The following is a 72,089-nucleotide window of genomic DNA, read 5'->3' on the forward strand; positions in this document are numbered from 1 at the left end:
AATTAAGAAAGCAGTTTGGCATGTTGCTGTGTTCATTTCCACCTTTTTTTTTTTTTTTTTTTTTTTTTTTTTTTATTTAAATTGTGGTGTTCCTGGTGCAGTAAATGTTGAGTTGATGCACAATGGGCTTAATTGAGGTATTGGAGATTCATTTCAAATGTCTTCAGTTGGTGGTAAAAGGTCACTAACCATGAGTGAATTTAAAGGCTGGTGAGGCCTGCCTCCATTCATCTGCTGCAGGGTCTCCATCAAAGGGCCCCTCTCTGTGAAAGACTGCTGGAATTCACCTGTAGCCCCTACACTCACTCTTTATCTCTGTGGCAACCACATCCCACGCTGCTTACATGACAAAGGCTGAATTGTTCTGCTCATCTTATCTGCTCCAAAGGTAAACTTAGATCAGGACCTTTTGCTCTGTCCTGTGTGTGCCCCCCCCCCAAATCAGGTACCTCCAGCTTTCACAAGTTAAAGCTAAAGAGGCCTTACAGAGCAAAGCCACGTTCCTGCACACAGGCATGAAAAGGTAATGCCACTGTGGTGTGGTCACATGATCAAGAGAGGAGTTCTCCTTTAGTTGACCGCCAGAGTGTGACCACTTAAAGCCGCCGCACCCCCCTCCCTTCCTGCCACTCCACTCTTCTCCTCCTGTCCCACCAAAAACATAAGTAGAAACCCGAGTTTGGGTTTAGGTGTTTGTTTGCCGGGAAGGGAGCAAATACGAGAGGGGGAGAGGGGGTCAGGGAGAGGTGAAGGACACTCCAGAGCTTTCATCGCTGAGCAGTGCAGCCCCTTCACCTGCCCTCAGTCTCGCTCTTTTCCCAGCAGGATTCTGAAACAATATGGTTGCAGTCTCTGTTAAGTGCTTCAGCATCATTCACTAAATGACCACACAAATTTTCAACATTACTTTCAGAACCAGTTTTATCCTTTAACACATATTCAACATAGTGTCACTGAGTCTAAACCAACAGGCCAGGGTTTGATAGTCATCAATGAGCGAAAGGTTTATCACCCGCAAGCATCAGCAGCTTGATGCTTGCATCGACATTGTAATTGTGAGCATGTTAGTATGACTACTTTAGCGCCCAACTCAAAGTTTGCTGTGTCTAAATACTGCCTCACAGAGCTGTTAGCACAGCTGTAAATGTCCTCAACTAAATTTACATTAATTTATCTGCAGTTTTCATTCACTTTTTTTTTTTTTTTTTTAATTTTCAAACATTTAATTGTTAATGATCCTTTTTTCCTTACATGTATCTCTTACAGTTTGGAGGTGATGGACAGGTACCACCTGCTAGAGACAGAAACAGAGGGAGAGAGTAAAATAAAAGTGCACCAGCTTGAGCATCCACTACAATTCCTCAAAGTAACCTTCAATGCCATTTAGCTCTGAAAAGAAAGTGGCATGTTATTTGGAATTTCTGAATGACAAGCATCTGAGATAAACATGAACTAAACTGAGTGACCAAAACCTCACCTTTGAGTCGGGTGGACACAACCCAGAGAGAGACTGTCAGACTGTCAGCTCTGTCAACAAGAGGAAGAAGAGAGAGGAACACTTCCCACTGCTCTTTCCAGCCTATATAAGGACATAAGAACCTATTTCCTTAGCAAAATAAAAGTCATAAAAACCGAGAATGTGACATATATTGTCAGACTTCTTAGACAAAGTACTCTATTTACCTGGGAAAAAATAACTTCACAGAGGAAGCAGTATGTCACAGCCTGAGGGAAAACAGAGCCCAGTTGCTTCAGAACCATTTGTTCTCATTTGTTTTTTTTACGTTCTGGTCAAACCACGGTCATACTAACAAAGCAAATTTTTCAAAGTCAATTAAATGCTGATTTATTGATTTAAAACAACTTATGCACTACAGATTCAGACCTCCAACAACCTGTGTGGGAAAGAGAGAAGTAGTAATGTTGTACAGTCATCCACTGAATGGTTGTGTGTGTTTGAAAGAGAGAGAGAAATAGAGAGAGAGAGACAGAGAGAGAGAGAGAGAGAGATGGAGAGATTGAGATCTAGTTTCAAAGCCTAATGTGAGCTTAGTGGCTGCAATGAAAAGGGACAGGGAGCAACTCCCCCAATTTTTTTTTTAAGCTGCATTTATCTCAACTGCAACTGCATGTAAAGGAGAAGCTCAATTTTACTTTGACTTTGAGGAACATATTGATGTTGATCACTTGCATTTCCCTGTGCTTCCCTGTCATTCAGGTAGAGGATGTAGTGACAGCACAACAGGAACAACAACATATTTTTAGAGATTTCAAAACCTTATGTGTGTAATTATGAATCCTGCTGTACCGATATGAGACATCATGGCATGCATCATTGCTTCAGGGAAGTTCAGATATGCTCTATCACCACATCCTGTACAAATGCGGAACTTGAGATATAGTTCAAAGAGGATAAACATAATAAATTAGACTGCAGCAATAGCAAACTGAAGCTAAATCTGATTGTGTTCAATAACGGTCAATAGACTGCCTCAGTTTTTGTAAAGTTTGTGCTTAGATGAATCACACTGACACACCAGTAGTTGATGCTTGAAATTCTTTGTTTGTTTGACCATCAAGTATCTACGGTCTAGGCCACTATCATCTGAACTGAGGTCAGCTTCATGAATTCATGACCGAACAGGAAACGTGCTTTATGCTAATAAGACCTCTCTTTTGTTAAAGGTTTATAAAGTCTACAATAACTCAGTACAAGCATCCATCCATCCATCCATCCATCCATCCATCCATCCATCCATCCATCCATCCATCCATCCATCCATCACAAGACTAACACTGATCCTATGCAACCAAAAGAGTTAATCTTTGGAAGGTGCAGAAAGCTGCAGGAACCATCCTATGTGTTTGGGAAGTCCCAAAGAAGGGGGTTGATTTATGGTGCTGTCAACCTACTCTCATATATTGAAATAGATAAATATAGATATGAGATATACCTATATTTTCAGCTTGATAGACACTGGTTCATTAGTTACACCTTTAAACTCTCTTTTCACACATGACAACAAGACATTAAATAATATGGTCAGTTGGCAGTTTTGGTGTTTCTATTATCTATTATTATACGTCTCATAGGGAGCAGGCCTGCTACCACGAGGACCAGAATTATGGAGACATGGCTTATGTGAGGAGTCTGTGTTTCACTGAGATTTCATTAGCACATCCTACTCTGTCAGCCGTGAGCAAGGGTGACATTTACGTAATGAACACAGAGATCAGGATCAAATGAGAGGCACTGGAAAGAGCTGGGCAGGTGGGAGGGATAGAGTGAGGATGAAAGAGGGCAGAAGGGGATACCACACAAATCCACACATCCGGAGGGGAGAATGTCAGAGGGAACAAGAGCCCCACATGGGCTCTCTGCACTCTAACATGTGTTTGTGTATATGAGATGTTGAAAACAACAAAAGGTAGCTCAATAGAAGTGACTGATCACTTATCACATTTCAGTGATCACACTGGTTTTCCTTTTCAAATACCCACGTTGAAGGCTGAATAGAAGCCATGTTGTAACAATCTTGAATGATGATGACCAGTGCTACGACCTTCTCTGTCATGGAAGAGGAGCTTTAGCAAAATTCTAATTACACATTACTCAACCAGACAGTTTAGAATTTGATAATAGCATTTCACTGTTTTCTTAAAAGAAAAAATATGTACCATTAAAAATAATACACTTAATAAACATTCAAGATATTTTAAATACAGCACAACCACAGATAGATGCTTTTTGTTGTACTCAGCCTGAGTCACCCCTCTTTAAACTGATACAGAACAGATTTTATGCTAAAGGCAGGCATGCTAACTGCAAGCTAATTGTAACAACACTGAGCTGAGATTCCTGGCTACCATAAAATTAGGTAATGGTGGCCCTGGTCTTGAATACCACCACACTTCACGAATCATTTGTCATGTCATTTTTGGCTGTAATTTTATTTTCTCACAAGAGACTTAATCTGTCAGTGCAGTTATACAAATCAATTTGTTTTAAGATTTTTTTTCAGCCTAAGTCCTTCTTCTTCCAAGGTAAGGACAACAATTTATAAAAGATTTTAGAATTTTTATCTATTAGGAATAGGATGTAAAATTTAGATGTGTTTAAAACTTTTTTTTTTATGAAAACAAGGTTTTTAGACAAAAATTTCAGTGCACACTATAAAGTAGCATTGTTGAATGTGAGCTGAGCTTAACTACCATGCTTTACCAAACACAAAAAACAATGAAGTTGTCAGAGTGATGTGAGGTAACGTAATTATGTCAAAACCTTTCTGCAACACAGAAGTATGTTGCCATCCTCCTGGTGTTGTCTCAGGCAACCCGATATATTGAAATTTAACGCATTTATGTGACGATGAGAAGTAAAAAGAGGAAGAACAGACCTGTCAACAGTAGGAAATCACATAATTGTGTTAATTTGTCAGTTATGCAGTGTTCAGAATGTAGCCTACAGCTTCAATATCAGTCATTCATTCATAAAAAAGGATGGCATTTATAACATGCTAACTATTTTAAAGATCCACGCTTTTGCACAGACCCCATTGATACACAAAAAAACAACAAAGAAACAAACAGCAAAGCATTCATGTAAACGTATCCTCTTGTGCTCTTTTTTTTGAAAACTCTACTGAGTTACAGTATCAGGATTAATCATGAACACTTGGACCAAGTATTGATTCCCTCCTGCAGGGAAATGGGTCAGGAGTATGTGGAACTGGAGTCAACTGTGAGCAGGTTATTGTGGGCTCTGTAAGCACTCAGCGTAGCACCTTATTTTAGGCCAGTTTCCAGAACTACAATTGGCTGACTGGATTGATTTCACTTGAATTGATTCCAGCACTTTAATGTGGTGAGTCTTAGTATTTCAGGGAAAATATCTGCTTGAGCCAAAATGGTTCTAAGAGTCTGTGTCATGTTTGGTCATGCAAAGTTGTTATTCATTTCAATTTCATGGAAATGGACCAACGTGTTTTTCTTCTCAGACACACACTTGCAGAAATATTTGTTTAGTGTTTTCATAACTTTCAAAATGTCTGCACAATTTGTCAACCTGTAGGGACTGGAGAGGGAAATTTGAGACAGGGTCTAGACTTGTGACATAGATAATGCCAAACGGTGTGTGTCGCATGTGAGATTAGCCGACCTCTTTACAACCATGTTCTGGAAATGTCAGGAAAAATCAAGTGAATCTGCCAGAAAGAGGACAAAAATGTTATATTAAGAAGTAGAATAATAATTTCTTGACAAGCATAGGAACTAATGCATAAATCTATCTCAGCCATCAAAGATCCTGCGTAGACCTGCTGTGAAAATCTACTTGAAAAAGCAGCATCTGATATAAAACAAGCAAACTGTTATTTGTAAATTTTGGTGGTTTTGGTTTCTTGCCGGGAGCAGGTGGTGGTGATTGTCACTTGACAAGAGGTTCAGCCATTGATGTCTTCATAATACAAGATAAAATATTGGAGGCTACAGTGAGTCGCTATCAGAAAGTGGGGGCTAGCAGGCGTAACTGGTTAGCGTGCTAACTTCACGAGAAGAAAAGCATTTGAGACAGCTCTTGGTAAGCAAAGAAATAAAGTTTGATGTTGAACTCACAACGTTCCTTCTAGACTGGTAAATAAACAGCTGTTAATGCTAATGTTGGCCATGTAGCATAAGCAAAACTTAGAAATAGCTCCTGTAAGATGAATGCTAATGTTAACATGTTCACAGTGACAGTGTTAATCTGCTGATGTTTTGTAGGAATAATGTTCATCATGCTAATTATCTCAGTGTGTTAACGTGCTAACATTTATTAATTATCACTTAACACGGAGCTGGTACAGCTGAAAAGTCGGAGGATCACCAAAGTCTCTAGGATTTATCTTCTGGGGATCACAAATGTACACAATATAAAGGCAATCCATCTTATTCTTGTAGGGATATTTCAGTCTAGTGGAACAACTGACCATCCAAAAGACTGACATTGCCATCCTTGAGGCCACTCTGATAGCATGGCTAAAAACCTCCTATCAACAAGTTAACCGATGCAAGATTAACACATTTTTAGCAGAAAATGTGTCATCTTGACTTGTCAACAGCGCTTAAGAGAAGTTTCAGTGCCTTCACAATGACTAAGTCAATCCAATATAAACAGTGCATGCATGCATGAATGCATGGACGCATGATAAACACCACTGTCAAAGTAAATCGCCCAACTTGCAATTATTCAATAGCAATAGTTGCACCAACAGACAACAAATGCAGAAGCATTTAACTGTTTGAATACCACATCCCTCCAGGTAAAGTGTGAAGCATGTTGCACAATAAAGAGGTTTTCACATGCTGCAGTTCTTTTCAGTCCATCAAGGAAAGTTCAAGCTACTACAGCATGATCGATAGATAACCCCACTGATGAAATCCCCAAAAGGCATTTTATAAGTAAACAATGTCCATAATGGTTAAACCATATGTCCATTGTCCATATGTGCCTGTAATTAGTGACTTTGTCAACAGGTGTGTCCTTGTGTCCACAGTTCTCTTTATACAGCTGAAGTCTGCTCCCGTTCCACCATTCTTGTGTCATTGCTGCCCTCGCTAGAGTTTCCACAATCACTGATGGAGGGAAACCCAACCCTCTGCTCGATCCACTGAGCAACACTGAGCATCTTCCTGTCTTGGGCGGCACGGCCAACGAGCTGTAAGCCAATGGGAAGACCTCGTCTTGATAATGCGGTTGGTACTGAAACAGCAGGGAGACCTAGGGTAAAGAAAAAAAAAAAAAAAAGAGTTGAAAAACGGTACATGGAAAGGCAATGATTGGGATCCCATGGTTAGTCTGGAGAGTGATAAAAGGCAGGAGAAAGTTTAACTGAATGTAAACACTCCCTTAAGTGTCATACAACAAGTATGATGCAATGTGCCTTTGTTACAGGATGGAAGGTCAGAGGAAGTGGTAACCACACTGATGTCATTTTAGGTTTTCAGTTCCAGCTGTGCATGGGTACATAGTGTGTGTATCCACGCATGCAGAATATACAAATTCATGAATCCTCCTACACTTCCTTTACATGCATGAGTGATGCCACAAGTACTTTTTTTCCTCTGTACCTGCCATGTTGACGGGCTGGGTGAAGACATCTTCCTGCGCACTGCGTGTTCGGTTGTCTTCCTGTTTGAAGTCAGAGTAACGGGCTGCATCAGTCAGAGTGGTGGGTGTTAGCAGCATGTCAACACCTGAGCTGAACACATGCTTGAAATCGTCCGCTATCAGCCGGCGGACTCTCTGGGCCTTAACAAAGTAGTGCTGGTAGTTCCTGGCAAAATGAGGGTGATCATGTCAGTCAGTTAATCCTGGCTGTTTTGGAAATGTTACAGCTCCACCAGTTCATTTTATTCTCTCTTAAATTGAAAGAAGGACAAAAGTACTCATAACTGTAGAGACTGATGATAACAGAGATCTGAGAGCAGAGAAAAGGTCAAAGAGATAAAATGACACCGTCAGCTATAGACTGGTTTGAACCCAGGGGAACTGAAGTACAATGGTGTGAGAAGGTTCACTCTGTTGTCTTACTGTTTAAGCAGGAAGTAGTTTCCGGACAGAATCCTCCCTCTCACTACATCATTGAAGCCCTCATGTCGGGTTGAAGCGTACATGGCCTCTGTCGAGCTGTTCACCTCGCTACGGTGGCCTGACAGAAGAGGGACAGAAATCAATAACATTACCTTTATCACCGTCTTGTGACACGTTGGGAACACTTTTGATTGGGTATAATCTTAGGCGTAATGTGGCGTCCACTGTAAAAATGCTCCACACCACAAATGTAACATACTGTGGACTGGTTCGTACCGTATTCGAGGCCGTCAAAACGGGCCATGTTGGATGCAACTTCAGCGTGGCACAGGACGTGGTAGCACACAATGGAGTATTGTGTATGTGGGAGGGATACTTGCTTCACCCTCGCCCCCGCTCTGTCAAACATATCAGCAACAAGACTCCACTGAGCTAGAGTCTCCTCAGACAGCCCTGGGGCGTGGTACTCCTGGCATACATTAGAAGACAGGAAAGACAAGGAGTTTTAGGAAATGTCTGTATTTGTGTTGATTTAGATCTTTCAAAGAAGTATGAATCATCTTTAAATATGTAACTCGTTGCTGTACAAGGAATTGGTCTCGGTGATATTGCTGCTAAGAAACACACATTTCAAGTACAGTACATGAAACCATCTTTCAGGGTTCGACAGTGCAGGTGTTTTGCCCACATTTACGATTTACATCAGATGTGTGCAAACTGTGAAATGTATTTAGAGGCGCATGTGCAAATAACGAGTGTTACAAAATTCTGCCCAGCATTTTTCAACAAAATGTTGACAACAACGACACAGGCAAAGTAGTCCCCTAGTCACCACTTCTTCTGTCTTAACAGGCTGAACAGACTAAGAACAACTACTTAATTAAAGAGGTGTTCATACCGTTCATAGTGTTTATACAGTTTAAAATATAAATAACTATATAATTATTAAATATAGACAGTTTGAAGTCAACACATACTTTTCAGTCATAATGAATATTGTTTGAGATAATAAGTTTTCCATAATTTAAGTCATTTTTTGTTTCTTATTTATGTGGTTGTGTATTTCTTCTGTCCACGTCTTTTACTTATCTCTGTAAGGATGAGGATCGCAGTTCCCTCCTAAGTGTTTAATATATACATCTTTTGAATATCATATTTATACAACACTGTCAGCCGGCACCTACCCTCAACATGCTCAGGGTCTTTGATTATTCCTGTTAATGTGTAAGGAAAACGACGAGAGATACTGACTTAATACGGAGATAAACTCACCTTAGGGATACCTATGCAGATGTTCTTGACATCAAAGTCCTCAGGTAGCTCTGTCAGGGATGAAGGGGCAGGAATTGTTGTTGAGTCTCTAGTATCATGGCCTTGAAGGATACCTGTGTAACATTTCAACAAAATCCCAGGTAAGGTCCACTATTTGACAGAGGCACGCCATACTGATTCATTCACAATGTCTCATATTCTTGACAACACATGGACAGATTTATTTCCTGTACATATGTATCTTTGAGGTCTAACAAACACTGACTGGATTTTCGGCCCCATGAAAGCCAATTTTTTGATGAATATTCTTTTTATATTTTTATTTGTGCATTGATTACTTTCATTGCTTGCTTGCCTTTGTTGGTGCATAGCTATGTCTGTTGGTGTGTTACTGCTGTCAACTGTCGATGACTGGAATAGTGTGAAAGCAATGGCAGGATGTGAATTGTGCCACCCGTGTGCCTGTTGCAAACAAGATGATGACCCACTCACAAAAACATGGCGCCACCACCAAAACTCCACAGTGTACCTTTATAGTTTTTCTCAACCGCTTTGATGCAATTCACACATCACAAACCTCACACTCACCACTCGTAATACAGCTCTCAAACGGTTCTGTGTTTTCAATCAAATCACTTTAAACTTTCTTCATATATGTATTAAAGAGCGAGGCCAGTCACACACTGTCAGTGGTCTCAGAACAGGATTTGACACAAAGACAAACACACGTTTTCAACCTTGTATCACAGCTGCATGTCGTGGCACTGCAGTAATTATTACAAACAACCATATATGGAAACACTAGTTTCACCCAGTGCATAGTGTTGACTGAAGCAGGAAGTGGGTGTGGTGCAGGTACATGAACCGGGCTTTATGAGAGGACAAGGAAGAGGCAGGGGTCGAGGAATAAGGTACCAGAGGGTATCTACTGAAATATGGGCACCAATTGTGGACCATGTTATCAACCATGGCCTAAGATTGGCTGAAGCTGGTCGACGGGTGTCATGTAGACACAATGATATGGGATTTCATATTTTGCACTTTATAGTAATTTTTGATTTATACAGGTATATACATATATACAAATATGGAAAGTGTGTCCAAACTTTTGACTGGTAGTGTATATAGAGATTATGGTGTGGATTTACTGTACTACAATTGGTGCTATGTTCTGTTCTTGATTGAATATTTTTCTATTTTTTATTTTTCTATTTTCTGATGCATAGTTCCATGTCCATAGTCCATCATTTAGCTTCCCTCAGCAATTATGTTGCTGAATTGAATTTACAAATAAATCATTCACATTTCATTGTGTCTCAAAAATTATTTTACACTTCATTACATTTTTCTCTTTTTCTAAAGTCAGTTTTTTTTATCAAAATATCAAAAGATCTGATGTCTATGTCTTCAAGCGCTGGTGAAAAGCATGTTTCAACAAGGTTTTGGTTGTTTCTGCGGCGTTTGCACGGGTGAGCTAGTGTTGAGAAATGCAGAACTGTTTTGAGAACTGTATCAAGAGAAAAAATTGCAATGTCAGTATTCATTGTGATATTTGGGCAAGCACATATGTAATAAACATGCAAAACATAGCAAAAAAGAGAAGTGGATTAGAAGCGACAAACGTCCCACTACAGATGGGAACCCATATACTGGTTGTTGGGTACAGAAATATGCCACCTACCTCTTTTTTTAATTAGTTCCCCCACAAATCCTGAAGAGCCAACGGTTCATTTCTGATCTATTTGGCCCTCAACTATGAGTTGTAAAAAACTTTGCTGTAAATTTGATTAAAATAAATTGGCCAGTGGATTGACACTAGTAATATGTATGATTCAATTTACAATTTTATCCCTTATTCTTTAGTTAACCAGGGGAGTCCTATTGATTTCAAAGACCTTTTGAGATAGAAAGAGCTGGAAATGTAGAATGACCCTACTCATAAAGAGCAAGAAAAGGTTTTCGGAAGGCCCAGATGATGTTCAACTATGAATATAGGACAGTGGGCTGCTCCGGGGCTCACATGGTAGCATACCATTAAGGCTTAGTTCTAACCACAGCTGCCTGGGTTTGGGTCTGGCCTGAGGCCCTTTGCTGCAAGTCATCCCCTCTCTCTCTCCCCAACTCTTCTCCTCTTTTCTTCTCTCACTGCAGCTATCATAATGAAGGCAAAAACTGCCCCAAAAAAGAGTGCCTACATCCATGCAGTGACAGGCCATCAAAGGTTTCCTACCTAAGACTATGGCTGCATCACTGACACTGCGGGTCATAATGCCGGGGACGTCCATGGAGTTGACCAGAGGGATGAGACCATGTCTGGACAGCAGACCGTAGGTCGGCTTCAGGGCCACGACACCACACAGTGCTCCTGGGTTACGAGTAGAACCACCCGTGTCTGAACCCAAAGCCCTGCAGAGTAATTACCGTCACATTAAATTTTCATTTGTAAACACCATTTTGTATCGAATCTTTTCCTGAACCAGTGAATGTGATGTGTATATGTGTTCCCTCACAGGTAGCTAGTGAGTGAGGCCACGGCTGCTGCACTTCCTCCTGAGCTTCCTCCAGTGACGACCCAGTCGGAGTCGGGCTCTGCCCCTGTCTGCTCTCTGTAGGGAGCGGCATAGCTCCAGGGGTTCCTTACTGGACCAAAAGCCCCATCAGTACTTCCTGAACTGTAAGACAAATAAATGAATAAATGAGACAATGGCAGAAACCTAAAACATGTACTCCGTACTAACGTGTCTCTTCCTGCAGGTGTACACAGCTGTAACAGCTTTATCAAGAAATTTAGAAAATATACGTTGATTTGTCACTAGCTGTTAGTAAAGTGGCCTTACCCCATGGCAAACTCATCCATGTTGGTCTTCCCCACCAGAACAGCGCCTTGGTCCATGAGCTTCTGCACCACTGTAGCATTGTATGGTGGAGTGTAGTCTGTAGCAGAAATAGTGGCAGGCTATCATTACTGGATTGACATAAACTGGAAAATATGAGTAACTTACACTGAAGTGAAGACAAACCTCTGAGCATCCGGGAAGCACATGTGGTCCTGATATTCTCTGTGCAGAAGTTGTCCTTGACTGCGAAGGGAATTCCATCCAGAGGACCTTTGGTGGCACCTGATGGAAGACAAGACCCTTATGACACACTTATGACCCTACACAGAACAGATGCAAATAAACACTCACGTGTCCACACCTTGCAGCAGCCTGGTTTCTGACTCAAGAGCCTGCTTCAGTGCCAACTCCTCCGTCACAGTAATGTAAGCATTGAGATGTTGAGTGTTCTTGATACGGTTCAGACACCTCCTACAAAGCTCTGTTGGGGAAATTCTTCCCTCCCTGAGTGCCAAAGACACCTGAAGAGAAGGTTTAGTTCTTATATGCAAAGGGGCTTTTTCAAAGCAGACATTTTTACTAATAGAAAAACAAAGTTTACCAATAACATTAACATTGACTCTATTGTACTCCAGTGTCCTAGCCAGCCATGGCAATGTGACAGTGAGCCAGGACCCTGAATCTGAGGCAGCTAAATGGAATTCAACCAACATTATTTTTATTATTTACACCTGTGCTTCTCCTACTGTAATATGTCAAAATGTCTTAGGCTAAAAAATCCCTATTACAGTACTCAAGTGCTATTCTGAGTTACTTGTGCTTTACATGTGTATTTACATTTTATTATATATTCATATTTTACTTTGTACGTCTACTCCACTACATTTCAATGGACAGCAAATGACCTCACAGGTAAATATTTTACAAACAAAAATAGAAAAATATTTTGTTAGAGATCTAACTACCTGGCACCCTCCTTGACAACAGTAAAATGCACCTTACATGTTGTGACATCAGTGATATTCCAATACTGTATTAATGATAAACATAACGCTCTGAATGTGTTCATTCTGCATCATGAGTACCTCTACAATTTAAGTGGATATTTCCTCTAATACTTTAACGTAAGATAACATTTTGAATGGACTATTAAAATTGAGTAATCTTTTACTTCTTCCACCACAATGTAAATTGTATCGTTTTGTTTCTGAAGAACAGACTTTTTTTTTACTACTAACATTTCATACACAACTTTATATATTATATATATTTTATCTAATACCGATTAGGGAGCAAAAGTATTATATATTCTACAGCTATTATCTAACCTGAGCCAATGTTTAGCTAAAAAGCAACACAAACGACAAAAGACAAACCAGCAGAACTATGGTCAGAGAACAAGTTAACACTCGCACTAACCTCCCTTATTGTCAGGCCGAGCATGTTCAATGTATTTCTGTGACAACCTTTCAAATTAACAACAACCTTCGCACACTGTGCAGCAGCAGCAGCAAGCTGCCATGTTTGTTTCGAGAGACAGCGTCTAACAACGCTTTCTGTGATTGGACAGCCGTTGAGGAAACCGCGCTCTGATTGGTGGAGGCGCTGAGCGCTGACTAAGACGCCGGTCGAGGAAGAGGCATGTCACGGAAGAGGACGTTGTTTTGAAATGATTATAGACTTATTTGTAATTATTGTATGTGTCTATACGACTAGTCAGACATGTTTATTTAAGAAGACGAACTTTAAAGCGCGGTTCACTTTAATTTAGCGTACTAACCGTACGGTTTGAATTGTCCTGTTAAAATGCATTGCTAATTTACAGTCGCACACACTTATTTGTCAATTTCTACACTTGTAAAAGTTTAAAGATGGCTTCTGTTAGCCATTTAGTGTACAGTAGGTGGTTGTTTCATCTTAGTAAATCAACATCAGTTTCCAGGCATAGCAGCCAGTCAAGACTGTTCAGTACCTCAAGTAGATGCAGGACTATTATGCCAGCCTGGGTTATTGATAAATATGGAAGCAATGATGTTTTACGGTTCACTAAAAATGCCAGTTTCCCAGTCATCAACTACCCCAATGAGGTTATTGTTAAAGTGTTTGCAGCAGGACTGAACCCGCTTGATGTCAGCATGAGGGGTGAGTAACAAGCCTACAGTGTGTACATGTTTAAATTGGCATCAGATTTGAACCTGCAGGCTGAGATTAAGAAAAGCATATTAGACCATGATTGGCTTCCAAACTAGTTCTGATGTCATAATATCATATTGTATGATGTAATGATTCAGACGATGAATATGTAAACAGCCTTCTGGTGTCAAACTCTCCACATGTATCACTCTGCACATTGAAAAATTAACATGCAGTGTACCTGAAGCTTTTGGGGCCCCTGGCAGTCTCAGACCCCAGGTCAGTTACCCTACAGACTCTGTTTTGTTAAATTCATACAATGACCTCCAGGTATTTCTCAACTGATAAATTAAAAAAATATTTGGCAGAATAATTAGTCATGAAAATAATCGCTCATTCATCATTACTTGCAGCCCTTTTATGGTCCCTTAGGTTGACTCCACATTTGTGGTACTGTTATTTGCTCTTATTGTAGATTTTAACACCACTGGTGACTGTATTCTCTAAAACCAGTGGGGAATTACTTGTTTCTTAGTTTACTGGTTTACTGTCTAGCAGCACCCAAAAGTACAAACATTTTCTCTAACTTTTTTTTTTAATCTTCTATATATATATTTTTTTTTTTTACTGTTTTCTCATCTTTTGCTGAGCTGCAGCTTTGACTACAATCAGAAACTCTCTCACTATCAGGTGGCTATGGCGCAGCTACACTGTCTATGAAGAGAGACCCTCTGAATATCACACAGTCAGGCAGCGAGTTCCCTCTCATCCTGGGAAGGGACGTGTCTGGGGTCATCATGGAGTGTGGCTTGGATGTGAAGTACTTCAGCGAAAGGGATGAGGTAAATGAAGCTTCATTTTCATGGAAACTGCTTGTTTCTGCACAGTGCATCATGTATGAATAAAGTATACATGACATGACATGAGTCTTCTCCATGTCTCAGCCCAAAACAACCCTTTGGGAATAGGTAGAAACGACTTTAGCAGCAAGCTGTGTATTGCACTGGTGGCTGTTTGAAACAGTGTGTCAAACTTAAACAGGATTCAACTAATAACTTGTGGTAAGCTGTTCCCTAACTTGGAATATTTTTTTAATGCATAATATATTAACAAATCAGAATGCATTATCAATGTAATCAAAAGTAATCAAAAAGTCACATGACAGAAAATTAAAACCTGACCTAAAATTTGATTAGTAACCTATTTTAAACTATGAAGCAATTTTGTTTTTTTCATGCAAAAATGCAGATAGTTCCAGTTTGTCTTTTTTTCAGCTGTACACAGACACAGTAACTCCCTTTTTTTTAGTTTAGCTAGGCTGCTAATGCTACTGACCTAGCCTGCTAACTAGCTAGGCTGTATTGTGAGTTTGGATGATAACTCTGCATCAAAATGAAGAGCCAGTGTTAGCTGTGTTAGCTAGCTCCTGTTAGCTACAGCATTACAAAATTCAGAGACTTTGGAAAACGGGTGCCTTAACATAAATAAAGTCTCAAATGAAATAAAAATAATTCTTCTGCAAATTATTGATTCATTTACATATTTTACATAATTTATTAAAGGGGCAATGTGTAAGATTTGGACAACTGTCAAACTCATACTCCAGAAAAATAGGGGGCAGCATATTACCAGGAAGTTGCGTTGCCCCCCCTCCATCGCAAGAAACAAGGAAATGCACTCTTTGGTCCTTCCTCCCCCCTCCCCCTCCCCAGTGCCATAAGTTGGACTGGCCATTGGACAAAATCCATAAGAAAAAATCTATAAACTTTTTACCGGCCCTCTCGGTGTCCCTGTCATTCAAGGTGCACATGAGAGCGTGCTGCATATGTGTTCTGGGACTGGGCTCATTTTCAACCCTCACCCTCATGTTGAGCTAACGTTAGCTTGAATAAATCTAACCTCAGCATTGGGCAGTTGTTGACATACTGTCAAACCTGCATGGATTGGGGAATAATGTTGTCCACACAGGTTCACCTTGCAGTCTGATTATGTAATTGGTTATTTCTTCACATTCTGTTGATAATCTTAGTTAATATTTGAATGTTTTAAACTAAAATATTTACACATTGCACCTTTTAAACAAACAATTGTTTGATTAATTGAGAAAATAATTAATCAGTTAATTAACAATTAAACTAATTATTAGCTGCAGGGTTGAACCTATGTCCTTTCGTATTTTGAATGAGTTTCGTTCACATTGGCTTTTTCAGTTCATCCTCTTCAGTCACCTCATACTTCCTTTATGATAATTATTCATTTTTTACCCTGTACAGACAACTTAGCTCTTTTTTTCATTTAGTAAAATTATATAATATAAATATATATATATATATTATATATATAATCAAATATAATTAGAGTTTATAGCCTCGTGGTTAACACCTAGTTTCCACCTCACACATGATTTAGATTGTACATTATGTTCAACAATAATGTTGTACAGTCTGTTTGTGTGAAGGTAAACTGAAGCTTTATATAGGCCTGTTTCAGCACGTCTTGTGGTCATAATATGCTTTTCCTCACCACACATTTGGTATAATGATGGAGGGACTCATGGTGTGATATTATAAGTGCTACTTCTGAGAAGAGATTTGATGCATTACACACTAAATGATTGTGAACTAACTGTATAGAAATGTAGACAAACAGTTGTTTATGTCTTTGGTTAATGAATTTTGTGTTGCTGTGTGTTTACCCCCAGGTTTGGGCAGCAATCCCACCATGGAAGCAGGGCAGCTTTGCTGAGTTTGTGGTGCTTAGTGCCAATGAGGTATTGCTCAGCTGATTGACTCATACATTGTTGCTTTGAGTTATTGTTGTTAAGTGTTACAGCAGATGTTTCAAATAAGCTTCATAGTTTTGTTTCTGTCTATACAGAAGTGCATGATGATTTCATCAGTATCAGCTCTGTATTGTCTTTTAGCTGTTTGTGGTTTGTTTCAGTGACACACCCCATATGTGCTGCTTACTACTGGAGCATGGTGATGAAAAAAAAACAACTTGCTCTAGTTCTACAAATTATTATTATAAATGTGTGTTGTGCTCAGGTATCCCATAAACCAAAGTCACTGAGCCACACAGAGGCAGCAGCCATCCCATATGTGGCAACCACTGCCTGGTCAGCATTGGTCAACACTGGTGGGCTCAGCAAGGACAACTGTGCCAAGAAGCGGTGAGGGAACGTGGACAAACACTGAAACACTGCTACACACACACTTTCTGCTTGTTATCAGCTCCCCCCCCCCCCCCCCCCAAAAATAAAAAAGAAAAAGCTCCTTGTCTTTGATCTAGTCAATTATTCCACTCAGTGCTCTTTCTAAGCTTAGCCCCTGATGTGCTCTGGTTCTCTGGCAGCAGCTCAAACAGCTCCTGTAAACTGCAGTGCACTTGACATGCTAAAGCCTAGAGTGTATCTGACATGAATCCTAATGAGGGAGAATCTGTGCATCAGTAGTGTGGAACACATTGTTGACACATCAATTATACACGTCTGCTTTTATCTCTTCCCCATAGGATTTTAATCCTTGGAGGATCTGGGGGAGTGGGAACATTTGCTATTCAGGTATGGATAAGAAGGTGCATAATGATGGCCAAGCATCACATTGTATATATTATGTTATTATGTACCATGTTTTAAGTGCATCAGATGAAAAACAGTCTGCTCTGAATACTACAACGAATTACATCACCCATAATTAGTGATAGCAGTGTAAAAATAAGCAAGAACACTGATCATGAAATAAATTGTGGTGTTATAAGATGCACCTTTCTTGGTAACTTGAATACTGCTGTTCACATTACATGGATGTAATATTCAGCTGCCAAAAATACTGAATATTTGTTGTGTACTTACAACATAAATGACACAGATTACTATGAAATGTTGCCATTTTCGACACACTTTAGTCTGTATTAATAAGCTTATATTTGAGGACAGAACTGTCTTTTGTGTACAGATGCTGAAGGCATGGGGAGCCCATGTGACTGTTACCTGCTCCCAGAATGCAGAGCAGTTTGTAAGAGCGCTGGGGGCGGACCATGTAGTGGACTACACTGCTGGACCTGTTGAGGAGCCACTCAGTACGCTGGAGAAGTGAGAGAGAGAGAGAGAGAGAGACACACACACACACACACACACACACAGTCATTTTTCATTCATGTTGATATTTAATTGGAGTTTGTGCGTGTATGTATCAATAACTTGCCCAAGTTACCAAGGCAACCCAATCCATCTAGCTGTAGTTAGATTGTTAGTGTGGGAAAAGTGAGCCCTTTAATTTTCAAATGAACTTAATCACATTGAGACTGAATCTCTTTCCATGTCTGTCATCTCTCCACACGTCCTTATGTTTCCACACAAGGTCTCTCTCTCATTTACTTATTCTTTTATTCCCAATCACCACACACTCATGTGTCTTCGCTTGTGTCTGTTACCCCTTTCCGCCTCCAGATTTGACCTGATCCTGGATAATGTTGGGGGGGGGACGGAGCGCTGGGCACTGAATCTGCTTAAGCCTTGGAGCGGCGCCAAATATGTCACCCTGGTAACGCCTTTCCTCCAGAACACTGACAGGCTGGGTATTGCTGATGGTATGATGCAGACTGCTGCTACAGTGGCCACCAAGGCCCTCAAGGTAATCATGGTAAAACAACACAGATGCAGCTTGATCTTTTTTTACTGTACATATTTATTGTTGATTGAATCACACGTACGCTGTTTTGTGCCCTTCAACCTGAATTGATCCAAATACAACATTTTGATCATGTTGCCACATTGAGGGGAAACAATCTGAAATTTCAAGAATAAAGTCATAATATTATGAGAATAAAGTTGTAATTTTAGGTTGCGTGTTGTTTTAGAGGGAAGCTTTAAAATGAGGAACGTGGAGCATCCTGTGAAATTCTACTTTAGGTTTCACAAATAAGGAGAAACTTGATCTTTTGGCTCATCATCATCATCATCTTCAGCATCAGGACACTGAAAAGATTGTGAAGAGACTGAGTCTATTCTTTTGTTAGACAGACAAACAGCAGCTACCAGAAGCAGCTCAGGCTGACACTGACTGTCCTTTCATCTGTTTTATTGGTTGATGGTAATATTCCTAAAAATTATGTTTTTTTTCTCTTGAAATTTTACATTTTTAATTCTCGTAATATTATGACTTTTTTCTTGAAATATTCTCATAAAATTACAACTTTATTCTCATAATATTATAACTTTATTCTTGAAATTTCTGAATTCTTTTTTTTTTTCTCAATGTGGCCCAAATACTAATTATAATGATAATTCTGCCATGACTGGAACAAAATTCTTGGACAAACATTTTGCAAGCTATTTACAGTCTCTAACTAATAACAGTCTTGGTCAATAAATTTCACAGACAAACATCAGGACATCATCAGATGCGTCATATCATTTAGGATGCATTTAGACAGTAGCATAAAAAACAAAGCTCACTCACTCATTTGAATGGGACCACTGCACTGACACAGCCGGGGTGCTCCAGCATAAGAAGTTGAACCTGGCTCCACTTTTGCCACAACACAATGCAACGTCATCCACGGTGCTGAGTTGGTCAGACAAATGATTACAAGTGCACATTCCTGCTGGATTACTTTGTGATGTGAACCCTGTATTTATACTGTGTATCTACCGAATGCTGTGATGACAGATATAATGATTGCCACCATGATAACTTTCCAGACGTGTCCAAAATGATAAACTTTGGTTCACATGGTAGACCAGTATGGAACTACATCACTAATGATGTTGTCTTGGGCAGCTAAGTTGATGTGACACAGACACAGCATTGCGCTCTCAGTGCACTCAAATCTGGCTTCCTACCTGAAAATCTACTGTCTTATGAATAAGCAGGTGGAAAACAAAATGAATAAGCCAAATAACTCAGTCATGTGTAGCTTGTCACAAAGCCGAGTAATGTGGTCTGAATACCAGCTGACCTGCACTGTGATGAACTGTGAAAATCCCTGTCATTTCCTGTACGATAAGGGTGGAAACTGCTCATCGCCAATACCACAAATGCAATATTATCTTTCCAGTTACCATGGCTACAGTGTTTGTAGTTCTCAAGTGAAAATGAGATTAAGACATCTGTCCTGAACTATGTCTTCATTAATCAAGGTGCAGGTCAGGACAAGTAAGGACAATATAAATATAACACCTTTCACCACACACACACACACACACACACACACACACACACACACACACACACACGCACGTGTGCACTTACACTCGCACACACTCCCGGAGCTCAGTCGGTGTAAGTGGCATCCTGTCAGTGTGCCCACTATGGTGAACATCATGCAGAGCAAAGCTTGCATGCAGTGCATTTGTGGTGTGTGTGTGTGTATGTCTGTGTGTCTGTGTGTCTGTGTCTGTGTGTCTGTCTGTTTGTGTCTTTGTGTCACAACTGTGCATTATCATCATTACGTCTTTCCACTCAACTCCTCACCACATGATCTACAGTACTAACTGACTCAAATGTATCATTGTGGTCTTCAGTGGTAAATTATTTTTGCAATTGTACAAATAGATTCATCAAAAACTAACACCTCTGCTTCCTTCATGGTTTAATGATTGGTTGCACTGGAAGCTAAGTTCCTTTTTTTTATTAAATTGAGGTAATTTAGAATTACAACTATAGGTATTGTAACTGTATGTACCCTGGAGTACTAAGTGAACACCAGTACTATTAGATTCAAGTGGTAAGGACATGCAAATGATTTCCATTGCATTTTCAAAATACCATGGAAACTGTGCCTTGACAGATTTTACCTGAAACAGAGAGTGTGGTTGAATTACTTCGGAAAACTTCAGAAAGTTCTTCCAGTGTGCTTTGCTCATAACATAATCTTTAGCCAGACCATATTCAGGCTCATATCAGGCAAAACAGAATTCTCAACATCACACTATTTTGTTTAATTTCTTTTTGTTTGTTTTTTAGAGCCAAAATTAGTGTTTGTTTTTTTTAAAGCTGTTTAACCATTATTTTTATATTAGTGTATCAAATGTCTATCTGTAATGTGAAAAGTGTTGCTAGTAGTGACAAATCCACAGAAAATTATCAGCTGACATCTTCCTTAGTTCTGTCGAGTGTTTTAGCATCTTTTAGCTCATTGTTTTGATTTTCTAGTCTGCAGTTACACAGCAGCCAGCTGTTTTCAGCTAAAAAGCTAATTGTCAGTTGTTTGGTGTGGGGCAGGAAGTGTACAATGAGTTAATTTTAGAGAGTAGCTGGTGTACATTATATAACATCAAGAGTGGTTGAGACCAAAAGAGAGCTAAAAGGAGAGAGCGTATTGGATATTGGAGTTACATTCATCAGAAAACACAACTCCATTGCTAATGTTGCTCCGTGTTTACTGGATGTGTAATTGCTTATTTACATGTTTGTCACAGCAATTTTATGTGATGATACAGTGGGGTGCAAAAGTCTGAGACCACTTTCCCAATGCTAATTTATTAATTGTTTTACCAGCAAATATCTATGAAATTGATTACATTCTCATCAACCTCAGCTGCACATTGTATTTAGTGCCAATTAGCAAATGTTAGCATGCTAATAGCATGGCATAAAAACATGCAAAACTAGGAATATGTGAACATGTTACATATACCTGCTTAACATGTTAATGTTACTATTGACATGACAATATCTTAGCATTGTGATGTTAGCATTTAGCTCCCTAGCTTTTGGACAAATATATATGGAGCTCTATGGCACTGATGAATAATTTATGTTTAAGTCATGGGGTTTGTTGACAGTAGTCACTATAGAACATCAGCAGCCTTATCTTTTACATTTGAAAGAGGTTCACTGACACATGTTAGAATAGATTCTTTCTGACTTCCTCACTGCTAACTTCCTTCATAGAGTTTAAGTAAAGCTGGACTTGAATTACTCATGAACTCGAAACTTTTAAAAAAACCAGTGAACACAGAGGATTACAATGGTGCGGGACAGCCCCAGAGAAATTTCCCCTATTCATTTGTTTTCTTCTTACTTTAAATGTTGGATTAAAAAACAACAATTTAATTAGCAATGCATGTGCAGTGTTATACACCTACACCAGGAACTCAGTTTCTTTACTTCCCTTCCAGTATATAAAGAAAGTTTCTGGTTTCCTTTCTATCTTATAACCCCTTTCCCCTCCTCCTTGCAAAGTGTAACCAGATAGGATAGTGTATCATGCAGTGTGAGGCCTTAGAAATGTTTGTTCTATCTCTATTTCTATACAAATTGAATGAACAGCCATGTGGCTCACATACCCTCTGCATAAATAATTTGAACTCCCTAAATAGGAGCTGATTTTTTTTTTTAATATGGTCACACCTTGCTCTTCAGACAATGTAATATAAGTGAGACTAGGAGAGGTGTGCTCTCACAGGGAGGATCTAATTCACAACAGCATTGCCATTGCTACGTTAGCACCCACACTGTCCAATCAGAGCTACAATCTGGACTGATTAATCAGACTGACGCAACAGAAGGGTTTTTTTTTTTCCCAGTTGCTGATGCATTGTTACAGTGTTGACGACTGGATTTTTCTGTCAGAGATGACAAGTTGTTGGTTGGAGATTCTCTCATCTCAGCTGATATTGCTCCAAGTCACTGCAGTTAATAGAAAGACATAGTTAGAGCAGAATGATGACAGCTCTATGTAAAAAGAATGGCAGAGGCAGGTTTATAGACAGGAAGCAAAGACATACTGTACACCTAATTCTCACACCTCCTTGTTCACTCACGTATTGTGTACTTTGTTGGTAAAAGGAAAACTAGTGCGCCGACAGCTGGCTTGGTTATCACAGTGTCCTCATTTCTAAATTGGCCTGAAGGAAACATGTTAAGTAACTCCTTTATATTACAAATCCCGACACCCTAAACCACACACACACACACACACACACACACACACACACACACACACACACACACACACACACACACACACACACACAGGGTCAAACATAACTTTCACTTTCACGGGAAAGTTGTCTCAGCCTTTTGGACTCCACTGTATAAGTTAAACAAAATTGGAGATAATACAACCCTGCCTAATGCTCATTGACAGGAAAAAAAGTCAGATACAGTTTGCTGCCATTGACTTGCATGGTCTGAGAGACCGATGAAGACACAGGAATTCTGGGTAGATATGTATGTATACCTATAACACTCATTTTATAAAGGTTTGATAACCTAAAATGTATAAAAGGAACAAATAATCATGGAGGAAATTTTAATGATTTCCTTTAGAGCTATTTGGCTTTTAAAGTAACTTTGTAACTTTTGTAGCCTATGTAACTTTTGCTCGACAGTGGTTACTGTATCCAAAAGTGGCAAGTATTGAATAATGCTTAAAGGTAATGTGTAGTGCAAAAGTAACAGAGGTAGAGAAATAAAGAGCAAATTTGAAGCTCAGAGTGAGCTGCTCTGACGTCACAATCTTGGCAGTTCCTGACTCTGCCCATAACTCCCAGCTAATCTAAAAATGGTCAAAGAGGTAGAGCATGTGGAGCTGAGACTTTGGTGCATGCTGGTTTGACGCGAACATATGCTCACCCACCTGTCGCTCAAAGAGGCCACACCCTCAATTATACATAACTTTAATCCTTAATAAAATGTAAACAGGTGAGTTATATAAACAGTTGTCATGAAGGAGGAAATTAGCTCTAGAGACCAAAATTGTTCTTGTACCAGGCTGTAAACATGTTTATTTCTGCTGTAAAGTTGGACATTTTAACCAGGGATTCTATGGGGATTGACTCACTGTTGGAGTCAGACTCTAGTGGTCAATTAGAGGAACTGCTGTTTTTGGCACTTCTGTGTTAGCTTCATTTTTCAGCCCCAGATGTTGCCCCTTCGGTAGAGAGCAGTCATAAAGTCAGCAGACTGACTCATTAATGTCAGGTACACAACAATATCTATGTAAAGTTTGCTATTAGCAAGCATAAGCTACTGGTCATACCAGACCAAATGAGGCTATTGAGTGGAGCAATGGTGCATTTTATTTCATATGAATTCAACCTTTAAAATTTTCAAAGGAACAATATGTCTTTTTGTCTTTTAAAAATTACACAAATGCCAAACTGGTGAACATTTACGAAGACAACAATTTCTAACCTGTCCATCAGAATTCTGTCACACACTGTAAAGTACAAGGTAAAATAGTCTTTTATGACAGGAACTATCAACACCATGATCGTAAAGTCAGGTAGTCAGTCACTGCTGCGAACTAGTGAGCCTGAAAACGTGGTGAGAAGAGGAAGTTTCTTATGAGTATATTTTAGGTGTTCTGTGGTCGGCTCCGCATGCCTGGTTGTATAGGTTTGTTACAGTTTAAGACACTTAGTCAGACCTTATTCTCACCCACTGTCAAATTAACATAATCAAAAATATTGTTTCTGCTATGCACACAGTTAAACATGTTGTAGTAATGCTGATCTTCATGCCTTTTCTCTTTTTACATTTTCTTGCAGCACCTTGCTAAAGGAGTTCACTACCGTTGGGGATTCTTTGCACCAAGTGGTCCTGCATTGGATGAAATTAGGGAAATGGTGGATGCAGGACAGGTACAGTACTAGATTTATTCTTTAACTGGCCAGTGACTGATGAATTAAAAAAAATAAAATAAAATATTGATTAAGAAATGCACAATGAAATGGGTCACAAAGGCAGTACGACCGTGGGCCACATGATTTATAAATCCATTTGACATTCAGCAAATTAAATATTGCTCTCTAGTTGGACTTTTATGCACTTCAGCTGAGGTTATCTTAACCACTATGCAGACAACATAGAGCAGCATCTAGAAAAAGCTTGGTTTGAGGAAACTACATTTGAAATCAGATTCAGTTTGATGGTGGATAACATGGTGCAAAGCTCACATACAGATACAAAAGCCATTAGATCATTTTCATCCTTAGAGGAAACTGCAAAAATTGGTGACTGCTTTCCTCTCTGCTATTATAATTTATAAAACTTATGAAACAAGGCTTGTGTGACCGATGCTCAGCCTTCCTCTATCTCCTCTCCATCAGATCCGGGCCGTGGTGGAGGAAACTTTCAGCTTCTCCCAGGTTCCCCAGGCTTTGGAGAAGGTGGAGAAAGGTCACGCCCGAGGAAAGACTGTGGTCGAGATCAGCAAAGGGGGAGATGACTTATAGCATTGACTCCTGGATACTGTGCGCAACTATGAAACAAATGAGATTAATGAAAATAATTTGAACTCAAAGTTTATTGTATCTCTGGCTGGAAACATGGTACATAAACAAGGTTACTACAGTTACTGCTTCTCCCTTGTGTGGGTTTTGTAGCTTTACTCTGTGTTTGGCTGTCAATGATGTGTACACTCTCCAAGCACTTTATTAGGAACACCTGTACAGCTGCTCCTTAATGAAATTTGGAGACGTGCGGACCGGTGCATTTCAGAGGCTCACAGTCCGGCTTCTGAAATCATCAGCCAGGAGGACCCCTCTCTGGCAGGCCGGTCAATGTGCATCGATATCCTGGGAGGATGAGGAAGTGTGCAAGCCGTTTGGCAGTTTACTGCTGGTTTTTATTGTTAAGAGAATTACAATATTTTTAAACCTGGGCCATATTTCCCCTCTTTTTATGTTTAGAATTGGTCCAATACAGGACTCTATAACCGGCAAACGCAAAACGGCTGTAATGTAACAAAACGGAGCGTTTGTCTGTGTCGGTCGCTGCACTCACTAAAAGAGCCCGATTCACCACGAACAGGTTCAGATTGTTACAGGCGTTTGGCAGCATCAGTTTGGACAGGGTTTCTATTTTTCTGTAAGGAGTCGCACATATACAAACTATACAGCTAGTACAGAGGTAGTTCTTAAGGTAAAGGGATGCTTTGTCATGAGTGTGTGTACTGTATGAGAGTGACCTTTGAACTCATTCTCCTCCATACTGTACGTGTGTACAGGTAGCATGTTGATGACCTCCAGTGAATGTGGCTGCTGCCTCTGCTTGGTGACATAAGCCAGGAAGGCTACAGTTTGTCGTCTATAGTGTACATTTAAATACAACTGTGAGTCATCTAAGTGAAATGACAGGGCCTGAACAAAATAACACCTTATGATATTATGCTTTCCAATACAAAAGCCTTGTTTTACATACAATCTTTGTGAAGGTTTCTATGAGGATCATACTTGAAGGCTTGTGCCACAAGTAGCTCGCTATAGTGACGGTAAATCCATCCCAAACTATCTATACTATAGATTCACAGCAATGGGTATTGAAAACCTAAAGATAAACTTGTTTTCTAAAAAAGAGGCTGCAAAGAAAAGTTTTTTTTTTAATTTTCCTGTGCAACCTTTTCCTCTTTTACATTCACATATTTACAATTAACAGTGGGCAGCATCATTTTATTGCAGTTCTCCTTTGAAATCTAAAATCATATCTATACACATGATGCTTATGTACAACCTAAAGCAGTAAAAGTACAGTTTGTGTAGAAGTGTAAAAACCTATAAAGTCCTAAAAAGATATCAAAACTTTACAATAGATCATTTTTGATCTACAGTAATTACAAATAGAGCATCTACATACATCTCTGGAGTGTAGGCACATCAGACTCCATATTGCAGCCGTCAGTGTGAAGTGTACATTCGTGTTTGTCAACAGTAAGATCAAGATCAGGAAAAAAGTAAAGTACCATAAAGTAAACAGAAGTATGCAGCATTGAAACAGGGCTGATAAAGTCGAAACACAGAGAGGGCATGGAGTCTTTGGTGTAGTGTTTGAAATCAAGTGGCTAAAATTACCAACATTTTACATCACTCATTCATTCTGAGAAAGAGGAAACAATTTCATCAACTGCTATATTAGTGCACGTATCTCAAAAGTTTGGTTAATAATTATAATATTGATCCAGTCACTGGTTAACCCTCTTTAACAAAAGTAAACGAGTCAGAATACTACAAACAAGTGCAGTGTTTGCAGAGCACATCTCTGTGGTATGGGTTCCATGGTGCAGCTGCAACACAGGGCTTAGTGTCCTGGCAGAGCTGCAGCACAGAGCTGTGAGAGCCCACGGCAGAGCTTCTCCTCTCACAGGATCTCCAAGGTCCACCTTTGGTTCAGTTTCCTCTCATCAAATGTGTTGAGGATCACCTGGTTCTTGTCATATTGTTGACCACCTGGGAAACAGAGTAAAGCATACATGTTTTTTTATATGATAAAAGATGTTTAGACTTTTAACACTAATGGATAAAGTGATATTTCTTGTCCACATGTGAAACAGATGAGAACTGTAAATGTAGAAAAGTCACATAGAATCTGATATTTTTATAGATGCACTCCAATTAAAACAAAATGAATAATGAAATCCAAACTATAAACTCTTGTAGTTAAAGCAACACTTATTTTACAAAACAGACATTTGTGAGTGCACTTTGCAAACCACTGCAACTCCTAAACACACCAGGAGATGGAGCTGCTAGATTAGGACTGAATCTCATTTGCACACTGGAGCTGTACTGCACATGGTCATTTAATCCTTTTACATATACTCCATAAAAACTAACTCAGTAATGAGAGGTGGGTAAGTTAAGACAAAGCCTTCTGACCTTTGACCTCCAGGACCAGATCAGGGTTGAGGTGGCAGCGCACCAGGCCGTCTGCGGTGATGCTCCACAGCTGGTTGTCCTTGCCCCGCTCTGGGGAAACGCAAAGTCGACAGCCCGCCATCATCATGCTGCCTGAGGTCTCCAAGCAACAGTCCTCCACCAGCTGGAGACAGGGAGGATGGAGTTAGACAGAAGAAGTACAGGTTCATTTTCCTTGCTGTTAAAAAAATCCAGTTTAACCAGTGATTCCATTGGAGCAAATTGGTTATCAATATAATCTGCAAAGAAAGAAACCCTCTGAAGTCATTCCTTCACTTTAGCTACCACAATCCCCTTACTGTGTTACATCATTATAGACGATATTTGAAATCTCAGTCTGAATCTGCATTGAAGTATACAGTAATAAATAGTGATACAGGATAAGTGCACATTTTTTATTTCAAGCAAATGCAGAATCAAAATTGCAATGTAAAGAAATATTTTTAGGAATGACATTAAAAGTGTTTGATGCTTGTCCCATTGTCTTAGATCCACCAACTCACAATGAAATCTGTTCAGCAGTTTTTCATCTATCCTGCTAAGAGACAACAAACTGGACTGAAAACATTGCCTCTTTTAGCTTCGAGCTAACTGGTGAATTGAATGAAGTCTGTTGGGAATACATGTTATTTCCTGTTTTTGCACATTGTCTGACCATATCCTTGATGTCAGGTGCAGAGTTCATGTCAAAGAGTGAAGTATTTTCACCACAAATCACGGAAACTGTTCAGTGATTCTGTTTCCTAATGATCACACTGCACTTGTTGTGTTGTGTAATTCTTAGAGCTATAAAAAGACGGTCTTGTTCACTTCTGTGGTTTTAATGCAGGTTAAGATGCAGTTGTCTGCAGCCATGAGTTTGGTTAGTAGATGAGTGGGTAACCCTGACCAGTGCTTTAGCAGTTCTGTGTGGTGTTGATGTAGTCTAATACCTTGCAGGTGAGCTGTCCGTCTCGATAGAGCCACACCTGCTCTACGCCTCCTGTCTCCTCCACGGCCTGAACCCTCATCAGCTTAATGTCGTCCAGAGTTCCTGTCAGGGACATCACACATCCTGTCTCCCTGTTCCGCAGACAGAAGTACATCTGTTTCTGTGGGAGGAGAACACGCAGAACAGTCAGGAATACATGTCAACGTGATTTCCAATTATATGTGTCACTTATTTTACTGACCATTTATTATTGTGACAGTGTTTCATTTGGTATTTTATTTATTATATATTCCTAAATTTTAAAATTAATTTCCATGTGAGAACAAAAAAACTAACAAAACAGAGACACTAACTTAAAGTATGAGACCTATCAGCCCTACAACACAGGGAGACACCTCAGAGAGTAGATACATTAGAGGACAATCATTTCAGACTGGCCCATCGTTTTCCTTCTCTACCTGCAGTAATGGGCGCAGGGATCCTACTTGCTTCCAGCTGCTTAATTTGCTCAAATCACCCACTTCACTCGGCCGAAGAAGCAGCTGTCGTCCGCGGTAGTTACTGCCTTCATACAACACCCACCTGCAGAGAAGACAGCCAGCCATGCATGTTAGTTCAGCCTTATCAATCTGAGTATAAACATGTTGGATAATGTTAAAAAAAAAAAAAGAACAGCCTGTGTTTACATTCCAGGATGAGCTCTGTGATTTACAGCTGTTGTTTTAACACATTTTATTGACTTGGTGGCTTCTTCACATCTCTGACATGTTAGCTGCTCTTAATGAGAACACGTCCGGCTCTATAAACTAAACTAACACCATTTATGGGAATTTCATGAGTCCCTGTCAAAGCTTTTGCAGGAATATGAAAATAATTTGAATGCACAACACTTTGCATCTCCTCCACACCTCAGTGGCTAAGAGTTTGGTTAGGTGTTTAGGTAAAAACTCTGCAGGTTTTAACTTACATAACAAGATTTACTAGATAAACTGAAGGTATACTCATATACAGCCAAAGAGTTCCATTTATTGAAAATAAACAATCAATATTTACATAACTATAAACACTCATAACTTCAGTTTTATTTTGTTATTTGTTATTTTATGACCTGTCAATAAAGTTGGGATTAATAGCTGGTGTTCATTGTGTTTTGATTGATGGTGAGATGGCTTCTTATTTGTTATATTTTGATTAATTAATGTGCCTGTAAAGATACAAAAACAAATACTGTACTGTGACGTACATTCCTCCCTCCACCACCAGGGAGCGTATGCGTGCGTCTAGGCCGGCCTGCAGCAGGTTCACAGTGCCGCTGGTCAACACCACCCTGCGACCACTGCAGCCAACCTTACTGAACAAGATGATGGAGGGCAGAGAGAACTCCTGCAGAGCAACAACACAGAGTCCACATCACTCACATTCTCATACAAGGGCACAAATATAACTTTTTAACATTCTTTTCCATGCACACACACACACACGCACACACACACACACACACACACACTACACACACACACAGTACTCACACACAGTACTCACATGTCCATTGGGCTGTAGGGAGCGGATGGTAGAGTCTGAGGACAGGAAGCCCATGGCCAATGTGTTGGGGTACTCTCCCTCCTCCAGCACATACATGTTGTCTGTAAACCTGGCACCTTCATATGCCGCCCAGCTGACACAAACACACACACACACACACATTTTTTGTTGCCAATAAACTTCACTTATGCCAGTAACTGTATGTATATTTCATTTTTTTATATGACTTTTTGTAACACTATAACACTTTACATTTAACTTAATGGCATTTGGCGCTGTCAGGTAAAACTTGGGACCCTGAAACATTCATCCACTGTGGTTCTAAACAGACTCATTAGCACCAAGGTCTGTAGAATTTCCACATTTGTTTTAGCTTGTTGCCACATATATACAGTATTAATTTTATTATAAAACAAAGTATTTACAGCCAACTATGACAAACATGGCTAATCGTTTCTACACAGAATGCCACTGACAGTTCCAGGCAGTGTTTGGTGCCAGTTGAGCTGTGCCTACCTGCCAGCCAGCACCTTGCAGGACCTGGGCATGAAGTCCTCCTCCAGAGCTGCTGCACTGTCCTCCAGAGCCACCAGCCTGCCCTGGAAGTCTGGCTCAGAGTACAGCTGCACCTGTAACACACACATCCAAAGAGCTTTAATGACCCAGCCAACACAGATGGTTTCAGTGGTTTAATATGAAGCCTTGAATGGAGGGATGATACCTTGAATTTTGTAGATCCCATCAGCATGTCCTAGAGAACAGAGAGGAAGAATGCATTAGGAACATGAGCTATTGCTAACATCAAATACCCAGAATCCTGTTTTTAGCTTATCTTACAAATTAGTGGTGCAACTATTTTTATTATTATTATTATTATTGACTAATCTGCTGATGTTTTTCTGAATTAACTGATTAGTCTACAAAACATCAGAAAAACCGTAAAAACTACAAAAAAAAAATAAAAATACACAAAATACAAAAAATACACATCATGATTTCCAAACACCCAAAGAGATGACTAACGGTTCAAAATGCAAGAAGAGTCAATTTACTATAGTATAAGACAAAGAAAAGCAGCAAATTCTAACATTTGAGAAACTGGAGCCATCAAAACTGACAAACCTACATGACTTACAAGGTTAACTGATTATGAAAATATCTGCTGCAGCTTTACCACACATCATTTCTTACGTGGAAGACCGGCTGTATGGATGAGATCTTGAAGTTCTGGGCTCCCCAGTCCTCTGGACTCGTATACAGGCCTTTCTCCAGCACGTAGAGCTCTCCATTGAATCCAGGCTTTTCAAATCCCACCCACCTGCCGGCGACACAACAAACCACATCGTCAGATGCAAAACACCACAGTGACAGAGTACTTCATCACAACTCATTTATTAGAGATAAATACAAATAATACTATCACTTCATAATCACAGCATTCCATAAAAGCAGGTCATAGTGATCTGATTAGTGATAAAAGTCGACGCCTCTAAGAGACTGTAAAAGGATTCAGCAGGCGAGACAGAGGTGAAGCATAAAGGTGTTAAATGTTAAACAAATTCACCAGCTGTTTTAAAGGTATTATGTAAGATTGTACGGTGGCCCTGAGAGCTCAAAGCACTGCAACTTAAGAAAACACATGCAAACAGACAAAACACAAACAAATTTATCAATTTGAAAACACATGCGCTGCAAATACTCACAACACAACCAAATACAGGAACTTCCAACTTCAAAAGTCACAAAGCATTGAATAACAAGTACACCCCAGCCAGGTTCGTCACTTTTTTGTGTCCCCTGGAAACACTTCTTTTGTTCTGTCCTACTTGCAGCGCATTTGTGTATTTGGTTATGTAGTGAATTTTAGCAGCGCATGTTTTGTCAAATTGATGAAGATGTTTTCTGAATTTGTTTGTGTTTGGTCTGTTTGCATGTGTTTTCTTAAGTTGCAGTACTTTGAGCTCTCAGAGCCACCGTACCATTGGGTTAGGGTTAGCCTAACCCAAACTGTTGTGAAACTTATGTTTTTAAACAATTAGCTACTGAACAGTTTGTTCTGAACTCATCCTTCTCTTTGTTGAAACTTGTACAAGAAGATTGTAAAGTACATTTATCATTAACAGTAATTAGAAAGTTTTATTTTATTAGTATCATCACTGTAAACTTTTGCCTCCAAGAGATGGAAGCGCTTTTTCATTCTGTGTCAAACCAGACCCATCAATTACACAAAGGGATCAATCACACTATTCATAAACGTATCCTCTGGGGCTGTATGTGTGTGCATGTTTGCGTGTGCAGTGACTGAACACTTAGTCATGACTGTGATGTGAGAAGCACACACCCATCAATTGTAAGGGCGTGAACAACACAGAGGCAAAACGTTTCCCTCCTCCATTATGAATTTTAGCCTCTCGAGTTATCTTTTTTGTTTTTGTTCTTGTTGTTTTTTTCTTTGCAGAAACTGTTTGACTTACACTCCACCCATGACGTTGGCAGACTGGGTTTTGATGCCATGGCTGACGTCCTCCATGTTGAGGACGGGACCCAGCAAGTCCACGTTGAGCCCCAGCTCATTTAAGTTCCGCTCGCTGAACAGTTTCACATGTGGAGACAGGAAATCCTTGGGAAGATAATAACACAATAAAAAATAATGAGAAGGAATTAAAGTCAGAAAAGCTGGTTGTCTTGTGTCAGGTGCCTCACTGTCCAGTCAAGTTCTGTTAGTACAAACAGGGGAAGGTTGGGAACCGTTTAAATGATCAGTGAAGTCTGAAAGATCTTGCAGGTGGATATTTCAGGCGATACTCACTGTGCACACAGGCCGCAGTGACTGGAGCCCGTCTTCAGACCCTCCCCAGTCACTGCAGTGAGGATACTCCCCCTCCTCCAGGATGTACTGCTGGCCCTCAAAGTCTGCCTCGAGATAGCCCACCCAGCTAAAACAAAGAGATATGACTAAATATTAATTAACTATACAATAACCACCAGAGACGAAGAGCACACAGAGAGGTGGATTTGATATTAACTCAGCCAGATACTCACAGGCCACCGAGTATCTTTATAGACCCCACTGTGGGAAGTGTCTTCTTCTTCTCCTCAGGTTTGTCCGTTTCCTCCTCTGTCTGTTCTTGCAGATCGTACACATCACCGTCCACCTCTATACACTCTCCAACAAAGTCGGGTTTCTCGAACACCAAGGCCTGGATGAGAGAAGGAGTTCAAGATGAGTCTCTGCTGCAGACAGAGGCCGCACACATGTTTACATGAGTTTGTCTGCTACATGTGTTTTTGGCCCATTCCTGTCCCAGGGCAGAATGTCACTCATTCCATAGATCACAGTGGAAAGTACAATATATCTTAACATACGACTACGTGAGGTACACAGGCTACACAATACAGACTGATCTGCCGGCGCACCAGAGGCACATTGTAAATAAGTGAATGGATATGCTGTTATGTCCTTGAGACTTCTCTTTCAACTGTTTCTAGTAAATGTTTCCACTGCAGGAACTTTCCCTGGGAACCAAGAACCTTTTGACAAACTCAGGGACTTCACGTGTGTTTCGACTGAGGGAGCTATGGGCTGAGTTCCTGCAGGAGAGTTTGAGGTATAAAAAAAAAAAAAGTGGCTGCTCTTAGTGTAGTACTTCACAATCGTTCAGGAACTACTGGGGAGGAGTTTGTAGTGTCTGATTGGTCAAACACAGACACAGGAACAGGACTAGGGGTACTGGGCTAAAGCAGAAGATTTTTAGTCTCCTTGTCCACTCCTGCGTGTCTCCTTTCTATTCCTTCATCACATCTAGGGCTGCACAGTTGTTTTAGCAGATCTTTAATGCAATACAAACCTTGACTTCGTGAGGATGCTCCACCCTTATTGCTCCCTGAAATGAAGAGACACAAATTTGTCAGAAAAAGACAATTGACAAAATGACAATATATTACAAATATAATACAGACATCATGTACAGTACCATTCGGAGGGGTCTGAGAGACCCAACGAAGGGATCAGAGAAACCCCAGGTCTCTGGGCAGGGGTACTCGCCCACCTCCAGCACTCCCACAAATCCTCCAAAGCCTGGATCAGTGTACACCAGCCAGCTACAGATACACAGAGATAACAGGGGAGAGAGGGAGAGAAAAAGAGGAGAGGAGAGGAGAGGAGAGGAGAGGAGAGGAGAGGAGAGGAGAGGAAAAGAAAGGAAAGGAAAGAAAAGGAAAGCGGGAAGGGTTTTGTAAAGTAAAATTAGTATCAATCAATCATCTGTGTATCATTAATTCACTTTGTTATAATTGTGTGTTTTCAGAACAAACTCTACCTCCACCTAAGAAAGTGAAAACATCATGCTAATGAAATCCAGATGTCTTGAGGCTTCTTTTCCCTGGCAACTGTAACCAGACCTATGTTCATCCTGATTGGTTATGTTAGTGACTGTCCAGCTGGTGGACAGTTCATGGCTTCTTTCCAATTGGTTGATATTAGATTGTTTTTGGGCAAGTGGCCAATCATGACCTTCGGCTTTGTCTTAAAGAAAATAATAAAATCCTTTGTGTTAGGAGATCTCTCCCCTTGGATTAAAGGCTGTAAGGAACCTTGTTGCTTGTATTGTATACAATATATTTATAATGAACTTCAATGTATCAGTGTTTTGTGTTAACTTGACGTCAAGTGTTTCAACAGATCAACTTCCCATAACATTTTTTAACACTATAAATTAACAAGAGTGTAATGACCATTTCTTGATTTTCTTCTTCCCAGTCTGTGTAAGAGACAAACTTGTCTTATCCTGTTACATGAGGGACACGAAGGGACTAAAAGCTCTCTCTGCACCATGAGCCAGTTGAGAAATGCTGAAAGTTTAAAAGCACTAACCATCAGTAATCAGCAGCAGTGAAAGCTATGACAACCACAAGCTCTAGCCTGCAGCTTGCATTCCTTCGGAGACAGAAAACAGATGCTCCGCACGGACTCTTTCCCGTGCAGTCATCAGTCTCTCTCTGTGACCTTTAAACCTACTAGTTAGCAGCAGGGTTGCCACCAGCTATGCCATTTCTTTTTTATCCAAACTAAAAAGCTCAAGGCAAATGATTAGACACTAGATATAAAATTTGGACACACTGTCCCATGGGAAAGTGTGGGAAAGTGTGTCCTGTATATTACCTGGGATGTTTCCATAATGCCACCTCCTCAGTTACATGCAGTACATTCCCTGTTACTTTAAATGAGTGACACAATAACAGCAGTTGGAGTAAGTACACAGCTGAACTTACACTCCAGAATGGACCTTAATGGAGCCAGTGGTCTGTGGGATCCCATAGGAGCCGATCTCCACAGTGTCTTCACAGTAAGATGCCACCCTGCCCAACCCATTGACCTCTGAAAACAGGTCGATCCGGGGTATGTTATAATCCTATACAAAACAAAAACAAAAATAAAATTGTGTGAGAATTTCAAGTTTTTAAGGATGGGTGTTTGCATAGCGATATACAAGCTATAATCTTATTGATACTGCACTTTGAGTGATATAAAAAAACTTGCCTTTTTTATACTTAAAAAGAAGCCAAACTTTTCTAAATGTTAAATCTAAATATTAGATCACCTGCGTAAAATATCATGTAAAACTGGCAAAAATGTTATTAAATCAGAAAGTGTCTGACAAAAGAAGAATTAAAGAAGAGCATGAATCTGAAGTATTTGTACTAGACACCCCATTCACTTTTTGGTTGGTTAGGAATTCCACATGGATCACATGACGTGATATACATTGCAGGACAAACAATAACAATAACAATACAGATGAAGTATAACAGACTGATAAATAAAGTTTAACTTACTCTAACTGCCAGTCGCAGAGAACCTATAACCATAGGTGCTGCCGGGACAGGCTGACCAGTCTGGTCCAGTGTTGTCGGAGCTCCCTCATCTGCCCATATATTCACTATCTGCTCTGTAGGACCTTCCTCAAGGGCGATTATCCGCCCCTGGAATCCAGGCTTTTCATACAACAGCCAGCTAAGAGAAGATGAAGAGAGGAACTTTTCTCATTAGTTAAGGGATAGTTTAATAGCTACAGTACATCACTGCGGCAGATACATGCTGATGGGAGCAAAGAGAAAATGTTGACTGAATTGGAGAACAGCAGAAGGGATCATGGAGCTCTGAAACACTATAACCAGTCCAGGCAGACTGACAAGGTAAAGTACAAAGTTCAGTCTCATCACCTGATTGGTTATTTAGATTATGATATTCATCAGTTAAACATACTGACTTTAAATGAAGAACACTTGTGAAAAAGATATGTAATGAAAGCAGGATATTTTACAATTTAACAATAAACTATTGTCCAAAACAATATGTATATATATTATATATTTAACTTGAATGTAAACAAAGGATCAAATATACATAAAATCCTGCCGATATAACTGGACTTGACCTGAGCATTTCCACTGCATTATTGCTTCTTAATATAAGTATTCACATCAGTACATATCGGAGAATATATGCGCCGATACCGATATATCTGTGATAGGCCACTATCGGCCGATACTTACCACCCTCTGATGACTCTGACAGAGATGATAGGGGACAGCTTCATCGTGGTGGCGTCTTCCACATCAGAGTAGAACTCCAACGCTTCCCCTCCAAACTGAGCATGTTCATGTACGACGATCTGCATCAAGAAACAGAGATTTCATTGCAACAATGTGTTTTTCCATGTTAAATGTTATCAAAAATGTGTGTAAAGAGCATTTAACCCTTACCTTTCCAGGCCTTTTGTGGAACCCTCTCACCGCTGGTATCTGTGAGGAAATGTAACAATTATGAACTTGAACCTTCAGTCAACTATTTCAACTGTTCATCCATTCATTTTAATCAATTTAATACCTCCTAGCAACTGCAGAAGTACCCTTTCAGTACAAATACACCTATTAAAGTACCACTGAGGTAAAATATACATTTTGACTGGGAAGAAACCAAAACAATAGTCTTGCCCATGGCTCTTAAGGGAGAGAAAGAAATAAACACTTTCTAGCAGGTATTGTAGTGTACATTGTGTTCATCAAAACACAAACACAGTTTTTGCATAGTTCAGTGCTCTATTTGCACATTGATGCAAATATGTTATCATGACGTGACAGTAGAACTTCAGACAAGTTGAACCTGGCAAATATTTCCTGTGCAAAATTCCACTGAGGACATGTTCCTCTCTCCTGTCCTCACTTGCACATGATTCATCTCTTTTATGGGAGCAACATTGCAAAAGAAAGGAGCAGGATATAAAACTAGAACAAATACCACTGTGGAAATGAAGTAGGAACTACCAGTGACTTGTATAAAAGCCTAACAGGTCAAAACCAATTCAGGCTTTGGGCTGTTATTTCCCCATTATTTCTTTAGAGCTCTTCATTTAAAATATTCAAAATCTTACCTTTGACTTGGTAGACTTAGTAGAAAGTCCATTTTGGGAATTCTGCTGGCTGGACTTGGTGGTTGGAGGCAGAGCAGCAGGGCCTTTCACATCCACATCTACTCCTGCTACTGAAGCTGGATCCATAACAGTCTTCCCCTCAGGATTCAGATTGGTTTTAGTTGGGTTTGTGGAGCCCTGAGAGGCCTCAGAATCTCTTTTATCCTTCATGTATTTCTCTAAATGATCAGGCAGCTTTACCTCTGAGAATGTGGGAAGACTAGGAGGAGAGGAGGGGCTAAGTGCTGACTCACCAACTGTACCTCTACCACCACCCATGAGCGGGCCATGATCTGTGCTCTTCACACCCTCCTTATCTGCTGTGGCGCCAGGCAGAGGTGAATCAACAACAGCCTTCTTTCCAACAGAGGGCAGGTCTTGTAGTTGCTTAGATGTCAATGAGCTATTTGAGGCAGAGGTAGTTTCCTCTTTGTTCTTCCTGGAGGAGCTCAGAAGGCTGGAGAGGATGGATATCCTTCCTAGTCTTGATGTCAACTTCCCAGGCTCCTCTCCGTTGCTTTGTCCCTCTGCTTCAGCTTTGGTCCCCCCTCCATCTTTTCCTTCCACCTCGTCAAGTGATTCCTTTTTGTCTGTAGACGTGGGCAGGGCATTGTCTTGGGCACGTTTTCCCAGCGTCCTTCCTTTCCTATTGGCTGCTTTTTGTTTTATTACCATAGCTGGTGAAGGATCCCTAAAACTTATGCCATTTTTCCTTAAGCCAAACTGGAATTCCTCAGGATTAAATGTCTTCTCAAAATGGTCCTCCTTGATGGCCGGCATGGCAAAAGGTGGAGATGGGGACTTTTTACGAATGTGCCTCTTTGGAGGGAAGGAGAAAGGTATTCCACCCTCCTTAATACTCTTGATGAAATCCTCAAACTCATCAGGCTCCAGAGATTCATCCTCACTGGCTGATGCATTCAGTCTTTTTTTGTGCTCCTTCTTCTGTTTTTGATTGTGTTCCACATCCAACCAGCTTGATGGAGATTCCTTCTTTAGCGGAAGACTTTGAGACGGACTGGATGGTTTCGCTGCATCAGGAAGAAACGAACTGCCGTTGAGCATTAGCTTTGTCGGTTTTTGTTGATCACTGAGGTTCAGGATGTTGTCCTCTCTTGAAGTCTGTACTCCCTGTTTCAAACCACTACCTGTTTTTGTCCTTTCTTGAATGTCTTCCTCATTCTTCTGAATGTCAGTACTAATGGGTATTTTATCTAAAATAACATTGGACTTGTCTATTTGTTCTCCACCAACCTTTTTACTAGATACATCTTTTACAGAAACAGGGTCTGACTCTTGGCTGACATCTGTCTTTGATACGTTTATCTGCTGCTGCTGTGGCTTTGTCACTTCATTTTGACCTTGTCCACATTCTTTAACGAGGCTTTTCTGGTTCTGCATCTTATCACTCTTACTAACTACCTTTTCAGTTGCGGAAACACTTGATTCTTCAGGTAATTTGGCATCTTTTGTTGCCTCCAGAGATCCTTTTGTTACAGTCATTGGTTTCTGTTGTTGGCTACCATTTGGAGCTTTGGAATCTGTGGATCGATCAGTGTCTGTCTCTGGTTTCTCCACATATTCGTCTCTGACAACTGAGGACTTCCCGTGTTTTTGGGTACTAACATTCACCAAACTCTTCAATGAGGAATCCTTTGTTTCAGTCTTCTCTGTTGTTGCCTCAGCACTCTGAGTTTTGGTGATTTCAACTTTTAGATTTTCTGATGTCTTCTCTGTTCTTACTTTCTCTGGTTCCTGTTTCAGGTCAGTATTTGAACATTTAGATTCTGTCAACTTGTTTTTCTCTAGTTTTGTAATGTCCTCATGTTGGTCTCCAACTATTTTGGTCTTCTGGACCTGTTGGTTGGTAACTTCATGTTTAGCATTCGCAGTTGGTGTCTTAGTCAAACTCTTTACTGATGAATCCTTGGTTTCAATCTTTTCTTTGCTATCTTTAGCACTGGTGTTTATGGAGGTACATTCTTGAGTTATATCTGTTTTCACATTTTGGTTCTCCCTTGTCTTCTCCAAAGCTTTTGCTCTTGCTGTTTCTGGTTTTATGTTAGATTTTGGATGTTTGGATTCTGTTGGTTTCTTTTTCTCTCCCTTTTCCCTGCTCTTAATTTGGTTTCTACCAATCACAGACTTCTGGTCTCTGACAACGGCCTCATCTCCAGTCTCTTTCACCGATGAATCCTTTATTTCAGTCTTGTCTTTGGTTCTTTCAGTACTAGTTCTTACAGAGTTGAGTTCTCGAGTTTTGTCTGTTTCTTGGCTCTTCATTGTCTTCTCTTGAACTTGAGTTCTTACCCTCTCTGGTTCCTGATCCAACTTAGAGTTTGGACATTTGGATTCTGTCGATTTGTTTTTATCTAGTTTTGTTATGTCTTCAGTGTCTCCAACAATTATGGACCTCTGGTCTTGTTGGATGTTAACTTCACTGTCAGCACTCACAGCTGCAGTCTCATTCACCACAGACTTTACTGATGAAGCCTTTGTTTCAGTCTTTTCTTCAGTACTTTCACCACTCAGAGCTTTTTGAGGTCTATCCATTTCTGGTGTCTTCTTCTCTGGAACATTTTGTGCTTCAGGTTTCGGTTCTAGTTTAGCATTTGGACATTTGGATTCCGCTGATTTATAAACTTTTCCCTCTGTTTTTTTAATATCTTCAGTGAGCGCCTTCTTGTCCTCTTGGTTGGATTGAGCAGTCTCATTTGAAACCTCATTTGGTAAACTCTTCTCTTCTTTATTACCTACACCACCCCGCATTTTAGTGCTTCTGGCTTTTATATTTAGAGTTTGGCTTTCCTTTAAACCGTTAGCGTGTTTGTCCTCCTCATTTGTGTTGTCGTTCTTGACGTCATCTCTGGTTGGAAGTCGTTTGGGCTCCTGTTCATTTTTCACTGTTGATGCCATTCTCTGCTGCTCCACTCGCTGTGTTTCTTTACAGCCACTCTGTGCATTTTCTTTCAAAAGGATCGCACATTCATGTTTTGTATCTTCCACACTGGCAGTCGTTTCACGAAATACCCTTCTCTCTTGCTCTGCTTCTGTCCTCTTCTCTTCCAGGGTTTCTGTAACTACCGTCTGTGGTTCCTCCTCTGAGTCAGGCTGTAAACATTTCTCCTCTGATGATAGACCATATGGCTTTTCTGCTTTTGTAATGTCTTTCTCTGCTTCATCCACTGTGGTTGTGCCCTTGAGCTCCTCTATGCGACTGCTCTGTGAGTCAGTGCTTTCCACTGCTGCGTCATTCAGCTTTTCATTTGGTTTTGAGTCTTTCTCCTGTCTTTCAAATTCTCCGGCCAGTAAAAGAGGCTCTTTGTCCGGCTTATTTTCAACATTCTTGGGTAATTCACAAACAGTCACAGCCTCTGTTTGAATGTCCAAAGCCTCTGAGGGTTTTGTGCCAACCTCCTCTTTACTTTTCTCCTCCACCTCAACATTTTTCACTGAATCTTTGCCTGATGTGGAGGGCAATCTATCATTTTCAGGAATTATATTCGTGGTTTGATCCTTTAATAAGCCATTTTCCTTCTGCTGCTCTGTATTGGCCAGCTTCGCATCGACTGAAACACAGGAATTGGCTGAAAGTTCATCTTTTGGCTCAGCATCTTGGTCTTTTGATGCCAATTTAGCAGGAAGATTATTTGTGTTATCCTCTTCTTTTGCACTGACCTCAGTTTTTGCTTTAAGGGAAACGTTATCAGGCATAACACCTTCCTCATCAGAGTGAGTCATTATGTCAGAGAGTATGCCATCACCCACAGCAGGTTTGGTTGACATATCAGTTACATCCTCATGAGCTGGTTTTGTGACCTGAGGCAACACTGCAGAGTTTGGCTCCTCCTCCTGGATTAAATCTGGTTTTATGTTACTTATTATCTGGGCTGTCTTCTGTTCCTGTGTGGTGTTGTCACTTTGCATGAGAGATACATTTTCAAGTGAAGACTCCATGTGTGCTTGCTGTTTAGCTTCATGTTGTCTTCCCCGTCTATCTGTCTCAACATTATTTATATCAGTGACTGGGAAATGAGCTGGATTTGCTTTAGCAGCCCCACTGCTACACAATAACTTAGATACTGGTTCTGCTGCTGGTGTAACTTCCACCTGAGCATTTGCTGTGATAATCCCGTCATTGTTTTGTTTTGGCTGTATTTTTGAAATCTCTCCAGTTGTAGGACTGGTTATTCTCTCTAACTGATTTATTTCTTTTCCTTCCAGTTTGATTTCACTGGTACTTGACTGTTTGTCTGTGAGTTTAATGATATGTTCTTCCTTCTCCTCCACTCGATTCACTACAACACTGTCAGCTGCTTTAACAGCTGTCTCTGTGTCAGCGCTCTGACTGGACTCCTGTGTAGATGTAGATGTGCTTGCAGAAGTCTCAGTTGAGGAATGTAGAGGTTTCCTGGTTTTGATTTTGTTGGAGCTCCTCTGACCCCGGGTAGGAAGCTTGCTCACAGACAGTGAGGGATCAGCTGACTCCTTTACTGGACTCTTTTGGTGTTGTTTGATGTTGTCACTCTGTTTGGAGAGCCTTGATGAGACGGTTTTCTCTTGCTTGATTGGAGGTGGAGAGACACATGATGTGGGAATGTCACTCTCTTCATGGCTTCTTTGAGAGAGGTGTTTGGATGGTCTTGTCGGCGGCATGCCTCCTGTTGGAAACACGTACACACGCAGTTTTAATACAACAAAAAACAATCTAAAAAGGCAAATCAAAGGCCCCATATTTGACACTTTTCCTGTGTTTTATTTGAAGTGTTGATCCATCAGAAGATATATTTGTGGTTTAAAGAACCAAGAAACATATCAATGTAGTTTTACATCTCCTCTCTCAGGCTTCTCTCTGGAGCTAATCAGAAGAGAGGAGGCTCTGAACCTCTCTCTGGGTCCAGGTGGGCAGGGCTTGGGGTGGTGACTGTTTTCTTGTGACATCACAAAGTTACAGAATAATTCTGAATACAGGCTGTGTGCATTTCTCTGTGGACTGAGCGCTTTGATATGGGACCTGTGAAGGAACAGTTCAGCAATTTGGGAAATAAGTTAATTTGCTGTGCTGCCAAGACTTGAAAAAGACTGAAAAAATAGTGTGCCGGACTATCTTTTGGCTGGGTCAGTTTTTGTGTAGATAAAATAAACAAGATAGAACATGTTAATCAGTGAGCTTCAGCAGGGCTGGTAGGTGGATTTTGTTATATTTGGATTGAGCCAGGCTAGCTGTTTCCTTCTGTGCAAGTCAGCAAATAAGTGTATTTTCCAAAAAGTCAAACTGTTCCTTTAAAACATTAATAATTTTAAACCTCACATTGAAGTGTATCTGCAAAGTTGAACTTACATTCACCGTCAACAGAGGTGACAAAAGGACTCATGTATTATGACAATGTAAACAGAACTGGAACCGACAGATTTACTGCCAAGCAAACAACAAGTCGTGATCGTACTGTCTTACCTTTGCTGGGACTTTCAGAGTGCAAGGAAGCGATGTCACTAACAGGCCTCTCACCAGGAGGTACTTCTTGCTGGTCTGGACTCTTCTTGGGTCTGTCTGAGTCTGTCTGACCAGATGAAACTTTTTTAGAGCTGGTGCCAGCGGCTCTTGTGATATCATCATTCTTCTTTCTTGTTGGCGATGAAATGGGCAGCCGAGTCTTTGTTGCCAAGGAGGCGTTATTCTCCAGATGTTTCGGAGGCTGTTTTTTGACATCCAGGCCTTCCTTGTCAAGTGGGGGTCCTGCTTTAACACTGCTCTCCTTATAATCTTTCTCCATGCCATTTACCAGGTTTACAGAGCTGCTGTCTTCATCTGACTTTTCTTTAACAAGCTTCGTTCCTGTCCTGTAGGTGTTTTTTGTTGGAGACATGTCTCCTGAGACAGATTTCCCTCCCTTAGCTTCCTCAAAACTTGGTTTCCTACCAGCTTTGGTTGCAGGGACCGGAGATTTCAAAGATTCTTTGGTTTTAGGTTGCTTTTGCAGTTTGGAAGTGGCTGCTGCAGCATCAGTCACTGATGTTTTATCTGGAGTCACCGGTGATTTCACATCAGCGTCTGACGATGACCTTTTAGGGATTTTAGACTTTGAACTTGTCACACTGCTGCTGCTGTGGTCTTTTAATGCTGGTAACATAGAGGCTGTTTTCTCAGCGCTATCTTCCCTCTGTGGTGGAATACCACTGGAAGTTCCCTGTTTTGTGCCCTCTGCGGAGCCCTTCGCCTTTGTTGTGACATTCTTGGCCCTGCTTCCAGCTGCAGGGGACGGGGTCTTTGCTCCGCTTGCTGTGGTATGCCGACTCTCTGCTGCTGCTTTCAGCCCTCGTTTGGAGGGGATATCCTGGTTGGCCTCTGGGCTTGTTACCCCAGATCCCAACACTCGTGACTTTGCTCGGTACATGTTTGAGGATGCACTGGTATCATCAACGTCACAGGCCTCAGAGTCTGTCTTTTCTTTCGCTAGAAGTGCAGCAGTGTTTGTGTCACAGAGTGTAGTCTCATCTTTTGTTGTGCGTGGCTCAAGGTTGGCGCCCTTGAGTTCTGCATTGTTGTTGTTTTGGAGGTTTGGCAGTCTGTCAGGAGAGAGACAGAGAGGGGAAATGTTTTTAACCTTTAGAACCACAGTCTTCAAATAAGAAACAATCAGTGTTGTAAAGTTACTAAATACATTTAATCAAGTTAATTTGAGGTACTTTTACTTTATTTGAGTATTTCCATTCATTCTACTTCATACTTGTACCTCACAACATTTCAGACTGAAATATTGTACTTATAACTCTGCTACATTTATTTGATAGATATGTAGATACTAGTACCAGCTTTTAGTCAGTGGAAAGAATTTTGTTTTATTTTGAAAAATGTGATAGACCATACACTGTGTTCATCACAGGAGAAAAAACAATCACAGTCAACTCCTCCGCTGTCAGTCATGTTGGATCAGCTCAGTTTGAACCTGGCAGTGTCCTAACGATGGCTACATTAGATAAAGATGAACCACAAGATTCAGCAGAGCACCATGGCCTTATCTTAAGTTCACGTTTGAAATTTTAGAAATAAAGAAAGATTCCTTTCATTATAAATGTTTGCTACAAAATTTTTCTATCCAGCTTGAGAAAGCGTTGAGGTTTGTAACGTTTGATCAATTCTATACAAACTTTTAAACAGACAGCTTGTAGTAGCTGCCATTTTTATGCTATGCTTGGTCAAATGACTTTTTATGGACTTCATATTTGGTCCTGTAAGAAACCGTTGCCAACGCATAGCATACTAATAGCCAATGAAAATGCAGAGTTAACATTACTGACTAAAGTTTTATTCTACAGTCAGTCAGTAGGTTGTTTCAGAGTCATTAGGTTCTTTAAATGTGGAACAATATAACACTGAGTTGGCATAAAAAAATAATTTACTTTTGAATATTAGTAGTATTATTAGTATAATAGTATTTTTAAAAGCAAGTACTTCAGTACTCAAATAAAAAAACTTTCATTTGTACTGGAGTAATATTTGACCAGGAGGAACTACACTTTGACTCTTCTCAGCATCTATTGCATCTATTTAAGAGTGAAGGGCAGAGGAGAAACTTCAGCTATGCTTGACATTCACCCTGCGGTAGTTCTGAAACCATAAATCTGTCCCAGTGTTCAGCTTTTTTCGGGGCATGACCATCTTTAGCCTGGAGTAACTCAAAAATGTACAGGGTGTTACCACGGTCACATCACTACTCATGTTTTATTCTTCTGAGAGCAGTAGGCTATCTGTACATATACACATACGTATGTATGCAAACAGAAGTGTGCAGGCAGTAGTCACCAGTTGCCCGTCAAGTTCTGTAATGACTAACTTATTCTGGTAGTGAATGTACACCATAGGTAAACACAGCAAAGGTGACCTTCATTTCAATTCACACTTGACAAAATGAAAAAGAAAATCCTCACTCACCATCACTTCATTTGTTCTTAAGCAGTAACAATCATTTTTAAGGACTTGTACGTGTAATCTACAGTGTTTTATAGCAGATGTCTGTGTTTCTGAATGATTAGATGGACTGTATATGAATATTTCAGAGCCTAAGTTCAGGTTTAGCTTGCATTGTTCTCCTCTGGTACAGTGGAGCATGGGAACTCAGAGCTCAGGTTGCATGTCAGCTTCGCTCCCTGTGGTTCCCCTGCTTTCTGTTTCTCCCAGGATCAAAGGAGCTATTAAACAATAACTGCAGCAAATTAAAACAGGCAGATGTAAATAGACAGCTCAGCTCTCTTTAGCTCCCCTTGCTTTGTGTTTCTCCCTGGAACAAAGGGGCTGTTAAACAATAACTAGCAGAAAGTTAAAATAGACAGATACTCACAGTTTCACTTGTGTTGTGTCTGAAGTCTTTGAAGTTGAATCTGTGCTGTAGTCCTCTCCTGCCGCTTCGTTCTCATGCGAACCCGGCTCTGGGCTAACGCACCCCTTCTGGCCAGAAACCTTGTGCTTCGAGGGCAGATTCACAGTCTTGCGCGTCACACGAAGTTCTCTCGGTCTGCGTTTCTCCTGGAGGGAATTTTGCTTTGAGCCTGTGCCAGTGTCAGGCTCCTCTGGCTGCGGTGAGCTTGTTTGGAACTCCCCTGTAGTCACTGCCAAGGAGATGGCCGAATCTGGCGAGCTGCCACCGGGCGGCAAAGCTTCTGAGGGGGTAGAGGGGCCATCTTCGGTGCCCTGAGCGACCGAGTCGTCCTCTGGAATTACAATGACAGGTATGGCCAGCACGGGAGGCGAGTCTGCTCTGTAGCCCTCCTCCCTTTCTTTCGCTATATCCTTCTCTTTCTCCCCCTCCCCCTCCCCTTCCTCCTCCTCCTCTCCCAGGTGTGTTTCCACCCAAATTGCTTTGTGGAGTCGGACAGGAGAATCACCTCTGGGTATTTCCTCAGTCTCAGGTGAAGGGCTCCATGCCGTGGCTGTAGTTTCCCAAGAGAATATCTGAGCCCTCCTCCTGGCCTCTGAGTTTTCTTTCTCTCTTTCGCTTTCATCTTCCTCTTGAGTCGTGATGAGGTGTGAGGTGGATGACTGAGAGCCTAATCTTATTCCTGTTAGAGCAGTGCTGTGCCCCTTCTCTCCGACTCTCACACAGGTTTTCTTCGATGCTAAGCTTATAGAAGTTAAGTTAGGAGACTTTGGAGCCTCGGCTGTCTTGGAAAGGGGGATTTTGAATGTCGTCGGTGTGGTCGGGGTGAATGTGCTGTCCTCACTGGAACCCTCTGTGTTCATCAGCATGCTTTCTTCTAAATGAACCTGCAGCCTCTTGCTTACTTCCTCCACCACTGACGCTGCAAAGCCTAATTCTGAGCTCGCATCAGCACGCGGCCGAGAGGCAGCAGCAAGGCCGATACTGGTGGGAGTGGTGGGAGTGGTGGGAGTCACATTCCCAGAATTCCCTTCACCGCTGGCAGTGCTGACCCTGCACACTATCACCTCCCTCACGCTGCTTCGACCGCTGCTGTCGCTGTCTGCGAACGGGAGCTCGGCTTCATCTCTCCGCACAGAAATCACGCTTGAGGCACTGAGACCGGACCCTTGGCTGAGGGTGTCATCGCCCTCCGCTCCTGTCCTGGTCTCACCGCGATGTGACCCCATGAGATCACTGTCTTTTCGAGAGGGAGTAGGTGTCTTTAGCCCATCCTCCTGTTGAGATATAGGTGAATGTTGGGACAAGGGGGACAAGGGGGACAAGGGGGACGTTGGGGAACTCGCGTCAGTGGAGGCATCTGAATGCTGCCGACTCCTGCTCTTCTTTCTCTTGGAGTTGAAGAAGCTGCTGAGGCGATCGAACACTCCCCTCTTCTCCTCTGGATTCTGAGAGAAGACAGGCAGAAAAAAAGACAGAGAGGAACATAGTGAGGTGGGGAAAACAGCCAGCACAATTTTTGTCTCTGGCTTCGCTATAGAAGTAAAACAGAAAATGAAAACTAAAAAGTATGCTCTGCAGCAGACATGCAGCCAAAAGCTAAGCAAGAAAAATTTCCATTGCTGAACTCCAGTTAAAATATGGACTCCCACAATCACATTTTTAAGATATCTCCAGGCTAGAAGCAGTTTACACAACCTTGAACTTAGGGGGAAGTCAATAAATGACCTGCATCCACATATTCAATTGTAAGAACTATGCATTAACTAATGCAATATCAAAGTAAAAGCATATACAACACTTTAGAACAGGGACATGATAAAGATCTACAAGGGAGGAGAAGTGTAGATGTCAATAAAAACATGCCTGAACTTATATCACAGATAGAAATATGGTATATAGATATAGATATATTTGTGGTTTTAAATACCAAAAACCATCTCAGTATAGTTTTCCATCTCCTTGGTTTCTCTCTGGAGCTCAAGTAACAACAGTTCAGTGAGCCAATCAGAAGAGAGGAGGCTCTGAGCCTCTGACTGTTTTCTGAGTGATCCAATAAAAATATAGCAGATTTAAGGTAAGCACTCAGAGAAATCAAATCCTGCAAGGTTGGATGGTGGGTCCACGTGGGCAGGGCTTGGGGTGTGGCTGAGAGCAGTGACTGCTTTGTTGAGACATTGTTACAGAAGTCCTGACGGCTGGTTTTAAGGCTCAGTGTCTGAATACAGGCTGTGTGCATTTCTCTGTGGACTGAGGCTTTGATACTTTCACAGTATTAATATAGAACCTAGACCTGCTTTATAATCAAACAACACATGGACATCTACCTTTATACTAGATGGGACCTTGTGTGTGTGTGTGTGTGTGTGTGTGCGCGTTTGTGTGTTGTGTTTTTATGTTACTGTTTTTTCAAGATGACAATAAAAACGTCAACAATATGTGTAAAAAAAGAAAAAGACCATAAATGACTTTTCCTTGAGATTCTTTTACTAAAAAGAGTCAGGTTAAATTCAGACAACCTGGTTGAAATAACAACACACTGTGGCTGCAGTGGCACGACTAATGACTAACTAGACAGATATAAAACTTCTTTGATGTTTAGCTCAAGGGTCACTTACCCTTTACCGCCAACAACTTTAAACAATAAAAAAAATGAAGTTGGTCAAGACAGGCTTGGGTCTGAAAGGACACTAATAATCAATGAGAGCTGCATTATTATCTAATATAAAAGTAGATTAGAGTGTGAGACGGCAGCAGCGACTTTAACGTATTTATACTGTATACTCTAGTCAAACAAACGTCATAGTGTGTCCATGAGACTTTTTAACAGGGTTGACATCACAGCCAGAAGACACCAAGGAAAAAACTTCACGCCGTCATAAAACACACCTTTCAAAAGGGCACATGTTAAGACAAGAAACATGAACCACAGTGTAAAAGACAACAGTTACATACCATCTGGACTTCCTGGAGTCTAACCTGTTGAATTCCTTCGGAGTTTGGTGTCTAATTAATGCTTAGTTTGCAGAAATAGCAGATGAAAGTTAACATTATGTCTTTTTTCTTTTTGTCTGTCTTTTTTTTTTTTTTTAAGACATAATGATCCTCAGAATGATCCTTGAACTAGATAGAGCTTGTAAAGCCAAAGATAAAAGCCAGTGTCCTACTTAAGTGTTCGACATTAAAAAAAATAAAATAGTCCTCTCGTATGACAAACAGCGCTCACTGCAATTACTTGTGTGTTTCCACAGTTAAGTGTCTGACTGTCTCTGAACAAAGTGCCTGACTTGAGGGCATGGCCATTTACATCACAGCTACAGTGTGGAGAAAAAGAAATATTGTGAAAGACTGTTCACATGGCAAGCACGCAAAAGAAATTCACAATCTAGTCAAAGTAAAAGGGTGTGGACAGGCCTGCTGGAGACAACCCCACCCTTCCTCATTCTAAAGCTGGGCAATTCAATGGGACATCTGTTATTTGCTTTTATTTAAGAAGAATTCAACCTGTGTCAGTTAGGAGTGCTAATTCAAACCTTTTAGATAGTCTTTTAGATAGGAAGTATACAGTGATATGGGTCAAAGGTTCCACGACCCAGGGCTGTAACGGTAAGTAATCTTAACTTTATCTTAACAGTTCTGAGAGTATTTCCAGAGTACTATCTGAACAGCAATTTTCTGTTATAAAAACCAGTCACCACACATCTCCAGTGGTGTCAAACATTCACATACTTTCAGTGAGCAAACAGCAGGTAAAGAGAGCCTGTGGCCGGGCTTTCCAGTTCATGCCTACACAGAATGAAACCCAGACACACAACTGAATACTGAATCTGGTATCGCTTTTGTTTAAATAAGTAGTCAAAGCTGCGACACTGTACCTCCACGTTGTTTTGACTCATTCACAAATCCACTGTGTTGACGCAGAGAACATAAAAAAAAAAAACAAAAGAAGGGTAAATGAAGTATCCTGTGTTCAGTGTATGTGTAAGTCTTGGAAGGCAACTCCGTCTATGTTACTTACTGCTGTAGTAGTAGTCTAGTAGTCTCCACTGAGTATTCACCTTGTATTTACTCATAGCAATGACAAATGTCAGGTAGGAGGAGATATTGTACCATATCTGTGAGCATTTTGACCCACTTCCTTATCTGCCAGCCAAAGCTCTGCTTCATTCTCTGATGTCAGTAGCAGATAATGATAAAGGCAAACACAGGAACAATGATGTTGATCTTAATTACACTTAAATACTGCAGGGCACTGGATCTTTCAGCCTCTGTGCCAAAATGTAAACAAACTGAGTTTATGGTGTTTTTTTTTTTTTTTTTGCAGCTGTAAACTGAATGCAATTAAAAATCTTTCTCGTAGATAGATAAACATATTAATATGACGTGCTTGAATTCCTGAAAACTCTTAATTTAAAAAACACATGAGCAAACGCCGGTTGTGTCTTTTCAAAAAACTGACACAAATATCACAGAGAGCAGGTCTGACAGGTTTGAGTCTATGGAAAGTAGCCCAGGGACAATGGGATCCCATAGGATTACAGTATGTGCAGCTCATCTTAAAGGGGAAGCACACGTTTACGGCCCCTAAATGTGTTCTTTCAATCTCCTCAGGCAGTCACTGAGCAATTATCACTGTCCCCTGCAGGCAGAACTGAGAGACAATGGTGATGTCATGTAGTTGTTCAGCTGTTAGGAGAATAAACTAGAAAAAGAAGCATGAACATATCCTTTAATGGAACCATTATGATAAAGAAGCTGCATTAAATAGAAAGTGGAGAAGTCCAGACTATCCGGAGAAAACTAATCACACAGTGAGCTGGATTTTTATCCACTGGTGAATGAAAGCACACAAAACCTACCCATCTACTGTATGCTGCCCCACTTTCTTTCACCTGTGACCTAATTACTCTTTTTGGACTGTGTTGCATCTGTTGAGTCATTCCCGGTGTTTCCTATGAATGTGGATACAGCTCCTGTGCCCTAGGTCAACAACAGTGGTGACTTTTTAGACTACATGTGTATATTTTTTAACTATTATCAATTGTGTGGTCTGTTTTGTGTTATTTTTGCTATTGACTGTTTTAATTACATTCCACATGTAAAAGCCCAACTGGGGACAGGAGTTGAGAATTAGCAACAACTATATAACACATTAGTTTCATGCCCTATTTGAAACTGTGTTCAATTGGCCCTATCAAATAAACAAACACACAAACAAACAAACAAACAAACAAACAAACAAACAAACAAACAAACAAACAAACAAACAGACTTTGCAAAGCAGGAACCGTTATTTTCCTACAAATATGGGAAATGCCAAGTGTGACATCTGGAAAGACTAACTGGAGGATAATCCAGTGTTTTTAACTCTTGATAATCAAATTTTGAAAGTGCAAAGTGCTCATAATGCAGAAAAATGTGAATATTATTCCACTGGATTATTGTTGCTGATGAATGAATGTGTAAGTAGTATTTTACTGTTTTTGCTGTTTTTTTTTAACTATTTAGTGCATCATATGTCTGGATGTTAAATCTTTCTCAGAGGTAACTGTAGCTGTTAAATAAATGCAGTGGAGTCAAAAATATAATATTTGCCTCTGGAAAGTAGTGGAGTAGAAGTATAATGAAGCATAAACTGCAAATACTCAAATTAAGTAAAGTAAAAACACCGACACTGACAGAAAATGTGAAAATGTGTGAGTAAAACCAACCTTGGAGGGTGAAGTAGGGAATTTGGAGGGCGAAGCCGGGCTGATTGGCTGAGTCATGTCGAAGCTGATCATGGAGGTGGACTCAGAATCTGGGTCCCACTCCGATTCAGTCCGGAAACTGTACTCTGTGGAAACACTCATCTGGTCGTAGCTCCTGGTAGAGAGAGGCAGGAAACACAGAGAGAGAGAGGGGAGGGAGGGAGAGGGGGGGTAGAGGGAGGAGAGGGACAGAGAGGATGTTATGTTATTAGGCTTTTGTTTCACCTCTCACTGTATGATTCTCATGTTTTTACTATGTATTCATCAAAGATCTTGTCATTAAACCCTTAAATCTCTTTTGAATATGGAAAGACATTTCCAATTAGAAATTGAAGATAAAACAAATACAAGGAAAATACAACCATTTTTCTTTCCTATACCCTTGAACACACCACTTTGAAAGGCTTAGTTGCGACATAATTTTCCGTGTATTTTTAGGACAAAAGCTTACATAATGTTAGTTATGAGCAATAAACAAATAAAAACCTCAAACCCCTGAGTCAGCCTTTTAAAGGACATTAGACACATCCAATTGTTCTTAGAAGCATTGACGTGTTTCACTCTGACTTTGCGTGGAGTTTTAAAAACAGACAATGTGACACTTGACAGACAACAGTCAAACCCCAGCGGCGAACAGTGCACACCGAGCAATTAGAGGCCCATTGAGGATTTTAGAGCACGTGTGAGGCATGAGGAGGTGCGTCTTCTCTGAGGAGAAGCAGTTGTGGGTTTTTTTTAGTAAGTTGCCTGGAAGCATTTACAGACGACTCACACCCAGCCTGAAGGCAAACAGTCCTGTGAGCAGTGAACAGTGCAGGACAATGACAGGATGACACACTGCATTCCACCTCATTTCAGCAACACCTTTGCTATATTTGCAATGCGAGCTAGTGTCTGTCATATGACGCAGTGTCATGGGTTTGGCTGTTTTTAATAAGTGCACAAAGACTGATGTCCAGATGTCATCATTTGCTTTTGCAGCAACATTGCATCCATGCTGCATTACGGGACATGTAGTAGAAAAGAACTTCAACCTACTCCGGGAGATTGTCTGTAAAGGCATAATTGCATTATGAAAGTATTTTACACCACTTCTCCATTTAGGCACCATGTCCTCAGCCATGACCACCACAGCCTGAGTCTGTGTGTTACTGTGTTTCTCCACAAGGTGGCAGAGCAGGATTAGTTTTCCACTGAACTCTGGCAGGGAGTGATTCAGTTACCCTCAGCTACTGTTTTGTAGCATTTGTTTTTGTTAAAATGTGAAAAGACTTTCAGTTAGTTGCTGAATGGTGGAGATGAACACACGACCTTTTTATAGCAGCTGCTTAGTGATACAGAATTTTATTTTCTTTGTGAGGACATGTTAAATAATTCATGTACAGTAGTAGAGAGTGGACTAGATCCAAGAGTTATTCTCTGCTCTCAAACAGTGAGCTGACAGAGAACCGGAGCAGTAGAGGCAGAGAGCTCATTATATTCTACAGACATACCAAAACATGTTTGTATAAGACCCAATGAAAATCACATCATTATCATTTAAACATTTTTTTCAATAGAATATAGGCGTGTTCTCCAAATATGCAAAAAATCACGCAAAAATATAACAGATAAGTGAAAAAGAAAGAGAACAATAGTGGATAAATGAGTCTTCTCACAGATGTTGGACAGAGGTGCGTTTGAAGTGGTCTAGCTGGAGATGAGGTGGGTTGGCAGAGGGGTTTGAGTTCCTGGGAGTAGTGGCTGTTTAGATGAGGGTGAGGCAGATTTGACAACATCCTCCAGTGGAAGAGACCACCAGCGAGGCCAAGTCACCACCACAAAACTGAAACCTGCATTCTGCACGGGACGGATGGAGGGGGAGCGGGGCCAGCAAGGGGGAAGAAAATGGACATTTTCCCAAAATGTCTCTCAACACCCCCAAAGAAACAAGCATGAACTAGTTGAACTTCAATCAAATGTGGCCATACGGGAATCAAAATTACATCAGAGTGTGATCGTGCTGACACATGTTGGTGGAGAGAGGCAGAGAGGCATTCTTTACTCTGGGTTATAAGTGGTGCATCAGGTATTGCAGTCCTGTGGAGGCCTCCAACATGTGAAGTGATTTATAGTACGGCGTGGGATTGTCATGGCACCAGCGTGATAGTAGATGGATGTGTCCTACAGCAATCAGGCTGTGTCGTGCATTCACTCAGTGGGTTTTGCCACTCCACAGATTTTTCTAATGTGATTGAAAAGATGGAAGGATATTGTGTGTTTCTTCAACTTACTTTATGTTGTCACTATTACTGAAACAAATGGTCTCTCTTCTATGCATTTCTGAGGAGGTGCATGTTAGCGTCACCTAGGCAACAACCCCTTAACAAGTTTAATTCCACAACTAAAAGAACCGTTTCAAATAATCATGAAGGATCTCGGTGTAATGTGAAGGATCAACCTGCCAATACTGTGTTTCACAATGGACCTGCCCATGATCTTGCAGCACTGACTTGTAAGCATTTCAACTTTAAAATAAGCAAAATATAAAATGAATACAAACCCGTCAAACAGTGAGACAGGTCTTGGTTTCAGGGTCGAGCCGCTTTGAATGCAGTGAAAGGGGGAAAAGTGACCAGCGCGTTCTGCAACCTTTGACCCCAACAAAGCCTGCAGGCTGTATTTCAAAAGAGTTAGGATGCGTGTGAGCAAATGTGGTTGAAGGCCGGGTGCTATCTTTGAAACAGAGAAAGCTAACTGTGAGAGGAAAATGAAACGTATGGACGACCCCCTGACCTTGTTAAAGAAAAGCTTCAGAGTCAGTTGGAGGAAATCTGTCTCCCTCACACTCTGTCAACACGCAGGCACCGGCCAGCTCTGACTTGTCTGAACCTCCTCTTTGTTGCACACAGACAAAAGCTCCACTGTTGTTGTGAGCACACAGTTTATGAGATTTTAAAGAGGAGTATTTGCTCTTATGTCTTTGATACACTATCACAACTAATTTCATTCCTCAAAGATTTCTGGTGACAGAGGATTATCTTCTAGAAAGGATTAGGTGTAACACAGAGCACAATGAATAAGACAAAACAATGTACGTTTAGGAAAGCTGACTGGGCTAATGTTCTTTAAGGAGCTGTTCCTAAGTTTTTGCTATTGCTACGTAGCCATCGTTAGCATTAACAGCTGTTTAACAGTCTTGTAAGAGCTTCCGCCATTGTTGTGTTTACAAGACAAGAGGTTATAGCAGGGCCACGTCTTCAAGGCAGCCTGGACGCTACAGTGACTCGGTATCAGAAAGTGTTGAGATGGGCCAACTGGTTCAGGGCTAGCTGGTTAACATACTAACTTCAGTAGAACAAAAAAGAGACAACTCTTGGTGAGTAATTGAATAAAGTTTGATGCTGAACTCTTAAGGTTTCTTCTAGACTTCTAAGTAAACAGCTAAATTCTAAGGTTGGCTATGTAGCAATAGCAACACTTACAAATAGCTCCTTCAAGTTCACTGTAGCTGGCCCTTTTTCCAGTCCTTATAAAGACAGCTAGTAAACAAATCAAGTGTATGTGGTTATGTATGATGGAGTGTCAGTGCTGTAATGTTGCAAGTCTGCATTCTCAAAAGCAATGTCCTCTGCAATGTATTTACAGCTTCATGCTGCAAACCTGGAGTAACCTCGAGTACACTGTGTAGATGTACTTAATGTTACTTCGGTAAATGGGGAGAAACCCTTCAAATCATAACCAATGCCGACTTCTGGACCCATATCTGCAGAAACATCTTCACTCTATCAACTAACCCATACAAGACAAGATCATTCACTACACAGAGTGCACTACACAGAGGAGAGAATGTTTAAAATGGGTTTCACGGATTCAGACATTTGTCCACACTGCACACAAAATACCACAGACCCCTAAATGCACACCAATCAAACAATTCTGGTGGGATATCACTGACACCCTCACTCTTATTTTTGGCTTCTACATCCCACCATCTCCTTCATTGTGCCTACTAGGAGACCTATCCAACATCAGTCTAAACAACACTATCCTCATGAACTGGAAATCAAGGAACACCATCTGGAAAAATCTACTATTTGATCACACATCAATGGAAAAATCTATCTGCCTCAATCAAGAACCCAACCACAGATTCTGACAATATCTGGAACCCTTTCATTAATAAGTTAAATTCTTAATTTTATACCCATACCATTCACCTCTTTTTGCCTTTTTGCTAACCACCCACAGTAAATGTATAAACCCAAAGAAGAAGAAAAGAAGATAAGGATAAAAAGAGAAAGAGACAAATAAGGGACATTGTTTTGTAACTTAGAGGTTGAAATCTTGAAATCTTGTAGATTTCCACAGATGTAAGGCATTAACTTACAGCATTGCGCACAATGGCCTAGCATAGCCAGACATATCAAAGGCTTTTATGGTTCATAAACTTAAATCATCTTATGGCACATATTGTCAAATCAACTCTAAGTGGAAATGACCTTTTTTCCATTAATCTGTTACAGCATTTATGATGTTGGAAGGGCTGCAGACTAACTGCCTCAACATGACATGAGTTCAAATTACCGTTTAAAAATGAAATATTTGATCTCCAATGAAGAACATTATATAAAAACCAATATATATATATATAAAGAAACTGTTCATATGGGCTGTTTTTCTCTGGTCTGAAGGACTTTTTGTTGCCTTGAAGGCTGCTCTGAATATGGGAGGCCAGCAGAGATAAAATAACCTAGAGAACCAATTGTAAATAACAAGAGAGATAAACTCCCATTTTTCACTGGGCTTCAGTCTAGCATCATTCAGCCACACAAACTTGTTCCTTTACTCTGTCAAAACTCAAATCTATGTGGTACGTACACGATGTATGTAAGCTATATTAACTATTAAATATGGGGACATTATACAGGTGCGTGCATGCACAAACATCCACCAAACCTCCATGAACTTAATCCACTGTAAATTCTCATGATTGTCATGAGATTAGCGCCACACTGACACAACACGTTAGTGCGAGGAAAAGGTTATCAACACAAACTCATCTTTCATTGCTCTGGAACAAACAGGCAAATAAAACAAACAGATTTCAGTTAGCTCAGCAAACCTGCAAACCTGTGTAGAGCGGCTGAACAAACTCAAAACAAGGGATGGAACGGTTACAACTCCTGACTCACCCTCTGTTGGGTATGAGGGGTATAATGAGTCACTGGAGGCTGTTGATGGAAGATATCTTGTTCTAATATGAGAATGCTAAAATCCCAGATCCTGGATTTGAGTGTTGTACACAATAGGAACAGGCTCTACTGCAGAGTTGGCATGGCTAGACTGCTGCCTGATGTAAGTACTTGTTCCTGGGTCAAATGAAACTTGGAGCTGGCCACAGTACAGGCTCACACCCTACTAATTTTTCACTTCACAGTTTCATGTTCATAAAACACAGCAGATACATTTTCTGTGCAACAAATAATGTATTTATACCAAACTAATACAAAAAGCTGAGGTGCTAATGACAAGATATAAATAGACTCTGAGCTGGCTTTGCACTGTGAATCTAAAACAGCCGTTGTTTGTAAGAGCGACTTTGCATTTGGGAGTGTCTGAACCACTGCAGCAGGGCTCAGTGTTTGCCAGATGCAGGGTGGGTCTGTAACAACCAGTAGGCTGCAGCCTCTATGCTTCTGCTTGGACCAATAACCGGTATAGTGGCGTGCAAGGAAAATCAAGCCAGCATGTTTGTGAATACTTTGAAAAACTGAAGAGTGCTGCAGACATGATGCATCCTTTGAAAAACTAAAGCAAACATTGTACCCGCAATATAGAACCAACCATGCACCAACTGCAGAATGCAAAGTAATAAAGGAAGAGAGACATTTGTGATGTTACCACAAGTACAAGCAGATAACAGTGTTACAGCAGCAGCTCATAATGTGGACATGCTGACTTTGGAAGGGGAGACAGAAACACTTATATAGTTGTATTTTTTTTTAGTTTTCTCTAAATCTGTTTTTTGAGTGTTGTATTTCATACTCACTTTTGCTTATTCTTATTGGTGTGGAGGCCAATTTCTGCCATTAAAAGAAAAGTATACTTGTGATAAAAATGGAAAATCTAAATAATGAGATATTAACTAAAATTTAGTCTAAGTCCAAATTGTAGTAGTTACTATATCTGACTAGATTTAAAGATAATAGCTTATAGTTTTGGACCTCTCATGTTTTTGATGTAAAAATAAAACTTTTAAAACTATTATCATTAATTAGCATTTCCTCTTGTTTCGTGCTGTTCTTTTTGTTGCTTGCTTGTGGATGGGGCCCGGGCTCCTGATATATTAGCATACTTGATATACTATACTTTGTCTATGTATCATCTCTCCAGATTTGTCTAATTTTGTGATGCAATTTGTGTTGCATTTTGTATTTTTCTTATCTATACAATAAATAATTGAGCTAAAAAAAGTCTTTTTGAATAATTTCTTTCTTAACTAGCATTTCATCTTCCTGGGAGTAATGTGCTTACATACATATATACTGTATATATGTATGTATGTATGTATGTATGTATATATGGTACCATCACATTCTCAATAGGATTTGCAATGCAATAATGTGACATGTTGAGTTATGTACTACAGAGTGTAAGAAGATACCATCTCACAAATGAATAATAAATAAATAATTGCCAAATTTATTCTTGCCTTTGGCACCTTTTTTTGTTTCGTGCAAAAACAGTGGCAATAAAAGCAGAATTTTGAGGAACAGAAGTTCAAAACACTACAAAGTAGTGGTTCCCAAAGCTGTCTCCTGTGCTCAGTGTGTTGCAATAATGATGATTAACTCCAATTTTCCTCAAATTCCTTTAACAATGAGAACTTTCTTTACCAAGGAAAAAGCTTGAGCCAGCCCACACTGCTGCTTGCCTAATCCCAACTGAACTGAAACCACTCCTACAGTCCTGGAGGTGTGTTTCTGTCACAACTGCGCAGCTGCATGAATGTGTGCTTGTGTGTACAGTATGCTGTATATTAGTTTCTGTGAATAAATGCGTACAAATTCAATAGCATGTTTGTTTTTGAGGACCAAACAAAGGTCATATTTACTTAAGTTACTCCAGCCTCTTTGCGGCTCCCTCACCTTGGTTTTAATAGCTGCGTTTAAGGGCCTACTGACACACAATGAGGCAACAATGAGGTGTTTATGTTGGAGTTAACACCCAGTCAGGAGGGCTCTGACTGCCATTCAGTAAGAAGCACACCACCATTGCAAGCCAAAGAGTATAATACCTCCTGACAAGAGGAATGGACATCTGTGCAATAGACAAAAACGTATATGCACATACTGTACTGTATATGTATACAGAAATAACATTATTCAGCTTCTGCAACTTTCCTTATACCTGCTATTATAGTGAAGCTTCTCATTGATATACTCCCCTCTACAGAATGACGGCAAACAACTATCGACGTGTGAAAGAACTGAATGACTCGCTCAAATGAATTAAACAAAACCAGAGGCTTACACAGCCTGGAGCGCATAGGTGGTACTGTGAGTACACACAAATCAACGGCACCAGGTACACACACACACACACACACACACACACACGCACACACACACACACACACACGCACACACACACACACACACACGCACACACACACACACACACACGCACACACACACACACACACACGCACACACACACACACACACACAGCGAGAGAGAGAGAGTGCCAACATTTAACTACTTTTAGGGAAACAAATGACGACTTCGTCCCTAATTACAAACATAAATTTATTTCACTCAGTCTAATCAAGGCATCTATTTATCCTGATTTATACAGTAGCAGCAGAATCAGGCCCCAGACTCCTCCTACACTATGGCAAGAAACAAATCAGGAAAAATAGCTCTGCCCTTTGCACACAGTAGCAACACATATTCAATGAACTTGTGAGAATCTGGCATAGCCTCAGCAGTAGATGTCTGCAGTTGTTGGAGATGTATTTCTGGTTGTACTAGTCAGTTGTTGTCATAGCTGTTATATTAAATTGTATTTTAAAATTCACTTATCATCATTATTTAAAGCTGGCTTCATCAGTGGAGCTGTTTCAAATGAAGGCTGGTTTATCAAACGGCAGCATGCACACAATCGCATTTACATTTACACAAAACGCATAACGTCAGTGATTTAGGATCAGGTAGGAAATCAGATTCAGCATTTGCATCTGCACCTCCAAGAATCGGGGTCCTTTGCGGACATAAACAATATGTGTCATGTTGCCATGGAGTTGCTTAGTTACTGTAGCTGTGGGCTCCAACTTGAGACCCAATTTTTTTTTAGCCTGCATGTATTTACATTTCAGCAAATTGGCGCCATTGAAAGATGCTGAATTAGCTATCACCAGCTATTTCCTGTTTGTAATGTATCCAAGGATGCACAGACTATCACACTGAAGAGAACTTCTTTATATCATTTATGGATATTTATAGTGACATCTCTTAAGTACAGTTTTTTTGATAATTGGGTGCTAAGTGTTTTAAAGCACCTTCATTGCCCCAATGTGATAAGCTGTGTAACCGCCACTGCTGCGGCTCCGACACTGACCATGTAGATAAGCAGCCAAACTACATTACATTGACATGCACCTGCCACTGCATGCCTCATGTCACCCCCTCTGTACAACACATTTCAACACAAATTCTTCAGCTGATTACATCACCACCTGTCAACACTCTTAGTTTTTTGCTATTTTCATTTTCATACTTGCAGCAGAGTAGTGTCAGGAAAAAGTCGGCTTTTACTACAGCTCTGTTTTATTGTAGTCTGAAACTGAAACAATGCAGACAGACGGCCTTATGTGGTTCAGTAATTAAACCTGCCACTATAGCCTGCCATAACAATTAGCTGGCAATGATAGAGACACGCCTCTTTAAACACTTTTAACTTACTGTATTTTGAAAACTGGTTTCCAATTTGCCCAGCCAATATTAACTAGGTCAAAACTAGGGATGAACAATAAGAAATAAAAATCATATTGCCATTGTCTTGGCAGATATTGAGATTGCAATATGACAATTTCAGTTGGGATGGTTAAATTTTCATTTCATTTTGACTGAAAAAAATATAAAAATGATGCTGGGGCTTGTGCCAAACAAACATTTTCCCTGACATCTGGAGAATATGATTCGTAGGCCAGGGCTTCTCTGTAGCACCACAATGCTTCATCTATGGTTTGTTCGCACACATTTTACCTTTATCGAAAAAGGTAAAACTACGATTTGTCCATATTGCAATCTCGAAAATATTTAGATTAATTGTGCAGCCCCAGTCAAAACCTAGCATATGCGTGGACTGTTTATGGTCAATGTGCGAAATTGAGGATATAGCTGTAAACAACTACTTTCAATGGAAGATAGCTAAAGCCTGCAGGAAATGTATCTAAACGTAATACGTTAATAATCACATCAATGAAATCATTGTGTAATATTAGCATTCTGCCTAGTGTCAGCTGGTTTCAGCCCTTTCTCTGCTCGCCTCTCTCCCACTCTCTGTGCTCACATATACAGTATTATAATGCAGATGAATTCACAATAAAGCTGCTCTCATTTACGTTTTTCTGTTTCTGCTGCCAGACAATGGAACAAGTTTGAAAAAGTGTAATACAGAAACACATATGTTACAGGAAAGTTAAAGACAAAGACTGAGCTGTAATTTCAGCCATATTTACTTGTAAAATGATCACTCAGAGAGAAAGTTAGAAGTGACAGAATATCTTTCTTATTTTGTCTCTCGCACAGCGCACAGCCTCCGTCCGATGCTCTGCCACTCACTGAACAGAGCAGACGGGGGTGAGGTGTGCCTCTCACTCGTGTGTTACAGGAAACTCTTATCTCTAGAAAGTAGCTACGGTTTGTCCAAAAAGATTTGTCACTAGGCGCTAAGGTTTGAAAATGCAGTAAATGTAGCAACAAAAGCAAAAAAGTTAGCAACACTGCACGCTGTAAATGCCCCCTCCTCCAATACAAAATGTTCGCGCCAATTCATTTTGAAATATCTCCGACCGATGGTGTTACTTCACTCAGTCATTCAGTCAGTCAGTCAGCAACAGACATTCGCAGGTCCTCCTGTGGCACTGCTGCCAAAAAGGTTTGTCTTGACTCACCAAACTATAGAAATGGATCACTGATTTTCTACATTTTCTAAAATGACTTTACACCACAGACTATAACCAGAGGGAAAGGGCTGTAATTTGTAGTGCTGTATTCAGCTGTGGGTTTTATATGTACAGGCCAAGGGCAATTGCACTGGCAAAACTACAAGCAAGAGAGCTTTAATTTTTTCCAGCTGAAAAGAAGTGCCCTACTAAAAATGTGTTTTGTGAATTAGTCTATTGAAGAGAAAATGGTATCTCTGTGTCTTTGACAACGGATTCCTCCCTGTATGTTTTCTGAACTTTGGAGCATAACGGCTGCTGGAGAGAAGCATTTAGCCTCATCTTTGACTGTGTGAGACTGACACCAAAACTGCAGGAGTTTCAGACAGCTGATTTTAATTTATGTATAAAATTTAATTGCAATCTCCTATTGATGAGATATTTCACTCTGGACCAAAGTGGTTGACTGAACTAAAGCCAACTTAAGTTCAATCAGATAGACTGTCTTCATGCCTCATTCATTCACAATCTTCTCTCACACTCTCCCTCTCTCACCCCACTTCCTGTAATCAGCTGAATTCAGGTGTTTTCGGTAACCAATCGGATTTGCGCCATCCACCTCCAGTCTACATGTCCAGTACCAGGTCGAGCTCATCAGAGTTCCCTCCACATCACATCAAGATCTCCAGCTTCTCTTCTTCCCATCACCACCACCAGTGTCTACGACCCAGGAGGGTTTCCTATACCTCACGCAGCCTCACCTCTTTGCAAATATGATGACATCACGTGGGGGTCTAATCAACAAAGACTCTCACATCTCTCACTTTTCCTCTCTTGTTTAGCACATGGCAATAAAAGTTTAGTCGTTGACTCAGAATGAAGTCTCTCCTGATTGAACTGATGTTGTTATCCCTAGAGACACGATGCTAGCGGTGCTAATAAAAAAATACTTTAGCTAAGGTACAAACCCTTCTTACACTGACTGGTGGTTAAAATTTATGTCTTTATGACATAACACATCTTCATAGATCTTTCAACTATAATCAAGTAGAAGGAAGAAGACATCTAAGGGCACAACATCTTATTCAACTGAACCTGTCCGTCACAATGCTGGGTGGCAACAGGACAGGAAACATTTCTCAGGAACATTCAGTTTATTAGTCCAGAACAAACGTTACAACCTCTACAAATCTGGCTTGTCAATAAGTGGTTGTGCAAGTGTTTGTATGTCACAACACATCACACATGCAGATACATGGCATGTCGTGGAACAAATAATACGGATTGTTTCTGTAGAGAGAGCAACTACTTCTCAACCTGCAAACCTGTTTCAAGCTTCACAGGAAAAAAAATCCCTCTCAACGGTTAAAACATGCAAACCAAATTTCACAGGCTGCTCCCTGGAGCGATATCCTTCACTTGTGAGTGAATTCTTTGTTATCTTTCCCAGCACTTCCCCTTTGCCCCACCTTCATCTCTGTCTCCCAATCACTCTGCATTATCTGTTCAGGTCAGACAGTCAGGACTCAACACAATAACAGTGCAATAGTCAATACTCAGATAATAATTTCTTTTAACCAATGTAAATGTTCGTCACTCTGGATGGTTGAACATGTGAACAAATTCCCCAGGTTCAAAGTCATGTGTCCTTTTCAAGGACTATGAGGTAAGTCCTGTTTGAGGCCCCTGAAGGTTTGTCAGAGTTGCTCAGTTGCCAGAAACTTTTACAGCAATAAATCAATCACCAGTAGAGCATTTCTTAATCATTTGATCTGCTGGAAAGTCGTGAAAATCAAAAGCTCTGCTGGCTCAGAGAGAAGCTCCTGATAGAGAGAACAGAGAACAGGTAAAAGGATGAACTGGAGCTCAGCCAAAGGAAACGTAGATCTGTTGAGATGTAGAAGAAAAGCAAATAACTAAATACGTTTTATCATGTCAGCAGGAGTGGAAGGAGTTTTAAAAACTGTTCTCAAGTTAAAGTACTGCTACTAAGAGAACTAAGAATTTTTACTGAAGTACAAGTAAAATGACTTGTGTACGAATATGAAATAAATGTACTCAGCTAAAACTACAAAGTAAGCCAGTTAAAATGCAGGCTACTCTGTTTAAAAGTTACATTTTAAAGGGGGGAAGTGGTGGGGTAAGAAATACGGTGATAACTATAACATATGATAAAACTATTAAATCAAAGAAGATCCTTAGGCTACCAGGCGTATATGTATTGGTAATTCATTGCATATATTTGCCATTCCCAGGTGAGAACCATAACAAAAGCATCGCAACCTCCACAGCAGCTGCAGCCAACAAACACAGCCAAAATACTATGTTGCTAGGCAACACAGCAGTTGTTGATGCTGGTGATGTCCATCCAATCTGCAGCTTCTTCTCCGCTGCAGCTGCTGATTTGACTCTTCATTTGCTGCGTTCTCACAGTTAATCATAACTTCAGCATGTGACTTTGGTTTTTACTCAGAAACGATTTCCACTTTATATGTAGCAAAATAAAATACTTCAGTTAAAAAATACTTAAAATCCAGTGTGCGTCTATACTGGCTTTGACCACAGGACCAAAGTGACGTCTTGTAATGCCCATAATGACTTTCAGCTTGTTTGAGCTACATGTGCTTTATAGGGCTGTCAGTAGAAAATGCATTGTGGTTGTTCAGTGTAATCCAGTGTTATTCCCCATCAATCTAACATTTTTGTTGACATAAGACATAAATGCTAATACATTACAAGTATCACGTGCTTTGCTTCCATTTTAGAGAACTTCCTGATTTCTGCACCAGGTTGCCAGGACATTTTAAAGTCACAGTTAAAGACCCCCTCTGATGAAAATCAAGTGTTTCACTTTGATAACATGTCCATACAAGACATATCATGAGCGAAATAATCACCCAACCCCATGACTGAGTATTTCCACCTTGAACTGGAGTGAACCAATGACAGACAGATTCAGATAGCCAGGGTTTCATATATCACAAACCTAAGGAACCAATCCTGCCAACTTGTGGGAATGGGGGGCAGGGCTAAATAAATCCAAAACCTTGTTAGTGCAGAGAGAGATCAGTATTAACACACTACCACACTAATACTGTATCAGCCAGTTACAAGCTAACTAACAACATAAACCAATAAAGGATGCTAACTACGCTAACCATTCTGATACCTCTGCTAGTCTCTGATTCTGGTCTCAACAGCATTTCATCAGTATTGATAAAGACTGTTAAAATAATCTTTGAAATAATCTCTTCTTCAGTTAGTACTGGTATCAGAAGTTAGTCTTGCATATGATTGCTGTACCGACACTTAGAAAGAGTCTCAGCTATATTTCAAATCAAATCATTACTAAGTTAGTCAAATTAATGACTAAACTCTTCATACACATAAAACAAACACCTGGCTGACTGATACTTTTTGGTTACAAACAGCTTGGAATCGTTAACTTGGAAAACAGGTGAAATGATAACAGGATATGATCATATCATCGTGTTGCACTACCACTGAAAATCAATTATTATTACCTGCACAAAGTGAGCACATGTAACAAGTGCTAAAACATAGTTTAACAGTAGAACAAGAAGACAAGAGTCAATTATCTACATCTTGTACAGTACCATGAAAAAGTATTTGAAACCATTGGATGATCTGGTGTTCTGGATGAACTGCTCATGAAATGTGATCTGATCTTTTTCTAAGTTTAACAAACACAATGTGCTGAAGCTGATAACACATTCAGAAATGTGCCTTCGAAAACATCTTAGGTGCGCACCCACATCTACTGTGGACTGATGAAGATCTAAACTCTATGAGATTACTCTGAAACCCGTTCCAGCTTTATGCAAATCAATAAATCCTCTGCCAGGCATGGTTCACACATCAGCAGACACCTCTTGTAAAGTAGCTCTAACCCACAGCTCTGATCTGAATGGACTCCAGCCTTGTTAGCTTAGCTTTTGTTAGCTTTTTGTCATAAGCAGAGGGGTTCACAAACTTTTTTTCTTACCTACACTGTGAATATTTGAATAATGTAATCAATATGGACAAGGGCAATGCAATGATTTTTGTTTTATTAGTTGCAATAGATTGTACTCGATCATAATTATAACTTAGATAAAGATCTGACCATATCTAATTAACAAATATATTCAAAAATGCAGATGAATCCAAAGGCTACACTTACTTTTTCTTGCAACTATACATGTCTCATTTCAAATACAGTATTCTATTATCCTGTCTCATCCATGTTTGGGTATGAATGTGCAAGCTTAGACAGGTGTGTATATAGCACTGAGCTTCTCAGTCTATATTGTGCACACAAACACTTTCACTTTCAAAGGCAGCAGGAACCTTCAAATCCGACGCCTGTCTGTCGTGACTCTGATGTTTGTAGATTCAGTCTCTCTGTGAATCTATTGAACAGCCCAGCACTCTTTGTCAGCTTTCTCTTGAATGATAACTGTGATAAGATGTTTTGATCTAGTGAATTTGAGCTCCATTAACATCACATCATCATTGTCACACAGCTGATAAGTAGCTGGTTCTTTTTGTGTCAAACTCACTGGGATAGTTGCATGTGAGATAAGTGAAGGCCAAGGGTGTGCGGTGCTAAAAAATGGAGTTGGCAGTCTACTGAGAGTGTAGTGAGTGAATTAAGTAAATGATTCAACCATTTAATGAGGTCAGTATCAGCACCAATACTGATCGAATCCTCAAACCCTTTTTAAAATAAGCTTTTATAACTGTTCAGCGTTTTTCATAAAAAAATTTTATATAGGTGAATTTCAAAATTTCGTACCTCGATATTTGTGCCAAATGTCTCTGTCGCAATATGATATATGATATGACTATGGGTCTACGCGTTCACACTTAATTTTAAAGCATTATCATACCAAATGGATGTAGAAATGCAGATGAATCACTGTCTTAGGCTGCATTAAAATAAATTAAAAACTTTTAATAATTTCCAAATAACATAGGATGATTTCTTTTTCTTCACCAAATCATTGACCTCATCTTTTTCGGCACACATCTTCTCCACCGAGTTCCAATTCCCACTCCTTGCTCAAGGGCAGTGTTGGATAATGTTAGATTACTCTCTATGACTGCAGTATTCTTAATACTAATAACTTCAACATTGTTTTCCATTTTATGCAACAGTATGAATTTCGCATTCACACAACATAGCTTACTCAAGTAGACCATTATTCAATTTTCTTCTTCTACTGTATCAACTGTCTGAACGCATTTGACTCATCCTGAATGTGTCGTGTTATTGTGTTAACAAATATAAGACAATGCAATAGAAGAAAAACATTACTAATCACAAATCATTTTTTTCCTGAAACATAGATTTAAAAAATGAGGGTTGTCTTATATTTCAGCACCAGACAATCAAGACATCAAAACATTTTTCATCACTCATAACAACAGTAGAACAACTACAGTCTAACTATGGAATGTTGCATTATCGTTTGTTTGTAGCCCTAATGTCCACGGGTGTTTTCAGAGTTATTCAGCCTTAGAAGTGTTTCGTTAGTCCAGTTTAACCTGCCTTTTCTGGAGGCTGGTGCAACATGTTTTGCTGCTACAGAGGAAATAAATTCATGACGAATGAAAACAAGTTCACAGTGTCTCCTGACGTCTTTACAGAACAAACAAACCACAGAGATAATCTGTCAGGAATTACAGCTGTGACAGTCTGAAAAAGATTAACTGTCAGAGAGAAAATAATTATGAGAGATTAATGAGAAAGAGAGGAATCAACTCGCTACAGTAACTCAGTCAGCTGACTAGTGGCCACAGGGAAGGGGAGCCGTCTACAGATGTCCAACCAAAGAAATATATTGGTAAACAGCCACTGAAATGCTGTTACATTATCAGATGACTGTGGCAGTATGAGAAAATTGCAGTTGAAATCCTTCCACTATAAGTCTTGTTTTGTATGGCGCACAGTGCAATCACTCACAAAAATGTGGAAGATTACCTCAGGACATAGCGCTAACTTCATTAACATGAGCATACATGTATTCTGTTACTACCCAAACACTGCTCAGTATGCCGGCTTTACCTGTACATACAGGGCGACTGTGACGGGGGCATGAAGTCAGTGCGAGAAGTTTGGTGGCATCCATCTGCATGTTTATATCTAGAAAAGGATACGATAACAATATATCATTCGGCCCTGCGTAACATGTATGTTTTGATAAGTGTTATATAAATCAACAAATGATGTGTTAGTTTAAATTTGTTCAAACTTGATTTTTGAAACTGCTCAGACTGGCTGTAAGTTTCACAGCAACCTATCCACCACCTGTGTGTGTGTTTGTGTACAGCTCAACCTCTGAGTCATACTCAACAATTTTTTTCCATTTCCATTTTTGCCATTTGCATTTTTTTTTTTTTAAATTTCCATCCAGCCTTTCTCCTTATTCCTCTCTTCTCTGTCAATTAATGAAGCTGATTATTAAAGCCCTGGGATAAGCATGAATTCTTCACTCAAACATTTTCAAGTTACCCGTAAGTGACTTTCCCTTTATCTGCTATATACAACACCTCTTTGGGTCCAATGATCTGCTCCCATGGCTTTTCATATCATTGCTATGCAGATGACACCCAACTATACCTGCCATTCCAGCCAGACAACCTCACGTTGTCTGTGCGGATGTCGGCTTGTCTATCTGACATATCCACATGGATGAAGGAACACCACCTTCAACTAAACCTCTCTAAGACTGAACTCTTAGTCATCTCAGCAAATCAGTCTCTCCATCATGATATCAATATCAAAATCGCCTCTTCATCTCTCACCCCAACCAAGGTCTTGAGATGCCTGGGTGTCATATTTGATGACCAGCTCTTCTTCTCTGACCATGTTGCATCCATCTCCCCATCATGCCGCTTTGATCTATACAACATCAGTAGAATCAGGCTTTACCTGACTCAGTACGCCACCCAACTCATAGAACAGGCCATGGTTATCTTTCGTCTTTACTACTGCAATGCTCTTCTGGCGAGCCTCCCTTCACACACACTGAGACCCTTACAGCTGGTCCACAATGTAGCGGTATGTCTGATCTTGGATCAGCTTAAAAGGGCACTTTGCGTCTTATTAACCTCCACTGGCTACCTATGGCTGCTTGAATCTAACTCAAGTCACTAATGCTGCCTTCAGAGTGACTTCTGGGTCTGCACCATCTACTTGAACTCAAACAGGATTATGCTCCTTGTCAGCCACTGCGTTCCTCCAACAAATGTTATCTTGAAACTTCTCGGGTAGAAATAGAAGTGAAGTGAATTTTTTTTTCAGTGTCAACAGTGTCAAGATAGCTTATATCAGAGACCTAAACATGTCAGAGGGCACGATGATATTAACAGAAATGAATTAAGCTTGTTTAGAGAAAAAACACAAGACAATCTCCAGGTAACTTGAACCTCCTTACATAACTATTGTACCATATAACCCTGAGTCATAATCATAATGCATGTTTAATCAATTAATCACGGTTGATTTGAGGAATGAATGCCTGGTATGAGTGATTGCATTAAGGGTGCTTTACTTGTTAAGTCCTGCATTGCTATGGCACAACGAGTGGTGTCCACAAAAATGCTGACTTGTTCATTTTGGTTTTCGAACCTCCACACCCTCACCTTAGGGATTGTCTAGGAATCCACGGCCTCTATTGAAGCGTGTGACAGGCTTATCTAGTCTGCTAGATTAAACTGTTTTGGATCAGTGTACGAGCTATCACAACACAGAATCACTGTGGTTTCAGTGATATGGATACCTTTTTCTTTTATAGACCTTACACACCTTTTTTAATATTGCTGCAATCACATTCCAAAGAAAGGGTCAAGTGTGTATCCTCACATCTCTGCACTCAAACACAAACACTAGACCTTCTCCAATGCTTCAGTATTATCAGTAAGTTTGAACAGGCTGCTATGGCCAGATTCCAACAAATGGCATGCCTGGAAATGGAAAAGCGCTGCGGCAGGATTCACCTTCGTCAGCTGACACTTCACCTCTGACAAGACAGAACAAACAGGCCTCAAACTACAGTGATTGCATTCTCTTACAAAACAGTCTTTTCACTGATAAGCCAGATAGTGTTGACTCTGTTTCTGTATTAAAAGGTATAGAATATAGGGCACATGACTGAATGCTCCATGTGCTTGAAGATTGATTCCAGAGAATACTGGACACACTGTTATGGGAAAGACACAGTGTTATCGAGTGAGTGCAGTTAAGCAAAGTGTGGCGCTGATTCAATTTTAAGGGAGTCTTTGATTGGCAGGTACAACTGAGTGTATACCATATGCAGTTGAGTTTGTTACTGCGGCTGCGTTCACACCTGAACTTAGAGCTGTCCACTTATGATCGAATCACCTGAGACGGATGTTAATACCAGGTCTGAACAGGGCCAAATGAATGTAAACAACCACACTAATGTCTGCGAGATGCAAAACCGCTCTCTTTTCACAAAGTTGTTTCAAACTACATTAGTTTTATTCTTGGCTGTTTCATGGGTTTTGTGATAAGGACAGTTATAATTTTGAATTGTGGTATTGATATGCATCATGCTATGGTACAAATTCTAAAATGGCAAAAGAATTTTTTAGCTAATCAAGTAAATTAAATACCTGACAAATCAAAAAATTTTACCACAAAAACAATGCAGAAATCCAGTATTACCATTCCTTCTCATTCATTTGCAAAAGTGCCAACAATGGACTAATAAAATCAAAGATACAGTATAAAAGGCAAAGCGTCTGCAGTATATACAGCATGGAAAAACTCATTGACAGCAAACACAAATATCATCTCATTATACAATATATATATTTTTCACTTTTTATTTTCGTGGCTTTTTAAGGATAAACTTGATCCAATCTCTTGGATGTGTTGGATGTGCAAGAAGGAGCCATGACGACTTTTTCTTTTAAAGAGGCATTATATTGAACGTGACAGCTCCAAGTGTGATGAAATGTGCTGGTCTGCAGTTTGGTTTTGTTTGGGAAGCAAAGACTCATCACTGCAGGTTTGAAACAACTTCTGTGAACACAGATCATTATTTTGATGGACCAGCACAAAGCAACAATATCAAACCTGATCAAACTGAGTGAGAAAGAGACGTGGAAGAGACATAATCATATTACACTTTGCAGCCCATCATCTGCTCTGTTTTCCCCTCGCTAACAATCAAGTTACAGTGCAATTTATCTATGTGCGTTGTGTCATGTTTACTCAGATCCAGACCAGCTCAGACAAAATAGTGACTTGATGGAGCATCATATAATTGGACTGAATAGGAAAATGTGTCGTACCTGCATGGCAGGTTTTTCATTTGAGCGTTGCATGTTATGCAATGCCTTGCCAAGTCCTCATCACAATAACACAACTGAATCTGCCAGGGTAGGTTAGCCTGACAGCATGTCACAATAGCACCTGTGTCAGAGCCAATAGTTCTCAAGTCATCGTCACATTAGTTTGGACGGGGGAACGACACTGATCTGAACACATATCTGAAGAAGAATAAAAAGAGAACTGGAAATATCTGGAATGAATAAAGCACTAGAAATGTCTCTGTTATTATCATGACCACTTGAGGTTAACCAGTTTCTTTTTGAACCTTTAATTTATCCAGGGAAGAGTGACTCAGTGTGGGTATTTACTGCTTCACAGTCACAAAGTTCCCATCAAGGAAATAAGCACAGCCTTGCACTGTTGGTCAAGATACTGTAGATAGGATGAGGGTCAAGTGCCTTGCTCAAGGGCACCTAAAAAGAATGTGGTTAGTCTGCATTTCACTTTCACTTTTCCCACAGAACAAAAGACTTATTTGAAAAACTCATTATTTCACCACTGGACACAGGACAAACACAGATGTCCTGTGTGACCACAGTAAAGCTGCACCTGGTGTGTTCACCAATCCCAGCATTTTTCATACTTGATACCAACCACAGTGATGCATTACTGAAGCCACAGCTCATCCTCTCAATGTCACAGTGGTTAGATTTCAAAAAGAGCCTGGGAGGCGAACAGACACTGTTAGATGTTTCTGGCAGTGTCTCCCTCAGGTCTGTCACAGCTTGTGAAAAATGGTGCATTGAGGGTCTAGGAAAGGTGGGGTCTATGACCTCTGAATGAGTTTCCACTAGTTCCCCTGTCAGTTCATTTACATCATGTAGGAGAAATTAATATACAAACTATATTTAACAACAGCGAAGGGTTCTTAAGATTAAATGGGGGGGATTGTGGTCTATATGTTTGTTTATTTGGATTTATGGAAGTGATATAACAAAAATAATTAGTTGCATGATCAGTTTAAACTTAAAGTAAATATTTAACTTGAAACACAACCCATGGCCTCAAAGGTTAAAGAAAATGAAAATGAAATGAAAGAAGTTG

At 40.2% G+C, this 72,089-nt stretch overlaps 3 protein-coding genes across 4 annotated transcripts; 1 reads left to right on the forward strand and 2 right to left on the reverse strand.

Moving 5' to 3' along the window:
* Nucleotides 1-5,663: 5,663 nt before the first annotated feature.
* qrsl1 (glutaminyl-tRNA synthase (glutamine-hydrolyzing)-like 1) lies at nucleotides 5,664-13,207 on the reverse strand. 2 transcript variants are annotated; one of them, XM_022750084.1, is made up of 11 exons: nucleotides 13,099-13,207; nucleotides 12,041-12,200; nucleotides 11,863-11,961; nucleotides 11,680-11,776; nucleotides 11,353-11,514; nucleotides 11,073-11,248; nucleotides 8,843-8,892; nucleotides 7,847-8,039; nucleotides 7,571-7,688; nucleotides 7,108-7,313; nucleotides 5,664-6,757 (listed from the first exon to the last, which is right to left on the reverse strand). In XM_022750084.1, exons 1-11 carry the CDS (start codon nucleotides 13,120-13,122, stop codon nucleotides 6,540-6,542), a joined length of 1,503 nt encoding a protein of 500 aa, XP_022605805.1. In that variant the 5' UTR covers nucleotides 13,123-13,207; the 3' UTR covers nucleotides 5,664-6,539. The 2 variants fall into 2 exon arrangements, with proteins under 2 accessions (XP_022605805.1, XP_022605804.1); XM_022750083.1 differs by having other exon boundaries at nucleotides 8,843-8,955.
* A 100-nt stretch (nucleotides 13,208-13,307) lies between these two features.
* rtn4ip1 (reticulon 4 interacting protein 1) lies at nucleotides 13,308-25,107 on the forward strand. Its single transcript, XM_022750085.1, has 9 exons — nucleotides 13,308-13,821; nucleotides 14,503-14,654; nucleotides 16,514-16,582; nucleotides 16,860-16,984; nucleotides 17,326-17,374; nucleotides 17,769-17,905; nucleotides 18,263-18,446; nucleotides 24,314-24,406; nucleotides 24,875-25,107. The coding sequence occupies exons 1-9, from the start codon at nucleotides 13,551-13,553 to the stop codon at nucleotides 24,998-25,000; spliced, it is 1,206 nt and encodes a 401-aa protein (XP_022605806.1). The 5' UTR covers nucleotides 13,308-13,550; the 3' UTR covers nucleotides 25,001-25,107.
* Nucleotides 25,108-25,362: 255 nt separating this feature from the next.
* Nucleotides 25,363-51,773, reverse strand: LOC111226103 (beta/gamma crystallin domain-containing protein 1-like). Its single transcript, XM_022751195.1, has 24 exons — nucleotides 51,760-51,773; nucleotides 51,489-51,642; nucleotides 46,286-47,225; nucleotides 45,844-46,111; nucleotides 42,858-43,969; nucleotides 37,364-38,997; nucleotides 36,696-36,734; nucleotides 36,486-36,604; nucleotides 35,766-35,943; nucleotides 35,202-35,341; nucleotides 33,905-34,031; nucleotides 33,779-33,814; nucleotides 32,973-33,130; nucleotides 32,740-32,866; nucleotides 32,405-32,550; nucleotides 31,122-31,248; nucleotides 30,652-30,681; nucleotides 30,447-30,559; nucleotides 29,931-30,063; nucleotides 29,632-29,771; nucleotides 28,847-28,970; nucleotides 28,390-28,548; nucleotides 27,419-27,581; nucleotides 25,363-26,989 (listed from the first exon to the last, which is right to left on the reverse strand). Exons 1-24 carry the CDS (start codon nucleotides 51,771-51,773, stop codon nucleotides 26,901-26,903), a joined length of 6,270 nt encoding a protein of 2,089 aa, XP_022606916.1. The 3' UTR covers nucleotides 25,363-26,900.
* Nucleotides 51,774-72,089: the final 20,316 nt, after the last annotated feature.

The sequence above is a fragment of the Seriola dumerili genome, unplaced genomic scaffold (genome assembly GCF_002260705.1).
Source record: "Seriola dumerili isolate Sdu_G_001 unplaced genomic scaffold, Sdu_1.0 BDQW01000149.1, whole genome shotgun sequence".
NCBI classification, from domain to species: Eukaryota; Metazoa; Chordata; class Actinopteri; order Carangiformes; family Carangidae; genus Seriola; species Seriola dumerili.

Coding starts and splice junctions, on each gene's coding strand:
- qrsl1 (XM_022750083.1), bottom strand. CDS start 13,122: ATGCTCGGCCTGACAATAAGGGAG. Junction 7,689..7,846: donor TTTTGACGGCCTCGAATACG/GTACGAACCAGT, acceptor CTCTTCTGTCAG/GCCACCGTAGCGAGGTGAAC. Junction 7,314..7,570: donor AACTACTTCCTGCTTAAACA/GTAAGACAACAG, acceptor TCATTTTGCCAG/GAACTACCAGCACTACTTTG.
- rtn4ip1 (XM_022750085.1), top strand. CDS start 13,551: ATGGCTTCTGTTAGCCATTTAGTGTACAGTAGGTGGTTGTTTCATCTT. Junction 13,822..14,502: donor GCTTGATGTCAGCATGAGGG/GTGAGTAACAAG, acceptor TCTCACTATCAG/GTGGCTATGGCGCAGCTACA. Junction 16,985..17,325: donor GACAACTGTGCCAAGAAGCG/GTGAGGGAACGT, acceptor TCTTCCCCATAG/GATTTTAATCCTTGGAGGAT.
- LOC111226103 (XM_022751195.1), bottom strand. Junction 35,342..35,765: donor CTCTGCGACTGGCAGTTAGA/GTAAGTTAAACT, acceptor TGTTTTGTATAG/GATTATAACATACCCCGGAT. Junction 34,032..35,201: donor ATTAAGGTCCATTCTGGAGT/GTAAGTTCAGCT, acceptor GTGTATCTGTAG/CTGGCTGGTGTACACTGATC.